This window comes from Lasioglossum baleicum, unplaced genomic scaffold, assembly GCF_051020765.1.
Source record: "Lasioglossum baleicum unplaced genomic scaffold, iyLasBale1 scaffold0027, whole genome shotgun sequence".
Classification (NCBI taxonomy): domain Eukaryota; kingdom Metazoa; phylum Arthropoda; class Insecta; order Hymenoptera; family Halictidae; genus Lasioglossum; species Lasioglossum baleicum.
The window spans coordinates 1,796,099-1,868,187 of record NW_027469087.1 but is presented as its reverse complement, the minus strand read 5'-3'; positions in this window follow the sequence as shown (position 1 = coordinate 1,868,187).

Genomic DNA, 72,089 nt, shown 5'->3' with positions numbered 1-72,089 from the left:
TGCGTTATGCGTCATGCGTTATGCGTTATGCGTCATGCGTCATGCGTTATGCGTTATGCGTTATGCGTTATGCGTTATGCGTTATGCGTTACGCGTTATGCGTTACGCGTTATGCGTTATGCGTTATGCGTTATGCGTTATGCGTTATGCGTTATGCGTTATGCGTTATGCGTTATGCGTTATGTGTTATGCGTTATGCGTTATGTGTTATGTGTTATGCGTTGTGCTTTACGGGTTATGCGATATGCGTTATGCGTTATGACTTTTTCATTGAGCGTTATGCGTTATGCGATATGCGTTATGCGTTATGCGTTATGCGTTATGCGTTATGCGTTATGCGTTATGCGTTATGCGTTATGCGTTATGCGTTATGCGTTATGCGTTATGCGTTATGCGTTATGCGTTATGCGTTATGCGTTATGCGTTAAGCATTATGACTTTTTCATTGAGCGTTATGCGTTATGACTTTTCCATTGAGCGTTATGCGTTATTCGTTATGGGTTATGCGTTATGGGTTATGCGTTATGCGTTATGCGTTATGCGTTATGCGTTATGCGTTATGCGTTATGCGTTATGCGATGTGCGTTATGCGTTATGCGTTATGCGTTATGCGTTATGCGTTATGCGTTAAGCATTATGACTTTTTCATTGAGCGTTATGCGTTATGACTTTTCCATTGAGCGTTATGCGTTATTCGTTATGGGTTATGCGTTATGCGTCATGCGTTATGCGATGTGCGTTATGCGTTATGCGTTATGCGTTATGCGTTATGCGTTAAGCATTATGACTTTTTCATTGAGCGTTATGCGTTATGACTTTTCCATTGAGCGTTATGCGTTATTCGTTATGGGTTATGCGTTATGCGTCATGCGTTAAGCGTTATGCGTTATGCATTACGCGTTATCCGTTATGCGTTATGCGTTATGCGTTATGCGTCATGCGTCATGCGTTATGCGTTATGCGTTATGGGTTATGCGTTATGCGTTATGCGTTATTCGTTATTCGTTAAGCGTTATGCGTTATGCGTTATGCGTTATGCGTTATGCGTTATGCGTTATGCATTATGCGTTATGCGTTATGCGTTATGCGTTATGCGTTATGCGTTATGCGTTATGCGTTATGCGTTATGCGTTATGCGTTATGCGTTATGCGTTATGCGTTATGCGTTATGCGTTATGCGTTATGCGTTATGCGTTATGCGTTATGCGTTATGCGTTATGCGTTATGCGTTATGCGTTATGCGTTACGCGTTATGCGTTATGCGTTACGCGTTATGCGTTATGCGTTATGCGTTATGCGTTATGCGTTATGCGTTATGCGTTAAGCATTATGACTTTTTCATTGAGCGTTATGCGTTATGCGTTATGCGTTATGCGTTATGCGTTATGCGTTATGCGTTATGCGTTATGCGTTATGCGTTATGGGTTATGCGTTATGCGTTATGTGTTATGCGTTATGCGTTATGTGTTATGTGTTATGCGTTGTGCTTTACGGGTTATGCGATATGCGTTATGCGTTATGACTTTTTCATTGAGCGTTATGCGTTATGCGATATGCGTTATGCGTTATGCGTTATGCGTTATGCGTTATGCGTTATGCGTTATGCGTTATGCGTTATGCGTTATGCGTTATGCGTTATGCGTTATGCGTTAAGCATTATGACTTTTTCATTGAGCGTTATGCGTTATGACTTTTCCATTGAGCGTTATGCGTTATTCGTTATGGGTTATGCGTTATGGGTTATGCGTTATGCGTTATGCGTTATGCGTTATGCGTTATGCGTTATGCGTTATGCGTTATGCGTTATGCGTTATGCGTTATGCGTTATGCGTTATGCGTTATGCGTTATGCGTTATGCGTTATGCGATATGCGTTATGCGTTATGCGTTATGCGTTATGCGTTATGCGTTATGCGTTATGGGTTATGCGTCATGCGTTATGCGTTATGCGTTATTCGTTATTCGTTAAGCGTTATGCGTTATGCGTTATGCGTTATGCGTTATGCGTTATGCGTTATGCGTTATGCGTTATGCGTTATGCGTTATGCGTTATGCGTTATGCGTTATGCGTTATGGGTTATGCGTTATGCGTTATGCGTTATGCGTTATGCGTTATGCGATATGCGTTATGCGTTATGCGTTATGCGTTATGCGTTATGCGTTATGCGTTATGCGTTATGCGTTATGCGTTATGCGTTATGCGTTATGCGTTATGCGTTATGCGTTATGCGTTATTCGTTATTCGTTAAGCGTTATGCGTTATGCGTTATGCGTTATGCGTTATGCGTTATGCGTTATGCGTTATGCGTTATGCGTTATGCGTTATGCGTTATGCGTTATGGGTTATGCGTTATGCGTTATGCGTTATGCGTTATGCGTTATGCGATATGCGTTATGCGTTATGCGTTATGCGTTATGCGTTATGCGTTATGCGTTATGCGTTATGCGTTATGCGTTATTCGTTATTCGTTATGCGTTATGCGTTATGCGTTATGCGTTATGCGTTATGCGTTATGCGTTATGCGATATGCGTTATGCGTTATGCGTTATGCGTTATGCGTTATGCGTTATGCGTTATGCGTTATTCGTTATTCGTTAAGCGTTATGCGTTATGCGTTATGCGTTATGCGTTATGCGTTATGCGTTATGCGTTATGCGTTATGCGTTATGCGTTATGCGTTATGCGTTATGGGTTATGCGTTATGCGTTATGCGTTATGCGTTATGCGTTATGCGATATGCGTTATGCGTTATGCGTTATGCGTTATGCGTTATGCGTTATGCGTTATGCGTTATGCGTTATGCGTTATGCGTTATGCGTTATGCGTTATGCGTTATGCGTTATGGGTTATGCGTTATGCGTTATGCGTTATGCGTTATTCGTTATTCGTTAAGCGTTATGCGTTATGCGTTATGCGTTACGCGTTACGCGTTATGCGTTATGTGTTATGCGTTATCCGTCATGCGTTATGCGTTATGCGTTATGCGTCATGCGTTATGCGTTATGCGTTATGGGTTATGCGTTATGCGTTATGCGTTATTCGTTATTCGTTAAGCGTTATGCGTTATGCGTTATGCGTTATGCGTTATGCGTTATGCGTTATGCGTTATGCGTTATGCGTTATGCGTTATGCGTTATGCGTTATGCGTTATGCGTTATGCGTTATGCGTTATGCGTTATGCGTTATGCGTTATGCGTTATGCGTTATGCGTTATGCGTTATGCGTTATGCGTTATGCGTTATGCGTTATGCGTTATGCGTTATGCGTTATGCGTTATGCGTTATGCGTTATACGTTATGCGATGTGCGTTATGCGTTATGCGTTATGCGTTATGCGTTATGCGTTAAGCATTATGACTTTTTCATTGAGCGTTATGCGTTATGACTTTTCCATTGAGCGTTATGCGTTATTCGTTATGGGTTATGCGTTATGCGTCATGCGTTAAGCGTTATGCGTTATGCATTACGCGTTATCCGTCATGCGTTATGCGTTATGCGTTATGCGTCATGCGTTATGCGTTATGCGTTATGGGTTATGCGTTATGCGTTATGCGTTATTCGTTATTCGTTAAGCGTTATGCGTTATGCGTTATGCGTTATGCGTTATGCGTTATGCGTTATGCGTTATGCGTTATGCGTTATGCGTTATGCGTTATGCGTTATGCGTTATGCGTTATGCGTTATGCGTTATGCGTTATGCGTTATGCGTTATGCGTTATGCGTTATGCGTTATGCGTCATGCGTCATGCGTTATGCGTTATGCGTTATGCGTTATGCGTTATGCGTTATGCGTTATGCGTCATGCGTTATGCGTTATGCGTTATGCGTTATGCGTTATGCGTTATGCGTTATGCGTTATGCGTTATGCGTTATGCGTTATGCGTTATGCGTTATGCGTCATGCGTCATGCGTTATGCGTTATGCGTTATGCGTTATGCGTTATGCGTCATGCGTTATGCGTTATGCGTCATGCGTCATGCGTTATGCGTTATGCGTTATGCGTTATGCGTTATGCGTTATGCGTTACGCGTTATGCGTTACGCGTTATGCGTTATGCGTTATGCGTTATGCGTTATGCGTTATGCGTTATGCGTTATGCGTTATGCGTTATGCGTTATGCGTTATGTGTTATGCGTTATGCGTTATGTGTTATGTGTTATGCGTTGTGCTTTACGGGTTATGCGATATGCGTTATGCGTTATGACTTTTTCATTGAGCGTTATGCGTTATGACTTTTCCATTGAGCGTTATGCGTTATTCGTTATGGGTTATGCGTTATGCGTCATGCGTTAAGCGTTATGCGTTATGCATTACGCGTTATGCGTTATGCGTTATGCGTTATGCGTTATGCGTTATGCGTTATGCGTTATGCGTTATGCGTTATGCGTTATGCGTTATGCGTTATGCGTTATGCGTTATGCGTTATGCGTTATGCGTTATACGTTATGCGTTATGCGTTATGCGTTATGCGTTATGCGTTATGCGTTATGCGTTATGCGTTATGCGTTATGCGTTATGCGTTATGCGTTATGCGTTATGCGTTATGCGTTATGCGATGTGCGTTATGCGTTATGCGTTATGCGTTATGCGTTATGCGTTAAGCATTATGACTTTTTCATTGAGCGTTATGCGTTATGACTTTTCCATTGAGCGTTATGCGTTATTCGTTATGGGTTATGCGTTATGCGTCATGCGTTAAGCGTTATGCGTTATGCATTACGCGTTATCCGTCATGCGTTATGCGTTATGCGTTATGCGTCATGCGTTATGCGTTATGCGTTATGGGTTATGCGTTATGCGTTATGCGTTATTCGTTATTCGTTAAGCGTTATGCGTTATGCGTTATGCGTTATGCGTTATGCGTTATGCGTTATGCGTTATGCGTTATGCGTTATGCGTTATGCGTTATGCGTTATGCGTTATGCGTTATGCGTTATGCGTTATGCGTTATGCGATATGCGTTATGCGTTATGCGTTATGCGTTATGCGTTATGCGTTAAGCATTATGACTTTTTCATTGAGCGTTATGCGTTATGACTTTTCCATTGAGCGTTATGCGTTATTCGTTATGGGTTATGCGTTATGGGTTATGCGTTATGCGTTATGCGTTATGCGTTATGCGTTATGCGTTATGCGTTATGCGTTATGCGTTATGCGTTATGCGTTATGCGTTATGCGTTATGCGTTATGCGTTATGCGTTATGCGTTATTCGTTATGGGTTATGCGTTATGCGTTATGGGTTATGCGTTATGCGTTATGCGTTATGCGTTATGCGTTATGCGTTATGCGTTATGCGTTATGCGTTATGCGTTATGCGTTATGCGTTATGCGTTATGCGATATGCGTTATTCGTTATGCGTTATGCGTTATGCGTTATGCGTTATGCGTTATGCGTTATGCGTTATGCGTTATGCGTCATGCGTCATGCGTTATGCGTTATGCGTTATGCGTTATGCGTTACGCGTTATGCGTTATGCGTTATGCGTTATGCGTTATGCGTTATGCGTTATGCGTTATGCGTTATGCGTTAAGCGTTATACGTTCTGCGTTATGAGTTATGCGTTATGCGTTATGCGTTATGCGTTATGCGTTATGCGTTATGCGTTATGCGTTATGCGTTATGCGTTATGGGTTATGCGTTATGCGTTACACGTTATGGGTTATGCGTTATGCGTTATGCGTTATGCGTTATGCGCTATGCGTTATGCGTTATGCGTTATGCGTTATGCGTTGTGCGTTATGCGTTACGCGTTATGCGTTATGCGTTATGCGTTATGCGTTATGCGTTATGCGTTATGCGTTATGCGTTATGCGATGTGCGTTATGCGTTATGCGTTATGCGTTATGCGTTATGCGTTATGCGTTATGCGTTATGCGTTATGCGTTATGATTTATGCGTTATGCGATGTGCGTTATGCGTTATGCGTTATGCGTTATGCGTTATGCGTAATGCGTTATGCATTATGCGTTATGCGTTATGCGTTATGCGTTATGCGTTATGCGTTATGCGTTATGCGTTATGCGTTATGCGTTATGCGTTATGCGTTATGCGTTATGCGTTATGCGTTATGCGTTATGCGTTATGCGTAATGCGTTATGCATTATGCGTTATGCGTTATGCGTTATGCGTTATGCGCTATGCGTTATGCGTTATGCGTTATGCGTTATGCGTTGTGCGTTATGCGTTACGCGTTATGCGTTATGCGTTATGCGTTATGCGTTATGCGTTATGCGTTATGAGTTATGCGTTATGCGTTACACGTTATGGGTTATGCGTTATGCGTTATGCGTTATGCGTTATGCGCTATGCGTTATGCGTTATGCGTTATGCGTTATGCGTTATGCGTTATGCGTTATGCGTTACGCGTTATGCGTTATGCGTTATGTGTTATGCGTTGTGCTTTACGGGTTATGCGATATGCGTTATGCGTTATGCGTTATGCGATGTGCGTTATGCGTTATGCGTTATGCGTTATGCGTTATGCGTTATGCGTTATGCGTTATGCGTTATGCGTTATGCGTTATGCGTTATGCGTTATGCGATATGCGTTATTCGTTATGCGTTATGCGTTATGCGTTATGCGTTATGCGTTATGCGTTATGCGTTATGCGTTATGCGTTATGCGTTATGCGTTATGCGCTATGCGTTATGCGTTATGCGTTATGCGTTATGCGTTATGCGTTATGCGTTACGCGTTATGCGTTATGCGTTATGCGTTATGCGTTATGCGTTATGCGTTATGCGTTATGCGTTATGCGTTATGCGATGTGCGTTATGCGTTATGCGTTATGCGTTATGCGTTATGCGTTATGCTATGTGCGTTATGCGTTATGCATTATGCGTTATGCGTTATGCGTTATGCGTTATGCGTTATGCGATGTGCGTTATGCGTTATGCGTTATGCGTTATGCGTTATGCGTAATGCGTTATGCGTTATGCGTTATGCGTTATACGTTATGCGTTATGCGTTATGTGTTATGCGTTATGCGTTATGTGTTATGCGTTGTGCTTTACGGGTTATGCGATATGCGTTATGCGTTATGCGTTATGCGATGTGCGTTATGCGTTATGCATTATGCGTTATGCGTTATGCGTTATGCGTTATGCTTTATGCGTTATGCGTTATGCGTTATGCGTTATGCGTTATGCGTTATGCGATATGCGTTATTCGTTATGCGTTATGCGTTATGCGTTATGCGTTATGCGTTATGCGTTATGCGTTATGCGTTATGCGTTATGCGTTATGCGTTATGCGTTATGCGTTATGCGTTATGCGTTATGCGTTATGCGTTATGCGTTATGCGTTATGCGTTATGCGTTATGCGTTATGCGTTATGCGTTATGCGTTATGCGTTATGCGATGTGCGTTATGCGTTATGCGTTATGCGTTATGCGTTATGCGTTATGCTATGTGCGTTATGCGTTATGCGTTATGCGTTATGCGTTATGCGTTATGCGTTATGCGATGTGGGTTATGCGTTATGCGTTATGCGTTATGCGTAATGCGTTATGCATTATGCGTTATGCGTTATGCGTTATGCGTTATACGTTATGCGTTATGCGTTATGTGTTATGCGTTATGCGTTATGTGTTATGCGTTGTGCTTTACGGGTTATGCGATATGCGTTATGCGTTATGACTTTTTCATTGAGCGTTATGCGTTATGCGATATGCGTTATGCGTTATGCGTTATGCGTTATGCGTTATGCGTTATGCGTTATGCGTTATGCGTTATGCGTTATGCGTTATGCGTTATGCGTTATGCGTTATGCGTTATGCGTTATGCGTTATGCGTTATGCGTTACGCGTTATGCGTTATGCGTTATGCGTTATGCGTTATGCGTTATGCGTTATGCGTTATGCGTTATGCGTTATGCGTTATGCGTTATGCGTTATGCGTTATGCGTTATGCGTTATGCGTTATGCGTTATGCGTTATGCGTTATGCGTTATGCGTTATGCGTTATGCGTTATGCGTTATGCGTAATGCGTTATGCATTATGCGTTATGCGTTATGCGTTATGCGTTATGCGTTATACGTTATGCGTTATGCGTTATGTGTTATGCGTTATGCGTTATGTGTTATGCGTTGTGCTTTACGGGTTATGCGATATGCGTTATGCGTTATGACTTTTTCATTGAGCGTTATGCGTTATGCGATATGCGTTATGCGTTATGCGTTATACGTTATGCGTTATGCGTTATGTGTTATGCGTTATGCGTTATGCGTTATGCGTTATGCGTTATGCGTTATACGTTATGCGTTATGCGTTATGTGTTATGCGTTATGCGTTATGTGTTATGCGTTGTGCTTTACGGGTTATGCGATATGCGTTATGCGTTATGACTTTTTCATTGAGCGTTATGCGTTATGCGATATGCGTTATGCGTTATGCGTTATGCGTTATGCGTTATGCGTTATGCGTTATGCGTTATGCGTTATGCGTTATGCGTTATGCGTTATGCGTTATGCGTTATGCGTTATGCGTTATGCGTTATGCGTTATGCGTTATGCGTTATGCGTTATGCGTTATGCGTTATGCGTTACGCGTTATGCGTTACGCGTTACGCGTTACGCGTTATGCGTTATGCGTTATGCGTTATGCGTTATGCGTTATGCGTTATGCGTTATGCGTTATGCGTTATGCGTTATGCGTTATGCGTTATGCGTTATGCGTTATGAGTTATGCGTTATGCGTTATGCGTTATGCGTTATGCGTTATGGGTTATGCGTTATGCGTTACACGTTATGGGTTATGCGTTATGCGTTATGCGTTATGCGTTATGCGTTATGCGCTATGCGTTATGCGTTATGCGTTATGCGTTATGCGTTGTGCGTTATGCGTTACGCGTTATGCGTTATGCGTTATGCGTTATGCGTTATGCGTTATGCGTTATGCGTTATGCGTTATGCGTTACGCGTTATGCGTTATGCGTTATGTGTTATGCGTTGTGCTTTACGGGTTATGCGATATGCGTTATGCGTTATGCGTTATGCGATGTGCGTTATGCGTTATGCGTTATGCGTTATGCGTTATGCGTTATGCGTTATGTGTTATGCGTTATGCGTTATGCGTTATGCGATATGCGTTATTCGTTATGCGTTATGCGTTATGCGTTATGCGTTATGCGTTATGCGTTATGCGTTATGCGTTATGCGTTATGCGTTATGCGCTATGCGTTATGCGTTATGCGTTATGCGTTATGCGTTATGCGTTATGCGTTACGCGTTATGCGTTATGCGTTATGCGTTATGCGTTATGCGTTATGCGTTATGCGTTATGCGTTATGCGATGTGCGTTATGCGTTATGCGTTATGCGTTATGCGTTATGCGTTATGCTATGTGCGTTATGCGTTATGCATTATGCGTTATGCGTTATGCGTTATGCGTTATGCGTTATGCGTTATGCGATGTGCGTTATGCGTTATGCGTTATGCGTTATGCGTTATGCGTAATGCGTTATGCGTTATGCGTTATGCGTTATACGTTATGCGTTATGCGTTATGTGTTATGCGTTATGCGTTATGTGTTATGCGTTGTGCTTTACGGGTTATGCGATATGCGTTATGCGTTATGCGTTATGCGATGTGCGTTATGCGTTACGCGTTATGCGTTATGCGTTATGCGTTATGCGTTATGCGTTATGCGTTATGCGTTATGCGTTATGCGTTATGCGTTATGCGTAATGCGTTATGCGTTATGCGTTATGCGTTATACGTTATGCGTTATGCGTTATGTGTTATGCGTTATGCGTTATGTGTTATGCGTTGTGCTTTACGGGTTATGCGATATGCGTTATGCGTTATGCGTTATGCGATGTGCGTTATGCGTTATGCGTTATGCGTTATGCGTTATGCGTTATGCGTTATGCGTTATGCTTTATGCGTTATGCGTTATGCGTTATGCGTTATGCGTTATGCGTTATGCGATATGCGTTATGCGTTACGCGTTATGCGTTATGCGTTATGCGTTATGCGTTATGCGTTATGCGTTATGCGTTATGCGTTAAGCGTTATACGTTCTGCGTTATGCGTTATGTGTTATGCGTTATGCGTTATGTGTTATGTGTTATGCGTTGTGCTTTACGGGTTATGCGATATGCGTTATGCGTTATGACTTTTTCATTGAGCGTTATGCGTTATGCGATATGCGTTATGCGTTATGCGTTATGCGTTATGCGTTATGCGTTATGCGTTATGCGTTATGCGTTATGCGTTAAGCATTATGACTTTTTCATTGAGCGTTATGCGTTATGACTTTTCCATTGAGCGTTATGCGTTATTCGTTATGGGTTATGCGTTATGGGTTATGCGTTATGCGTTATGCGTTATGCGTTATGCGTTATGCGTTATGCGTTATGCGTTATGCGTTATGAGTTATGCGTTATGCGTTATGCGTTATGCGTTATGCGTTATGCGTTATGCGTTATGCGTTATGCGTTATGCGTTATGGGTTATGCGTTATGCGTTACACGTTATGGGTTATGCGTTATGCGTTATGCGTTATGCGTTATGCGTTATGCGTTATGCGTTATGCGTTGTGCGTTATGCGTTACGCGTTATGCGTTATGCGTTATGCGTTATGCGTTATGCGTTATGCGTTATGCGTTATGCGTTATGCGTTATGCGATGTGCGTTATGCGTTATGCGTTATGCGTTATGCGTTATGCGTTATGCGTTATGCGTTATGCGTTATGCGTTATGCGTTATGATTTATGCGTTATGCGATGTGCGTTATGCGTTATGCGTTATGCGTTATGCGTTATGCGTAATGCGTTATGCATTATGCGTTATGCGTTATGCGTTATGCGTTATGCGTTATGCGTTATGCGTTATGCGTTATGCGTTATGCGTTATGCGTTATGCGTTATGCGTTATGCGTTATGCGTTATGCGTTATGCGTTATGCGTAATGCGTTATGCGTTATGCGTTATGCGTTATGCGCTATGCGTTATGCGTTATGCGTTATGCGTTATGCGTTGTGCGTTATGCGTTACGCGTTATGCGTTATGCGTTATGCGTTATGCGTTATGCGTTATGCGTTATGAGTTATGCGTTATGCGTTACACGTTATGGGTTATGCGTTATGCGTTATGCGTTATGCGTTATGCGCTATGCGTTATGCGTTATGCGTTATGCGTTATGCGTTATGCGTTATGCGTTATGCGTTACGCGTTATGCGTTATGCGTTATGTGTTATGCGTTGTGCTTTACGGGTTATGCGATATGCGTTATGCGTTATGCGTTATGCGATGTGCGTTATGCGTTATGCGTTATGCGTTATGCGTTATGCGTTATGCGTTATGCGTTATGCGTTATGCGTTATGCGTTATGCGTTATGCGATATGCGTTATTCGTTATGCGTTATGCGTTATGCGTTATGCGTTATGCGTTATGCGTTATGCGTTATGCGTTATGCGTTATGCGTTATGCGTTATGCGCTATGCGTTATGCGTTATGCGTTATGCGTTATGCGTTATGCGTTATGCGTTACGCGTTATGCGTTATGCGTTATGCGTTATGCGTTATGCGTTATGCGTTATGCGTTATGCGTTATGCGTTATGCGATGTGCGTTATGCGTTATGCGTTATGCGTTATGCGTTATGCGTTATGCTATGTGCGTTATGCGTTATGCATTATGCGTTATGCGTTATGCGTTATGCGTTATGCGTTATGCGATGTGCGTTATGCGTTATGCGTTATGCGTTATGCGTTATGCGTAATGCGTTATGCGTTATGCGTTATGCGTTATACGTTATGCGTTATGCGTTATGTGTTATGCGTTATGCGTTATGTGTTATGCGTTGTGCTTTACGGGTTATGCGATATGCGTTATGCGTTATGCGTTATGCGATGTGCGTTATGCGTTATGCGTTATGCGTTATGCGTTATGCGTTATGCGTTATGCTTTATGCGTTATGCGTTATGCGTTATGCGTTATGCGTTATGCGTTATGCGATATGCGTTATTCGTTATGCGTTATGCGTTATGCGTTATGCGTTATGCGTTATGCGTTATGCGTTATGCGTTATGCGTTATGCGTTATGCGTTATGCGTTATGCGTTATGCGTTATGCGTTATGCGTTATGCGTTATGCGTTATGCGTTATGCGTTATGCGTTATGCGTTATGCGTTATGCGTTATGCGTTATGCGTTATGCGTTATGCGTTATGCGTTATGCGATGTGCGTTATGCGTTATGCGTTATGCGTTATGCGTTATGCGTTATGCTATGTGCGTTATGCGTTATGCGTTATGCGTTATGCGTTATGCGTTATGCGTTATGCGTTATGCGATGTGGGTTATGCGTTATGCGTTATGCGTTATGCGTAATGCGTTATGCATTATGCGTTATGCGTTATGCGTTATGCGTTATACGTTATGCGTTATGCGTTATGTGTTATGCGTTATGCGTTATGTGTTATGCGTTGTGCTTTACGGGTTATGCGATATGCGTTATGCGTTATGACTTTTTCATTGAGCGTTATGCGTTATGCGATATGCGTTATGCGTTATGCGTTATGCGTTATGCGTTATGCGTTATGCGTTATGCGTTATGCGTTATGCGTTATGCGTTATGCGTTATGCGTTATGCGTTATGCGTTATGCGTTAGGCGTTATGCGTTACGCGTTATGCGTTATGCGTTATGCGTTTTGCGTTATGCGTTATGCGTTATGCGTTATGCGTTATGCGTTATGCGTTATGCGTTATGCGTTATGCGTTATGCGTTATGCGTTATGCGTTATGCGTTATGCGTTATGCGTTATGCGTTATGCGTTATGCGTTATGCGTTATGCGTTATGCGTAATGCGTTATGCATTATGCGTTATGCGTTATGCGTTATGCGTTATGCGTTATACGTTATGCGTTATGCGTTATGTGTTATGCGTTATGCGTTATGTGTTATGCGTTGTGCTTTACGGGTTATGCGATATGCGTTATGCGTTATGACTTTTTCATTGAGCGTTATGCGTTATGCGATATGCGTTATGCGTTATGCGTTATACGTTATGCGTTATGCGTTATGTGTTATGCGTTATGCGTTATGCGTTATGCGTTATGCGTTATGCGTTATACGTTATGCGTTATGCGTTATGTGTTATGCGTTATGCGTTATGTGTTATGCGTTGTGCTTTACGGGTTATGCGATATGCGTTATGCGTTATGACTTTTTCATTGAGCGTTATGCGTTATGCGATATGCGTTATGCGTTATGCGTTATGCGTTATGCGTTATGCGTTATGCGTTATGCGTTATGCGTTATGCGTTATGCGTTATGCGTTATGCGTTATGCGTTATGCGTTATGCGTTATGCGTTATGCGTTATGCGTTATGCGTTATGCGTTATGCGTTATGCGTTATGCGTTACGCGTTATGCGTTACGCGTTACGCGTTACGCGTTATGCGTTATGCGTTATGCGTTATGCGTTATGCGTTATGCGTTATGCGTTATGCGTTATGCGTTATGCGTTATGCGTTATGCGTTATGCGTTATGAGTTATGCGTTATGCGTTATGCGTTATGCGTTATGCGTTATGCGTTATGGGTTATGCGTTATGCGTTACACGTTATGGGTTATGCGTTATGCGTTATGCGTTATGCGTTATGCGTTATGCGCTATGCGTTATGCGTTATGCGTTATGCGTTATGCGTTATGCGTTATGCGTTATGCGTTATGCGTTATGCGATGTGCGTTATGCGTTATGCGTTATGCGTTATGCGTTATGCGTTATGCTATGTGCGTTATGCGTTATGCGTTATGCGTTATGCGTTATGCGTTATGCGTTATGCGTTATGATTTATGCGTTATGCGATGTGCGTTATGCGTTATGCGTTATGCGTTATGCGTTATGCGTAATGCGTTATGCATTATGCGTTATGCGTTATGCGTTATGCGTTATGCGTTATGCGTTATGCGTTATGCGTTATGCGATATGCGTTATGCGTTATGCGTTATGCGTTATGCGTTATGCGTTATGCGTTATGCGTTATGCGTTATGCGTTATGCGTTATGCGTAATGCGTTATGCATTATGCGTTATGCGTTATGCGTTATGCGTTATGCGCTATGCGTTATGCGTTATGCGTTATGCGTTATGCGTTGTGCGTTATGCGTTACGCGTTATGCGTTATGCGTTATGCGTTATGCGTTATGCGTTATGCGTTATGAGTTATGCGTTATGCGTTACACGTTATGGGTTATGCGTTATGCGTTATGCGTTATGCGTTATGCGCTATGCGTTATGCGTTATGCGTTATGCGTTATGCGTTATGCGTTATGCGTTATGCGTTATGCGTTACGCGTTATGCGTTATGCGTTATGTGTTATGTGTTGTGCTTTACGGGTTATGCGATATGCGTTATGCGTTATGCGTTATGCGATGTGCGTTATGCGTTATGCGTTATGCGTTATGCGTTATGCGTTATGCGTTATGCGTTATGCGTTATGCGTTATGCGTTATGCGTTATGCGTTATGCGATATGCGTTATTCGTTATGCGTTATGCGTTATGCGTTATGCGTTATGCGTTATGCGTTATGCGTTATGCGTTATGCGTTATGCGCTATGCGTTATGCGTTATGCGTTATGCGTTATGCGTTATGCGTTATGCGTTACGCGTTATGCGTTATGCGTTATGCGTTATGCGTTATGCGTTATGCGTTATGCGTTATGCGTTATGCAATGTGCGTTATGCGTTATGCGTTATGCGTTATGCGTTATGCGATGTGCGTTATGCGTTATGCGTTATGCGTTATGCGTTATGCGTAATGCGTTATGCGTTATGCGTTATGCGTTATACGTTATGCGTTATGCGTTATGTGTTATGCGTTATTCGTTATGTGTTATGCGTTGTGCTTTACGGGTTATGCGATATGCGTTATGCGTTATGCGTTATGCGATGTGCGTTATGCGTTATGCGTTATGCGTTATGCGTTATGCGTTATGCTTTATGCGTTATGCGTTATGCGTTATGCGTTATGCGTTATGCGTTATGCGATATGCGTTATTCGTTATGCGTTATGCGTTATGCGTTATGCGTTATGCGTTATGCGTTATGCGTTATGCGTTATGCGTTATGCGTTATGCGTTATGCGTTATGCGTTATGCGTTATGCGTTATGCGTTATGCGTTATGCGTTATGCGTTATGCGTTATGCGTTATGCGTTATGCGTTATGCGTTATGCGTTATGCGTTATGCGTTATGCGTTATGCGATGTGCGTTATGCGTTATGCGTTATGCGTTATGCGTTATGCGTTATGCGTTATGCGTTATGCGTTATGCGTTATGCGTTATGCGATGTGGGTTATGCGTTATGCGTTATGCGTTATGCGTAATGCGTTATGCATTATGCGTTATGCGTTATGCGTTATGCGTTATACGTTATGCGTTATGCGTTATGTGTTATGCGTTATGCGTTATGTGTTATGCGTTGTGCTTTACGGGTTATGCGATATGCGTTATGCGTTATGACTTTTTCATTGAGCGTTATGCGTTATGCGATATGCGTTATGCGTTATGCGTTATGCGTTATGCGTTATGCGTTATGCGTTATGCGTTATGCGTTATGCGTTATGCGTTATGCGTTATGCGTTATGCGTTATGCGTTATGCGTTATGCGTTATGCGTTACGCGTTATGCGTTATGCGTTATGCGTTATGCGTTATGCGTTATGCGTTATGCGTTATGCGTTATGCGTTATGCGTTATGCGTTATGCGTTATGCGTTATGCGTTATGCGTTATGCGTTATGCGTTATGCGTTATGCGTTATGCGTAATGCGTTATGCGTTATGCGTTATGCGTTACGCGTTATGCGTTACGCGTTATGCGTTACGCGTTACGCGTTACGCGTTATGCGTTATGCGTTATGCGTTATGCGTTATGCGTTATGCGTTATGCGTTATGCGTTATGCGTTATGCGTTATGCGTTATGCGTTATGCGTTATGAGTTATGCGTTATGCGTTATGCGTTATGCGTTATGCGTTATGCGTTATGCGTTATGCGTTATGCGTTATGCGTTATGCGTTATGCGTTATGCGTTATGCGTTATGCGTTATGCGTTATGCGTTATGCGTTATGCGTTATGCGTTATGCGTTATGCGTTATGCGTTATGCGTTATGCGTTATGCGTTATGCGTTATGCGTTATGCGTTATGCGTTATGCGTTATGCGTTATGCGTTATGCGTTATGCGTTATGCGTTATGCGATGTGCGTTATGCGTTAAGCATTATGACTTTTTCATTGAGCGTTATGCGTTATGACTTTTCCATTGAGCGTTATGCGTTATTCGTTATGGGTTATGCGTTATGCGTCATGCGTTAAGCGTTATGCGTTATGCATTACGCGTTATCCGTCATGCGTTATGCGTTATGCGTTATGCGTCATGCGTTATGCGTTATGCGTTATGGGTTATGCGTTATGCGTTATGCGTTATTCGTTATTCGTTAAGCGTTATGCGTTATGCGTTATGCGTTATGCGTTATGCGTTATGCGTCATGCGTTATGCGTTATGCGTTATGGGTTATGCGTTATGCGTTATGCGTTATTCGTTATTCGTTAAGCGTTATGCGTTATGCGTTATGCGTTATTCGTTATTCGTTAAGCGTTATGCGTTATGCGTTATGCGTTATGCGTTATGCGTTATGCATTATGCGTTATGCGTTATGCGTTATGCGTTATGCGTTATGCGTTATGCGTTATACGTTATGCGTTATGCGTTATGCGTTATGCGTTATGCGTTATGCGTTATGCGTTATGCGTTATGCGTTATGCGTTATGCGTTATGCGTTATGCGTTATGCGTTACGTGTTACGCGTTATGCGTTATGTGTTATGCGTTATGCGTTATGCGGTATGCGTTATGCGTTATGCGTTATGCGTTATGCGTTATGCGTTATGCGTTATGCGTTATGCGTTATGCGTTATGCGTTATGCGTTATGCGTTATGCGTTATGCGTTATGCGTTACGCGTTATGCGTTATGCGTTATGCGTTATGCGTTATGCGTTATGCGTTATGCGTTATGCGTTATGCGTTATGCGTTATGCGTTATGCGTTATGCGTTATGCGTTATGCGTTATGCGTTATGCGTTATGCGTTATGCGTTATGCGTTATGCGTTATGCGTTATGCGTTATGCGTTATGCGTTATGCGTTATGCGTTATGCGATGTGCGTTATGCGTTATGCGTTATGCGTTATGCGTTATGCGTTATGCGTTATGCGTTATGCGTTATGCGTTATGCGTTATGCGTTATGCGTTATGCGATATGCGTTATGCGTTATGCGTTATGCGTTATGCGTTATGCGTTATGCGTTATGCGTTATGCGTTATGCGTTATGCGTTATGCGTTATGCGTTATGCGTTATGCGTTATGCGTTATGCGTTATTCGTTATTCGTTAAGCGTTATGCGTTATGCGTTATGCGTTATGCGTTATGCGTTATGCATTATGCGTTATGCGTTATGCGTTATGCGTTATGCGTTATGCGTTATGCGTTATGCGTTATGCGTTATGCGTTATGCGTTATGCGTTATGCGTTATGCGTTATGCGTTATGCGTTATGCGTTATGCGTTATGCGTTATGCGTTATGCGTTACGCGTTACGCGTTATGCGTTATGTGTTATGCGTTATGCGTTATGCGGTATGCGTTATGCGTTATGCGTTATGCGTTATGCGTTATGCGTTATGCGTTATGCGTTATGCGTTATGCGTTATGCGTTATGCGTTATGCGTTATGCGTTATGCGTTATGCGTTATGCGTTATGCGTTATGCGTTATGCGTTATGCGTTATGCGTTATGCGTTATGCGTTATGCGTTATGCGTTATGCGTTATGCGTTATGCGTTATGCGTTATGCGTTATGCGATGTGCGTTATGCGTTATGCGTTATGCGTTATGCGTTATGCGTTATGCGTTAAGCATTATGACTTTTTCATTGAGCGTTATGCGTTATGACTTTTCCATTGAGCGTTATGCGTTATTCGTTATGGGTTATGCGTTATGCGTCATGCGTTAAGCGTTATGCGTTATGCATTACGCGTTATCCGTCATGCGTTATGCGTTATGCGTTATGCGTCATGCGTTATGCGTTATGCGTTATGGGTTATGCGTTATGCGTTATGCGTTATTCGTTATTCGTTAAGCGTTATGCGTTATGCGTTATGCGTTATGCGTTATGCGTTATGCGTCATGCGTTATGCGTTATGCGTTATGGGTTATGCGTTATGCGTTATGCGTTATTCGTTATTCGTTAAGCGTTATGCGTTATGCGTTATGCGTTATTCGTTATTCGTTAAGCGTTATGCGTTATGCGTTATGCGTTATGCGTTATGCGTTATGCATTATGCGTTATGCGTTATGCGTTATGCGTTATGCGTTATGCGTTATGCGTTATACGTTATGCGTTATGCGTTATGCGTTATGCGTTATGCGTTATGCGTTATGCGTTATGCGTTATGCGTTATGCGTTATGCGTTATGCGTTATGCGTTACGCGTTACGCGTTATGCGTTATGTGTTATGCGTTATGCGTTATGCGGTATGCGTTATGCGTTATGCGTTATGCGTTATGCGTTATGCGTTATGCGTTATGCGTTATGCGTTATGCGTTATGCGTTATGCGTTATGCGTTATGCGTTATGCGTTATGCGTTATGCGTTATGCGTTATGCGTTATGCGTTATGCGTTATGCGTTATGCGTTATGCGTTATGCGTTATGCGATGTGCGTTATGCGTTATGCGTTATGCGTTATGCGTTATGCGTTAAGCATTATGACTTTTTCATTGAGCGTTATGCGTTATGACTTTTCCATTGAGCGTTATGCGTTATTCGTTATGGGTTATGCGTTATGCGTCATGCGTTAAGCGTTATGCGTTATGCATTACGCGTTATCCGTCATGCGTTATGCGTTATGCGTTATGCGTCATGCGTTATGCGTTATGCGTTATGGGTTATGCGTTATGCGTTATGCGTTATTCGTTATTCGTTAAGCGTTATGCGTTATGCGTTATGCGTTATGCGTTATGCGTTATGCGTTATGCGTTATGCGTTATGCGTTATGCGTTATGCGTTATGCGTTATGCGTTATGCGTTATGCGTTATGCGTTATGCGTTATGCGTTATGCGTTATGCGTTATGCGTTATGCGTTATGCGTTATGCGTTATGCGTTATGCGTTATGCGTTATGCGTTATGCGTTATGCGTTATGCGTTATGCGTTATGCGTTATGCGTTATGCGTTATGCGTTATGCGTTATGCGTTATGCGTTATGCGTTATGCGTTATGCGTTATGCGTTATGCGTTATGCGTTATGCGATGTGCGTTATGCGTTATGCGTTATGCGTTATGCGTTATGCGTTATGCGTTAAGCATTATGACTTTTTCATTGAGCGTCATGCGTTATGACTTTTCCATTGAGCGTTATGCGTTATTCGTTATGGGTTATGCGTTATGCGTCATGCGTTAAGCGTTATGCGTTATGCATTACGCGTTATCCGTCATGCGTTATGCGTTATGCGTTATGCGTCATGCGTTATGCGTTATGCGTTATGGGTTATGCGTTATGCGTTATGCGTTATTCGTTATTCGTTAAGCGTTATGCGTTATGCGTTATGCGTTATGCGTTATGCGTTATGCGTTATGCGTTATGCGTTATGCGTTATGCGTTATGCGTTATGCGTTATGCGTTATGCGTTATGCGTTATGCGTTATGCGTTATGCGTTATACGTTATGCGTTATGCGTTATGCGTTATGCGTTATGCGTTATGCGTTATGCGTTATGCGTTATGCGTTATGCGTTATGCGTTATGCGTTATGCGTTATGCGTTATGCGTTATGCGTTATGCGTTATGCGTTATGCGTTATGCGATGTGCGTTATGCGTTATGCGTTATGCGTTATGCGTTATGCGTTAAGCATTATGACTTTTTCATTGAGCGTTATGCGTTATGACTTTTCCATTGAGCGTTATGCGTTATTCGTTATGGGTTATGCGTTATGCGTCATGCGTTAAGCGTTATGCGTTATGCATTACGCGTTATCCGTCATGCGTTATGCGTTATGCGTTATGCGTTATGCGTTATGGGTTATGCGTTATGCGTTATGCGTTATTCGTTATTCGTTAAGCGTTATGCGTTATGCGTTATGCGTTATGCGTTATGCGTTATGCGTTATGCGTTATGCGTTATGCGTTATGCGTTATGCGTTATGCGTTATGCGTTATGCGTTATGCGTTATGCGTTATGCGTTATGCGTTATGCGTTATGCGTTATGCGTTATGCGTTATGCGTCATGCGTTATGCGTTATGCGTTATGCGTTATGCGTTATGCGTTATGCGTTATGCGTTATGCGTTATGCGTTATGCGTTATGCGTTATGCGTTATGCGTTATGCGTCATGCGTTATGCGTTATGCGTTATGCGTTATGCGTTATGCGTCATGCGTTATGCGTTATGCGTCATGCGTCATGCGTTATGCGTTATGCGTTATGCGTTATGCGTTATGCGTTATGCGTTACGCGTTATGCGTTACGCGTTATGCGTTATGCGTTATGCGTTATGCGTTATGCGTTATGCGTTATGCGTTATGCGTTATGCGTTATGCGTTATGCGTTATGCGTTATGCGTTATGCGTTATGCGTTATGTGTTATGCGTTATGCGTTATGTGTTATGTGTTATGCGTTGTGCTTTACGGGTTATGCGATATGCGTTATGCGTTATGACTTTTTCATTGAGCGTTATGCGTTATGCGATATGCGTTATGCGTTATGCGTTATGCGTTATGCGTTATGCGTTAAGCATTATGACTTTTTCATTGAGCGTTATGCGTTATGACTTTTCCATTGAGCGTTATGCGTTATTCGTTATGGGTTATGCGTTATGGGTTATGCGTTATGCGTTATGCGTTATGCGTTATGCGTTATGCGTTATGCGTTATGCGTTATGCGTTATGCGTTATGCGTTATGCGTTATGCGTTATGCGTTATTCGTTATGGGTTATGCGTTATGCGTTATGGGTTATGCGTTATGCGTTATGCGTTATGCGTTATGCGTTATGCGTTATGCGTTATGCGTTATGCGTTATGCGTTATGCGTTATGCGTTATGCGATATGCGTTATTCGTTATGCGTTATGCGTTATGCGTTATGCGTTATGCGTTATGCGTTATGCGTCATGCGTCATGCGTTATGCGTTATGCGTTATGCGTTATGCGTTACGCGTTATGCGTTATGCGTTATGCGTTATGCGTTATGCGTTCTGCGTTAAGCGTTATACGTTCTGCGTTATGCGTTATGTGTTATGCGTTATGCGTTATGTGTTATGTGTTATGCGTTGTGCTTTACGGGTTATGCGATATGCGTTATGCGTTATGACTTTTTCATTGAGCGTTATGCGTTATGCGATATGCGTTATGCGTTATGCGTTATGCGTTATGCGTTATGCGTTATGCGTTATGCGTTATGCGTTATGCGTTATGCGTTATGCGTTAAGCATTATGACTTTTTCATTGAGCGTTATGCGTTATGACTTTTCCATTGAGCGTTATGCGTTATTCGTTATGGGTTATGCGTTATGGGTTATGCGTTATGCGTTATGCGTTATGCGTTATGCGTTATGCGTTATGCGTTATGCGTTATGCGTTATGCGTTATGCGTTATGCGTTATGCGTTATGCGTTATGCGTTATGCGATATGCGTTATGCGTTATGCGTTATGCGTTATGCGTTATGCGTTATGGGTTATGCGTTATGCGTTATGCGTTATGCGTTATGCGTTATGCGTTATGCGTTATGGGTTATGCGTTATGCGTTATGCGTTATGCGTTATGCGTTATGCGATATGCGTTATGCGTTATGCGTTATGCGTTATGCGTTATGCGTTATGCGTTATGCGTTATGCGTTATGCGTTATGCGTTATGCGTTATGCGTTATGCGTTATGCGTTATGCGTTATGCGTTATGCGTTATGCGATATGCGTTATGCGTTATGCGTTATGCGTTATGCGTTATGCGTTATGGGTTATGCGTTATGCGTTATGCGTTATGCGTTATTCGTTATTCGTTAAGCGTTATGCGTTATGCGTTATGCGTTATGCGTTATGCGTTATGCGTTATGCGTTATGCGTTATGCGTTATGCGTTATGCGTTATGCGTTATGCGTTATGCGTTATGCGTTATGCGATATGCGTCATGCGTCATGCGTTATGCGTTATGCGTTATGCGTTATGCGTTATGCGTTATGCGTTATGCGTTATGCGTTAAGCATTATGACTTTTTCATTGAGCGTTATGCGTTATGACTTTTCCATTGAGCGTTATGCGTTATTCGTTATGGGTTATGCGTTATGGGTTATGCGTTATGCGTTATGCGTTATGCGTTATGCGTTATGCGTTATGCGTTATGCGTTATGCGTTATGCGTTATGCGTTATGCGTTATGCGTTATGCGTTATGCGTTATGCGTTATGCGTTATGCGATATGCGTTATGCGTTATGCGTTATGCGTTATGCGTTATGCGTTATGCGTTATGGGTTATGCGTTATGCGTTATGCGTTATGCGTTATTCGTTATTCGTTAAGCGTTATGCGTTATGCGTTATGCGTTATGCGTTATGCGTTATGCGTTATGCGTTATGCGTTATGCGTTATGCGTTATGCGTTATGCGTTATGCGTTATGCGTTATGCGTTATGGGTTATGCGTTATGCGTTATGCGTTATGCGATATGCGTTATGCGTTATGCGTTATGCGTTATGCGTTATGCGTTATGCGTTATGCGTTATGCGTTATGCGTTATGCGTTATGCGTTATGCGTTATGCGTTATGTGTTATGCGTTATGCGTTATGCGATATGCGTTATGCGTTATGCGTTATGCGTTATGCGTTATGGGTTATGCGTTATGCGTTATGCGTTATGCGTTATTCGTTATTCGTTAAGCGTTATGCGTTATGCGTTATGCGTTATGCGTTATGCGTTATGCGTTATGCGTTATGCGTTATGCGTTATGCGTTATGCGTTATGCGTTATGCGTTATGCGTTATGCGTTATACGTTATGCGTTATGCGTTATGCGTTATGCGTTATGCGTTATGCGTTATGCGTTATGCGTTATGCGTTATGCGTTATGCGTTATGCGTTATGCGTTATGCGTTATGCGTTATGCGTTATGCGTTATGCGTTATGCGTTATGCGATGTGCGTTATGCGTTATGCGTTATGCGTTATGCGTTATGCGTTAAGCATTATGACTTTTTCATTGAGCGTTATGCGTTATGACTTTTCCATTGAGCGTTATGCGTTATTCGTTATGGGTTATGCGTTATGCGTCATGCGTTAAGCGTTATGCGTTATGCATTACGCGTTATCCGTCATGCGTTATGCGTTATGCGTTATGCGTCATGCGTTATGCGTTATGCGTTATGGGTTATGCGTTATGCGTTATGCGTTATTCGTTATTCGTTAAGCGTTATGCGTTATGCGTTATGCGTTATGCGTTATGCGTTATGCGTTATGCGTTATGCGTTATGCGTTATGCGTTATGCGTTATGCGTTATGCGTTATGCGTTATGCGTTATGCGTTATGCGTTATGCGTTATGCGTTATGCGTTATGCGTTATGCGTCATGCGTTATGCGTTATGCGTTATGCGTTATGCGTTATGCGTTATGCGTTATGCGTTATGCGTTATGCGTTATGCGTTATGCGTTATGCGTTATGCGTTATGCGTTATGCGTCATGCGTTATGCGTTATGCGTTATGCGTTATGCGTTATGCGTCATGCGTTATGCGTTATGCGTCATGCGTCATGCGTTATGCGTTATGCGTTATGCGTTATGCGTTATGCGTTATGCGTTACGCGTTATGCGTTACGCGTTATGCGTTATGCGTTATGCGTTATGCGTTATGCGTTATGCGTTATGCGTTATGCGTTATGCGTTATGCGTTATGCGTTATGCGTTATGCGTTATGCGTTATGCGTTATGCGTTATGCGTTATGCGTTATGTGTTATGCGTTATGCGTTATGTGTTATGTGTTATGCGTTGTGCTTTACGGGTTATGCGATATGCGTTATGCGTTATGACTTTTTCATTGAGCGTTATGCGTTATGCGATATGCGTTATGCGTTATGCGTTATGCGTTATGCGTTATGCGTTAAGCATTATGACTTTTTCATTGAGCGTTATGCGTTATGACTTTTCCATTGAGCGTTATGCGTTATTCGTTATGGGTTATGCGTTATGGGTTATGCGTTATGCGTTATGCGTTATGCGTTATGCGTTATGCGTTATGCGTTATGCGTTATGCGTTATGCGTTATGCGTTATGCGTTATGCGTTATGCGTTATTCGTTATGGGTTATGCGTTATGCGTTATGGGTTATGCGTTATGCGTTATGCGTTATGCGTTATGCGTTATGCGTTATGCGTTATGCGTTATGCGTTATGCGTTATGCGTTATGCGTTATGCGTTATGCGATATGCGTTATTCGTTATGCGTTATGCGTTATGCGTTATGCGTTATGCGTTATGCGTTATGCGTCATGCGTCATGCGTTATGCGTTATGCGTTATGCGTTATGCGTTACGCGTTATGCGTTATGCGTTATGCGTTATGCGTTATGCGTTCTGCGTTAAGCGTTATACGTTCTGCGTTATGCGTTATGTGTTATGCGTTATGCGTTATGTGTTATGTGTTATGCGTTGTGCTTTACGGGTTATGCGATATGCGTTATGCGTTATGACTTTTTCATTGAGCGTTATGCGTTATGCGATATGCGTTATGCGTTATGCGTTATGCGTTATGCGTTATGCGTTATGCGTTATGCGTTATGCGTTATGCGTTATGCGTTATGCGTTATGCGTTATGCGTTATGCGTTATGCGTTATGCGTTATGCGTTATGCGTTATGCGTCATGCGTCATGCGTTATGCGTTATGCGTTATGCGTTATGCGTTATGCGTTATGCGTTATGCGTCATGCGTTATGCGTTATGCGTTATGCGTTATGCGTTATGCGTTATGCGTTATGCGTTATGCGTTATGCGTTATGCGTTATGCGTTATGCGTTATGCGTTATGCGTTATGCGTCATGCGTCATGCGTTATGCGTTATGCGTTATGCGTTATGCGTTATGCGTCATGCGTTATGCGTTATGCGTCATGCGTCATGCGTTATGCGTTATGCGTTATGCGTTATGCGTTATGCGTTATGCGTTATGCGTTAAGCATTATGACTTTTTCATTGAGCGTTATGCGTTATGACTTTTCCATTGAGCGTTATGCGTTATTCGTTATGGGTTATGCGTTATGGGTTATGCGTTATGCGTTATGCGTTATGCGTTATGCGTTATGCGTTATGCGTTATGCGTTATGCGTTATGCGTTATGCGTTATGCGTTATGCGTTATGCGATATGCGTTATGCGTTATGCGTTATGCGTTATGCGTTATGCGTTATGGGTTATGCGTTATGCGTTATGCGTTATGCGTTATGCGTTATGCGTTATGCGTTATGGGTTATGCGTTATGCGTTATGCGTTATGCGTTATGCGTTATGCGATATGCGTTATGCGTTATGCGTTATGCGTTATGCGTTATGCGTTATGCGTTATGCGTTATGCGTTATGCGTTATGCGTTATGCGTTATGCGTTATGCGTTATGCGTTATGCGTTATGCGTTATGCGATATGCGTTATGCGTTATGCGTTATGCGTTATGCGTTATGCGTTATGGGTTATGCGTTATGCGTTATGCGTTATGCGTTATTCGTTATTCGTTAAGCGTTATGCGTTATGCGTTATGCGTTATGCGTTATGCGTTATGCGTTATGCGTTATGCGTTATGCGTTATGCGTTATGCGTTATGCGTTATGCGTTATGCGTTATGCGTTATGCGTTATGCGATATGCGTCATGCGTCATGCGTTATGCGTTATGCGTTATGCGTTATGCGTTATGCGTTATGCGTTATGCGTTATGCGTTAAGCATTATGACTTTTTCATTGAGCGTTATGCGTTATGACTTTTCCATTGAGCGTTATGCGTTATTCGTTATGGGTTATGCGTTATGGGTTATGCGTTATGCGTTATGCGTTATGCGTTATGCGTTATGCGTTATGCGTTATGCGTTATGCGTTATGCGTTATGCGTTATGCGTTATGCGTTATGCGTTATGCGTTATGCGTTATGCGTTATGCGTTATGCGATATGCGTTATGCGTTATGCGTTATGCGTTATGCGTTATGCGTTATGGGTTATGCGTTATGCGTTATGCGTTATGCGTTATTCGTTATTCGTTAAGCGTTATGCGTTATGCGTTATGCGTTATGCGTTATGCGTTATGCGTTATGCGTTATGCGTTATGCGTTATGCGTTATGCGTTATGCGTTATGCGTTATGCGTTATGCGTTATGCGTTATGGGTTATGCGTTATGCGTTATGCGTTATGCGTTATGCGTTATGCGATATGCGTTATGCGTTATGCGTTATGCGTTATGCGTTATGCGTTATGCGTTATGCGTTATGCGTTATGCGTTATGCGTTATGCGTTATGCGTTATGCGTTATGCGTTATGTGTTATGCGTTATGCGTTATGCGATATGCGTTATGCGTTATGCGTTATGCGTTATGCGTTATGGGTTATGCGTTATGCGTTATGCGTTATGCGTTATTCGTTCTTCGTTAAGCGTTATGCGTTATGCGTTATGCGTTATGCGTTATGCGTTATGCGTTATGCGTTATGCGTTATGCGTTATGCGTTATGCGTTATGCGTTATGCGTTATGCGTTATGCGTTATGCGTTATGCGATATGCGTCATGCGTCATGCGTTATGCGTTATGCGTTAAGCGTTATGCGTTATGCGTTATGCGTTATGCGTTATGCGTTATGCGTTATGCGTTATGCGTTATGCGTTATGCGTTATGCGTTATGCGTTATGCGTTACGCGTTATGCGTTATGCGTTATGCGTTATGAGTTATGCGTTATGCGTTATGCGTTATGCGTTATGCGTTATGCGTTATGCGTTAGGCGTTATGCGTTATGCGTTATGCGTTATGCGTTATGGGTTATGCGTTATGCGTTACACGTTATGGGTTATGCGTTATGCGTTATGCGTTATGCGTTATGCGCTATGCGTTATGCGTTATGCGTTATGCGTTATGCGTTGTGCGTTATGCGTTACGCGTTATGCGTTATGCGTTATGCGTTATGCGTTATGCGTTATGCGTTATGCGTTATGCGTTATGCGATGTGCGTTATGCGTTATGCGTTATGCGTTATGCGTTATGCGTTATGCTATGTGCGTTATGCGTTATGCGTTATGCGTTATGCGTTATGCGTTATGCGATGTGCGTTATGCGTTATGCGTTATGCGTTATGCGTTATGCGTTATGCGTTAAGCATTATGACTTCTTCATTGAGCGTCATGCGTTATGACTTTTCCATTGAGCGTTATGCGTTATTCGTTATGGGTTATGCGTTATGCGTCATGCGTTAAGCGTTATGCGTTATGCATTACGCGTTATCCGTCATGCGTTATGCGTTATGCGTTATGCGTCATGCGTTATGCGTTATGCGTTATGGGTTATGCGTTATGCGTTATGCGTTATTCGTTATTCGTTAAGCGTTATGCGTTATGCGTTATGCGTTATGCGTTATGCGTTATGCGTTATGCGTTATGCGTTATGCGTTATGCGTTATGCGTTATGCGTTATGCGTTATGCGTTATGCGTTATGCGTTATGCGTTATGCGTTATGCGTTATGCGTTATGCGTTATGCGTTATGCGTTATGCGTTATGCGTTATGCGTTATGCGTTATGCGTTATGCGTTATGCGTTATGCGTTATGCGTCATGCGTCATGCGTTATGCGTTATGCGTTATGCGTTATGCGTTATGCGTTATGCGTTATGCGTCATGCGTTATGCGTTATGCGTTATGCGTTATGCGTTATGCGTTATGCGTTATGCGTTATGCGTTATGCGTTATGCGTTATGCGTTATGCGTTATGCGTTATGCGTTATGCGTTATGCGTCATGCGTCATGCGTTATGCGTTATGCGTTATGCGTTATGCGTTATGCGTCATGCGTTATGCGTTATGCGTCATGCGTCATGCGTTATGCGTTATGCGTTATGCGTTATGCGTTATGCGTTACGCGTTATGCGTTACGCGTTATGCGTTACGCGTTATGCGTTATGCGTTATGCGTTATGCGTTATGCGTTATGCGTTATGCGTTATGCGTTATGCGTTATGCGTTATGTGTTATGCGTTATGCGTTATGTGTTATGTGTTATGCGTTGTGCTTTACGGGTTATGCGATATGCGTTATGCGTTATGACTTTTTCATTGAGCGTTATGCGTTATGACTTTTCCATTGAGCGTTATGCGTTATTCGTTATGGGTTATGCGTTATGCGTCATGCGTTAAGCGTTATGCGTTATGCATTACGCGTTATCCGTCATGCGTTATGCGTTATGCGTTATGCGTCATGCGTTATGCGTTATGCGTTATGGGTTATGCGTTATGCGTTATGCGTCATTCGTTATTCGTTAAGCGTTATGCGTTATGCGTTATGCGTTATGCGTTATGCGTTATGCGTTATGCGTTATGCGTTATGCGTTATGCGTTATGCGTTATGCGTTATGCGTTATGCGTTATGCGTTATGCGTTATGCGTTATGCGTTATGCGTTATACGTTATGCGTTATGCGTTATGCGTTATGCGTTATGCGTTATGCGTTATGCGTTATGCGTTATGCGTTATGCGTTATGCGTTATGCGTTATGCGTTATGCGTTATGCGTTATGCGTTATGCGATGTGCGTTATGCGTTATGCGTTATGCGTTATGCGTTATGCGTTATGCGTTAAGCATTATGACTTTTTCATTGAGCGTTATGCGTTATGACTTTTCCATTGAGCGTTATGCGTTATTCGTTATGGGTTATGCGTTATGCGTCATGCGTTAAGCGTTATGCGTTATGCATTACGCGTTATCCGTCATGCGTTATGCGTTATGCGTTATGCGTCATGCGTTATGCGTTATGCGTTATGGGTTATGCGTTATGCGTTATGCGTTATTCGTTATTCGTTAAGCGTTATGCGTTATGCGTTATGCGTTATGCGTTATGCGTTATGCGTTATGCGTTATGCGTTATGCGTTATGCGTTATGCGTTATGCGTTATGCGTTATGCGTTATGCGTTATGCGTTATGCGTTATGCGTTATGCGTTATGCGTTATGCGTTATGCGTTATGCGTCATGCGTCATGCGTTATGCGTTATGCGTTATGCGTTATGCGTTATGCGTTATGCGTTATGCGTCATGCGTTATGCGTTATGCGTTATGCGTTATGCGTTATGCGTTATGCGTTATGCGTTATGCGTTATGCGTTATGCGTTATGCGTTATGCGTTATGCGTTATGCGTCATGCGTCATGCGTTATGCGTTATGCGTTATGCGTTATGCGTTATGCGTCATGCGTTATGCGTTATGCGTCATGCGTCATGCGTTATGCGTTATGCGTTATGCGTTATGCGTTATGCGTTATGCGTTACGCGTTACGCGTTACGCGTTACGCGTTATGCGTTATGCGTTATGCGTTATGCGTTATGCGTTATGCGTTATGCGTTATGCGTTATGCGTTATGCGTTATGCGTTATGCGTTATGCGTTATGCGTTATGCGTTATGTGTTATGCGTTATGCGTTATGTGTTATGTGTTATGCGTTGTGCTTTACGGGTTATGCGATATGCGTTATGCGTTATGACTTTTTCATTGAGCGTTATGCGTTATGCGATATGCGTTATGCGTTATGCGTTATGCGTTATGCGTTATGCGTTAAGCATTATGACTTTTTCATTGAGCGTTATGCGTTATGACTTTTCCATTGAGCGTTATGCGTTATTCGTTATGGGTTATGCGTTATGGGTTATGCGTTATGCGTTATGCGTTATGCGTTATGCGTTATGCGTTATGCGTTATGCGTTATGCGTTATGCGTTATGCGTTATGCGTTATTCGTTATGGGTTATGCGTTATGCGTTATGGGTTATGCGTTATGCGTTATGCGTTATGCGTTATGCGTTATGCGTTATGCGTTATGCGTTATGCGTTATGCGTTATGCGTTATGCGTTATGCGATATGCGTTATTCGTTATGCGTTATGCGTTATGCGTTATGCGTTATGCGTTATGCGTTATGCGTCATGCGTCATGCGTTATGCGTTATGCGTTATGCGTTATGCGTTACGCGTTATGCGTTATGCGTTATGCGTTATGCGTTATGCGTTATGCGTTATGTGTTCTGCGTTAAGCGTTATACGTTCTGCGTTATGCGTTATGTGTTATGCGTTATGCGTTATGTGTTATGTGTTATGCGTTGTGCTTTACGGGTTATGCGATATGCGTTATGCGTTATGACTTTTTCATTGAGCGTTATGCGTTATGCGATATGCGTTATGCGTTATGCGTTATGCGTTATGCGTTATGCGTTATGCGTTATGCGTTATGCGTTATGCGTTATGCGTTAAGCATTATGACTTTTTCATTGAGCGTTATGCGTTATGACTTTTCCATTGAGCGTTATGCGTTATTCGTTATGGGTTATGCGTTATGGGTTATGCGTTATGCGTTATGCGTTATGCGTTATGCGTTATGCGTTATGCGTTATGCGTTATGCGTTATGCGTTATGCGTTATGCGTTATGCGTTATGCGTTATGCGTTATGCGTTATGCGTTATGCGATATGCGTTATGCGTTATGCGTTATGCGTTATGCGTTATGCGTTATGGGTTATGCGTTATGCGTTATGCGTTATGCGTTATGCGTTATGCGTTATGCGTTATGGGTTATGCGTTATGCGTTATGCGTTATGCGTTATGCGTTATGCGATATGCGTTATGCGTTATGCGTTATGCGTTATGCGTTATGCGTTATGCGTTATGCGTTATGCGTTATGCGTTATGCGTTATGCGTTATGCGTTATGCGTTATGCGTTATGCGTTATGCGTTATGCGTTATGCGATATGCGTTATGCGTTATGCGTTATGCGTTATGCGTTATGCGTTATGGGTTATGCGTTATGCGTTATGCGTTATGCGTTATTCGTTATTCGTTAAGCGTTATGCGTTATGCGTTATGCGTTATGCGTTATGCGTTATGCGTTATGCGTTATGCGTTATGCGTTATGCGTTATGCGTTATGCGTTATGCGTTATGCGTTATGCGTTATGGGTTATGCGTTATGCGTTATGCGTTATGCGTTATGCGTTATGCGATATGCGTTATGCGTTATGCGTTATGCGTTATGCGTTATGCGTTATGCGTTATGCGTTATGCGTTATGCGTTATGCGTTATGCGTTATGCGTTATGCGTTATGCGTTATGCGTTATGCGTTATGCGTTATGCGTTATGCGTTATGCGATATGCGTTATGCGTTATGCGTTATGCGTTATGCGTTATGGGTTATGCGTTATGCGTTATGCGTTATGCGTTATTCGTTATTCGTTAAGCGTTATGCGTTATGCGTTATGCGTTATGCGTTATGCGTTATGCGTTATGCGTTATGCGTTATGCGTTATGCGTTATGCGTTATGCGTTATGCGTTATGCGATATGCGTCATGCGTCATGCGTTATGCGTTATGCGTTAAGCGTTATGCGTTATGCGTTATGCGTTATGCGTTATGCGTTATGCGTTATGCGTTATGCGTTATGCGTTATGCGTTATGCGTTATGCGTTATGCGTTATGCGTTATGCGTTATGCGTTATGCGTTATGCGTTATGCGATATGCGTTATGCGTTATGCGTTATGCGTTATGCGTTATGGGTTATGCGTTATGCGTTATGCGTTATGCGTTATTCGTTATTCGTTAAGCGTTATGCGTTATGCGTTATGCGTTACACGTTATGCGTTATGCGTTATGCGTTATGCGTTATGCGTTATGCGTTATGCGTTATGCGTTATGCGTTATGCGTTATGCGTTATGCGATATGCGTCATGCGTCATGCGTTATGCGTTATGCGTTAAGCGTTATGCGTTATGCGTTATGCGTTATGCGTTATGCGTTATGCGTTATGCGTTATGCGTTATGCGTTATGCGTTATGCGTTATGCGTTATGCGTTATGCGTTATGCGTTATGCGTTATGCGTTATGAGTTATGCGTTATGCGTTATGCGTTATGCGTTATGCGTTATGCGTTATGCGTTATGCGTTATGCGTTATGCGTTATGCGTTATGCGTTATGGGTTATGCGTTATGCGTTATGCGTTATGCGTTATGCGTTATGCGTTATGCGTTATGCGTTATGCGTTATGCGTTATGCGTTATGCGTTATGCGTTATGCGTTATGCGTTATGCGTAATGCGTTATGCATTATGCGTTATGCGTTATGCGTTATGCGTTATGCGCTATGCGTTATGCGTTATGCGTTATGCGTTATGCGTTATGCGTTATGTGTTATGCGTTGTGCTTTACGGGTTATGCGATATGCGTTATGCGTTATGCGTTATGCGATGTGCGTTATGCGTTATGCGTTATGCGTTATGCGATATGCGTTATGCGTTATGTGTTATGCGTTATGCGATGTGCGTTATGCGTTATGCGTTATGCGTTATGCGTTATGCGTTATGTGTTATGCGATGTGCGTTATGCGTTATGCGTTATGCGTTATGCGTTATGCGTTATGCTATGTGCGTTATGCGTTATGCGTTATGCGTTATGCGTTATGCGTTATGCGATGTGCGTTATGCGTTATGCGTTATGCGTTATGCGTTATGCGTTATGCGTTAAGCATTATGACTTTTTCATTGAGCGTCATGCGTTATGACTTTTCCATTGAGCGTTATGCGTTATTCGTTATGGGTTATGCGTTATGCGTCATGCGTTAAGCGTTATGCGTTATGCATTACGCGTTATCCGTCATGCGTTATGCGTTATGCGTTATGCGTCATGCGTTATGCGTTATGCGTTATGGGTTATGCGTTATGCGTTATGCGTTATTCGTTATTCGTTAAGCGTTATGCGTTATGCGTTATGCGTTATGCGTTATGCGTTATGCGTTATGCGTTATGCGTTATGCGTTATGCGTTATGCGTTATGCGTTATGCGTTATGCGTTATGCGTTATGCGTTATGCGTTATGCGTTATGCGTTATGCGTTATGCGTTATGCGTTATGCGTTATGCGTTATGCGTTATGCGTCATGCGTCATGCGTTATGCGTTATGCGTTATGCGTTATGCGTTATGCGTTATGCGTTATGCGTCATGCGTTATGCGTTATGCGTTATGCGTTATGCGTTATGCGTTATGCGTTATGCGTTATGCGTTATGCGTTATGCGTTATGCGTTATGCGTTATGCGTTATGCGTTATGCGTTATGCGTCATGCGTCATGCGTTATGCGTTATGCGTTATGCGTTATGCGTTATGCGTCATGCGTTATGCGTTATGCGTCATGCGTCATGCGTTATGCGTTATGCGTTATGCGTTATGCGTTATGCGTTATGCGTTACGCGTTATGCGTTACGCGTTATGCGTTATGCGTTATGCGTTATGCGTTATGCGTTATGCGTTATGCGTTATGCGTTATGCGTTATGTGTTATGCGTTATGCGTTATGTGTTATGTGTTATGCGTTGTGCTTTACGGGTTATGCGATATGCGTTATGCGTTATGACTTTTTCATTGAGCGTTATGCGTTATGACTTTTCCATTGAGCGTTATGCGTTATTCGTTATGGGTTATGCGTTATGCGTCATGCGTTAAGCGTTATGCGTTATGCATTACGCGTTATCCGTCATGCGTTATGCGTTATGCGTTATGCGTCATGCGTTATGCGTTATTCGTTATGGGTTATGCGTTATGCGTTATGGGTTATGCGTTATGCGTTATGCGTTATGCGTTATGCGTTATGCGTTATGCGTTATGCGTTATGCGTTATGCGTTATGCGTTATGCGTTATGCGATATGCGTTATTCGTTATGCGTTATGCGTTATGCGTTATGCGTTATGCGTTATGCGTTATGCGTCATGCGTCATGCGTTATGCGTTATGCGTTATGCGTTATGCGTTACGCGTTATGCGTTATGCGTTATGCGTTATGCGTTATGCGTTATGCGTTATGCGTTATGTGTTCTGCGTTAAGCGTTATACGTTCTGCGTTATGCGTTATGTGTTATGCGTTATGCGTTATGTGTTATGTGTTATGCGTTGTGCTTTACGGGTTATGCGATATGCGTTATGCGTTATGACTTTTTCATTGAGCGTTATGCGTTATGCGATATGCGTTATGCGTTATGCGTTATGCGTTATGCGTTATGCGTTATGCGTTATGCGTTATGCGTTATGCGTTATGCGTTAAGCATTATGACTTTTTCATTGAGCGTTATGCGTTATGACTTTTCCATTGAGCGTTATGCGTTATTCGTTATGGGTTATGCGTTATGGGTTATGCGTTATGCGTTATGCGTTATGCGTTATGCGTTATGCGTTATGCGTTATGCGTTATGCGTTATGCGTTATGCGTTATGCGTTATGCGTTATGCGTTATGCGTTATGCGTTATGCGTTATGCGATATGCGTTATGCGTTATGCGTTATGCGTTATGCGTTATGCGTTATGGGTTATGCGTTATGCGTTATGCGTTATGCGTTATGCGTTATGCGTTATGCGTTATGGGTTATGCGTTATGCGTTATGCGTTATGCGTTATGCGTTATGCGATATGCGTTATGCGTTATGCGTTATGCGTTATGCGTTATGCGTTATGCGTTATGCGTTATGCGTTATGCGTTATGCGTTATGCGTTATGCGTTATGCGTTATGCGTTATGCGATATGCGTTATGCGTTATGCGTTATGCGTTATGCGTTATGCGTTATGGGTTATGCGTTATGCGTTATGCGTTATGCGTTATTCGTTATTCGTTAAGCGTTATGCGTTATGCGTTATGCGTTATGCGTTATGCGTTATGCGTTATGCGTTATGCGTTATGCGTTATGCGTTATGCGTTATGCGTTATGCGTTATGCGTTATGCGTTATGCGTTATGGGTTATGCGTTATGCGTTATGCGTTATGCGTTATGCGTTATGCGATATGCGTTATGCGTTATGCGTTATGCGTTATGCGTTATGCGTTATGCGTTATGCGTTATGCGTTATGCGTTATGCGTTATGCGTTATGCGTTATGCGTTATGCGTTATGCGTTATGCGTTATGCGTTATGCGTTATGCGTTATGCGATATGCGTTATGCGTTATGCGTTATGCGTTATGCGTTATGGGTTATGCGTTATGCGTTATGCGTTATGCGTTATTCGTTATTCGTTAAGCGTTATGCGTTATGCGTTATGCGTTATGCGTTATGCGTTATGCGTTATGCGTTATGCGTTATGCGTTATGCGTTATGCGTTATGCGTTATGCGTTATGCGATATGCGTCATGCGTCATGCGTTATGCGTTATGCGTTAAGCGTTATGCGTTATGCGTTATGCGTTATGCGTTATGCGTTATGCGTTATGCGTTATGCGTTATGCGTTATGCGTTATGCGTTATGCGTTATGCGTTATGCGTTATGCGTTATGCGTTATGCGTTATGCGTTATGCGATATGCGTTATGCGTTATGCGTTATGCGTTATGCGTTATGGGTTATGCGTTATGCGTTATGCGTTATGCGTTATTCGTTATTCGTTAAGCGTTATGCGTTATGCGTTATGCGTTACACGTTATGCGTTATGCGTTATGCGTTATGCGTTATGCGTTATGCGTTATGCGTTATGCGTTATGCGTTATGCGTTATGCGTTATGCGATATGCGTCATGCGTCATGCGTTATGCGTTATGCGTTAAGCGTTATGCGTTATGCGTTATGCGTTATGCGTTATGCGTTATGCGTTATGCGTTATGCGTTATGCGTTATGCGTTATGCGTTATGCGTTATGCGTTATGCGTTATGCGTTATGCGTTATGCGTTATGAGTTATGCGTTATGCGTTATGCGTTATGCGTTATGCGTTATGCGTTATGCGTTATGCGTTATGCGTTATGCGTTATGCGTTATGCGTTATGGGTTATGCGTTATGCGTTATGCGTTATGCGTTATGCGTTATGCGTTATGCGTTATGCGTTATGCGTTATGCGTTATGCGTTATGCGTTATGCGTTATGCGTTATGCGTAATGCGTTATGCATTATGCGTTATGCGTTATGCGTTATGCGTTATGCGCTATGCGTTATGCGTTATGCGTTATGCGTTATGCGTTATGCGTTATGTGTTATGCGTTGTGCTTTACGGGTTATGCGATATGCGTTATGCGTTATGCGTTATGCGATGTGCGTTATGCGTTATGCGTTATGCGTTATGCGATATGCGTTATGCGTTATGCGTTATACGTTATGCGTTATGCGTTATGTGTTATGCGTTATGCGATGTGCGTTATGCGTTATGCGTTATGCGTTATGCGTTATGCGTTATGTGTTATGCGATGTGCGTTATGCGTTATGCGTTATGCGTTATGCGTTATGCGTTATGCTATGTGCGTTATGCGTTATGCGTTATGCGTTATGCGTTATGCGTTATGCGATGTGCGTTATGCGTTATGCGTTATGCGTTATGCGTTATGCGTTATGCGTTAAGCATTATGACTTTTTCATTGAGCGTCATGCGTTATGACTTTTCCATTGAGCGTTATGCGTTATTCGTTATGGGTTATGCGTTATGCGTCATGCGTTAAGCGTTATGCGTTATGCATTACGCGTTATCCGTCATGCGTTATGCGTTATGCGTTATGCGTCATGCGTTATGCGTTATGCGTTATGGGTTATGCGTTATGCGTTATGCGTTATTCGTTATTCGTTAAGCGTTATGCGTTATGCGTTATGCGTTATGCGTTATGCGTTATGCGTTATGCGTTATGCGTTATGCGTTATGCGTTATGCGTTATGCGTTATGCGTTATGCGTTATGCGTTATGCGTTATGCGTTATGCGTTATGCGTTATGCGTTATGCGTTATGCGTTATGCGTTATGCGTTATGCGTTATGCGTCATGCGTCATGCGTTATGCGTTATGCGTTATGCGTTATGCGTTATGCGTTATGCGTTATGCGTCATGCGTTATGCGTTATGCGTTATGCGTTATGCGTTATGCGTTATGCGTTATGCGTTATGCGTTATGCGTTATGCGTTATGCGTTATGCGTTATGCGTTATGCGTTATGCGTCATGCGTCATGCGTTATGCGTTATGCGTTATGCGTTATGCGTTATGCGTCATGCGTTATGCGTTATGCGTCATGCGTCATGCGTTATGCGTTATGCGTTATGCGTTATGCGTTATGCGTTATGCGTTACGCGTTATGCGTTACGCGTTATGCGTTATGCGTTATGCGTTATGCGTTATGCGTTATGCGTTATGCGTTATGCGTTATGCGTTATGTGTTATGCGTTATGCGTTATGTGTTATGTGTTATGCGTTGTGCTTTACGGGTTATGCGATATGCGTTATGCGTTATGACTTTTTCATTGAGCGTTATGCGTTATGACTTTTCCATTGAGCGTTATGCGTTATTCGTTATGGGTTATGCGTTATGCGTCATGCGTTAAGCGTTATGCGTTATGCATTACGCGTTATCCGTCATGCGTTATGCGTTATGCGTTATGCGTCATGCGTTATGCGTTATGCGTTATGGGTTATGCGTTATGCGTTATGCGTTATTCGTTATTCGTTAAGCGTTATGCGTTATGCGTTATGCGTTATGCGTTATGCGTTATGCGTTATGCGTTATGCGTTATGCGTTATGCGTTATGCGTTATGCGTTATGCGTTATGCGTTATGCGTTATGCGTTATGCGTTATGCGTTATACGTTATGCGTTATGCGTTATGCGTTATGCGTTATGCGTTATGCGTTATGCGTTATGCGTTATGCGTTATGCGTTATGCGTTATGCGTTATGCGTTATGCGTTATGCGTTATGCGTTATGCGTTATGCGTTATGCGTTATGCGATGTGCGTTATGCGTTATGCGTTATGCGTTATGCGTTATGCGTTATGCGTTAAGCATTATGACTTTTTCATTGAGCGTTATGCGTTATGACTTTTCCATTGAGCGTTATGCGTTATTCGTTATGGGTTATGCGTTATGCGTCATGCGTTAAGCGTTATGCGTTATGCATTACGCGTTATCCGTCATGCGTTATGCGTTATGCGTTATGCGTCATGCGTTATGCGTTATGCGTTATGGGTTATGCGTTATGCGTTATGCGTTATTCGTTATTCGTTAAGCGTTATGCGTTATGCGTTATGCGTTATGCGTTATGCGTTATGCGTTATGCGTTATGCGTTATGCGTTATGCGTTATGCGTTATGCGTTATGCGTTATGCGTTATGCGTTATGCGTTATGCGTTATGCGTTATGCGTTATGCGTTATGCGTTATGCGTTATGCGTTATGCGTTATGCGTTATGCGTCATGCGTCATGCGTTATGCGTTATGCGTTATGCGTTATGCGTTATGCGTTATGCGTTATGCGTCATGCGTTATGCGTTATGCGTTATGCGTTATGCGTTATGCGTTATGCGTTATGCGTTATGCGTTATGCGTTATGCGTTATGCGTTATGCGGTATGCGTTATGCGTTATGCGTCATGCGTCATGCGTTATGCGTTATGCGTTATGCGTTATGCGTTATGCGTCATGCGTTATGCGTTATGCGTTATGCGTTATGCGATGTGCGTTATGCGTTATGCGTTATGCGTTATGCGTTATGCGTTATGCTATGTGCGTTATGCGTTATGCATTATGCGTTATGCGTTATGCGTTATGCGTTATGCGTTATGCGTTATGCGTTATGCGTTATGCGTCATGCGTCATGCGTTATGCGTTATGCGTTATGCGTTATGCGTTATGCGTTATGCGTTATGCGTTATGCGTTATGCGTTATGCGTTATGCGTTATGCGTTATGCGTTATGCGTTATGCGTTATGCGTTATGCGTTATGCGTTATGCGTTATGCGTTACGCGTTATGCGTTATGCGTTATGCGTTATGCGTTATGCGTTATGCGTTATGCGTTATGCGTTAAGCGTTATACGTTCTGCGTTATGCGTTATGTGTTATGAGTTATGCGTTATGTGTTATGTGTTATGCGTTGTGCTTTACGGGTTATGCGATATGCGTTATGCGTTATGACTTTTTCATTGAGCGTTATGCGTTATGCGATATGCGTTATGCGTTATGCGTTATGCGTTATGCGTTATGCGTTATGCGTTATGCGTTATGCGTTATGCGTTATGCGTTATGCGTTATGCGTTATGCGTTATGCGTTATGCGTTAAGCATTATGACTTTTTCATTGAGCGTTATGCGTTATGACTTTTCCATTGAGCGTTATGCGTTATTCGTTATGGGTTATGCGTTATGGGTTATGCGTTATGCGTTATGCGTTATGCGTTATGCGTTATGCGTTATGCGTTATGCGTTATGCGTTATGCGTTATGCGTTATGCGTTATGCGATATGCGTTATGCGTTATGCGTTATGCGTTATGCGTTATTCGTTATTCGTTAAGCGTTATGCGTTATGCGTTATGCGTTATGCGTTATGCGTTATGCGTTATGCGTTATGCGTTATGCGTTATGCGTTATGCGTTATGCGTTATGCGTTATGCGTTATGCGTTATGGGTTATGCGTTATGCGTTATGCGTTATGCGTTATGCGTTATGCGATATGCGTTATGCGTTATGCGTTATGCGTTATGCGTTATGCGTTATGCGTTATGCGTTATGCGTTATGCGTTATGCGTTATGCGTTATGCGTTATACGTTATGCGTTATGCGTTATGTGTTATGCGTTATGCGTTATGTGTTATGCGTTGTGCTTTACGGGTTATGCGATATGCGTTATGCGTTATGACTTTTTCATTGAGCGTTATGCGTTATGCGATATGCGTTATGCGTTATGCGTTATACGTTATGCGTTATGCGTTATGTGTTATGCGTTATGCGTTATGCGTTATGCGTTATGCGTTATGCGTTATACGTTATGCGTTATGCGTTATGTGTTATGCGTTATGCGTTATGTGTTATGCGTTGTGCTTTACGGGTTATGCGATATGCGTTATGCGTTATGACTTTTTCATTGAGCGTTATGCGTTATGCGATATGCGTTATGCGTTATGCGTTATGCGTTATGCGTTATGCGTTATGCGTTATGCGTTATGCGTTATGCGTTATGCGTTATGCGTTATGCGTTATGCGTTATGCGTTATGCGTTATGCGTTATGCGTTATGCGTTATGCGTTATGCGTTATGCGTTATGCGTTATGAGTTATGCGTTATGCGTTACGCGTTATGAGTTACGCGTTACGCGTTACGCGTTATGCGTTATGCGTTATGCGTTATGCGTTATGCGTTATGCGTTATGCGTTATGCGTTATGCGTTATGCGTTATGCGTTATGCGTTATGCGTTATGAGTTATGCGTTATGCGTTATGCGTTATGCGTTATGCGTTATGCGTTATGCGTTATGCGTTATGCGTTATGCGTTATGCGTTATGCGTTATGCGTTATGCGTTATGCGTTATGCGTTATGCGTTATGCGTTATGCGTTATGCGTTATGCGTTATGCGTTATGCGTTATGCGTTATGCGTTATGCGTTATGCGTTATGCGTTATGCGTTATGCGTTATGCGTTATGCGTTATGCGTTATGCGTTATGCGTTATGCGTTATGCGTTATGCGATGTGCGTTATGCGTTATGCGTTATGCGTTATGCGTTATGCGTTATGCGTTATGCGTTATGCGTTATGCGTTATGCGTTATGCGTTATGCGTTATGCGTTATGCGTTATGCGTTATGCGTTATGCGTTATGCGTTATGCGTCATGCGTCATGCGTTATGCGTTATGCGTTATGCGTTATGCGTTATGCGTTATGCGTTATGCGTTATGCGTTATGCGTTATGCGTTATGCGTTATGCGTTATGCGTTATGCGTTATGCGTTATGCGTTATGCGTTACGCGTTATGCGTTATGCGTTATGCGTTATGCGTTATGCGTTATGCGTTATGCGTTATGCGTTATGCGTTAAGCGTTATACGTTCTGCGTTATGCGTTATGTGTTATGAGTTATGCGTTATGTGTTATGTGTTATGCGTTGTGCTTTACGGGTTATGCGATATGCGTTATGCGTTATGACTTTTTCATTGAGCGTTATGCGTTATGCGATATGCGTTATGCGTTATGCGTTATGCGTTATGCGTTATGCGTTATGCGTTATGCGTTATGCGTTATGCGTTATGCGTTATGCGTTATGCGTTATGCGTTATGCGTTATGCGTTATGCGTTATGCGTTATGCGTTAAGCATTATGACTTTTTCATTGAGCGTTATGCGTTATGACTTTTCCATTGAGCGTTATGCGTTATTCGTTATGGGTTATGCGTTATGGGTTATGCGTTATGCGTTATGCGTTATGCGTTATGCGTTATGCGTTATGCGTTATGCGTTATGCGTTATGCGTTATGCGTTATGCGATATGCGTTATGCGTTATGCGTTATGCGTTATGCGTTATGCGTTATGGGTTATGCGTTATGCGTTATGCGTTATGCGTTATTCGTTATTCGTTAAGCGTTATGCGTTATGCGTTATGCGTTATGCGTTATGCGTTATGCGTTATGCGTTATGCGTTATGCGTTATGCGTTATGCGTTATGCGTTATGCGTTATGCGTTATGGGTTATGCGTTATGCGTTATGCGTTATGCGTTATGCGTTATGCGATATGCGTTATGCGTTATGCGTTATGCGTTATGCGTTATGCGTTATGCGTTATGCGTTATGCGTTATGCGTTATGCGTTATGCGTTATGCGTTATGCGTTATGCGTTATGCGTTATGCGTTATGCGATATGCGTTATGCGTTATGCGTTATGCGTTATGCGTTATACGTTATGCGTTATGCGTTATGTGTTATGCGTTATGCGTTATGTGTTATGCGTTGTGCTTTACGGGTTATGCGATATGCGTTATGCGTTATGACTTTTTCATTGAGCGTTATGCGTTATGCGATATGCGTTATGCGTTATGCGTTATGCGTTATGCGTTACGCGTTATGCGTTATGCGTTATGCGTTATGCGTTATGCGTTATGCGTTATGCGTTATGCGTTATGCGTTATGCGTTATGCGTTATGCGTTATGCGTTATGCGTTATGCGTTATGCGTTATGCGTTATGCGTTATGCGTTATGCGTTATGCGTTATGCGTTATGCGTTATGCGTTACGCGTTATGCGTTACGCGTTACGCGTTACGCGTTATGCGTTATGCGTTATGCGTTATGCGTTATGCGTTATGCGTTAAGCATTATGACTTTTTCATTGAGCGTTATGCGTTATGACTTTTCCATTGAGCGTTATGCGTTATTCGTTATGGGTTATGCGTTATGGGTTATGCGTTATGCGTTATGCGTTATGCGTTATGCGTTATGCGTTATGCGTTATGCGTTATGCGTTATGCGTTATGCGTTATGCGTTATGCGTTATGCGTTATGCGTTATGCGTTATGCGTTATGCGTTATGCGATATGCGTTATGCGTTATGCGTTATGCGTTATGCGTTATGCGTTATGGGTTATGCGTTATGCGTTATGCGTTATGCGTTATTCGTTATTCGTTAAGCGTTATGCGTTATGCGTTATGCGTTATGCGTTATGCGTTATGCGTTATGCGTTATGCGTTATGCGTTATGCGTTATGCGTTATGAGTTATGCGTTATGCGTTATGCGTTATGCGTTATGCGTTATGCGTTATGCGTTATGCGTTATGCGTTATGCGTTATGCGTTATGCGTTATGCGTTATGCGTTATGCGTTATGCGTTATGCGTTATGCGTTATGCGTTATGCGTTATGCGTTATGCGTTATGCGTTATGCGTTATGCGTTATGCGTTATGCGTTATGCGTTATGCGTTATGCGTTATGCGTTATGCGTTATGCGTTATGCGTTATGCGTTATGCGTTATGCGTTATGCGTTATGCGTTATGCGTTATGCGTTATGCGTTATGCGATGTGCGTTATGCGTTATGCGTTATGCGTTATGCGTTATGCGTTATGCGTTATGCGTTATGCGTTATGCGTTATGCGTTAAGCATTATGACTTTTTCATTGAGCGTTATGCGTTATGACTTTTCCATTGAGCGTTATGCGTTATTCGTTATGGGTTATGCGTTATGCGTCATGCGTTAAGCGTTATGCGTTATGCATTACGCGTTATCCGTTATGCGTTATGCGTTATGCGTAATGCGTTATGAGTAATGTGTCATGCGTTATGCGTTTTCGTTATGCGTTATTCGTTAAGCGTTATGCGTTATGCGTCATGCGTTATGCGTTATGCGTTATGGGTTATGCGTTATGCGTTATGCGTTATGCGTTATTCGTTATTCGTTAAGCGTTATGCGTCATGCGTTATGCGTTATGCGTTATGCGTTATGCGTTACGCGTTATGCGTTATGCGTTATGCGTTATGCGTTATGCGTTATGCGTTATGCGTTATGCGTTATGCGTTATGCGTTATGCGTTATGCGTTATGCGTTATGCGTTATGCGTTATGCGTTACGCGTTACGCGTTATGCGTTATGCGTTATGCGTTATGCGTTATGCGGTATGCGTTACGCGTTATGCGTTACGCGTTATTCGTTATGCGTTATGCGTTATGCGTTATGCGTTATGCGTTATGCGTTATGCGTTATGCGTTATGCGTTATGCGTTATGCGTTATGCGTTATGCGTTATGCGTTATGCGTTATGCGTTATGCGTTATGCGTTATGCGTTATGCGTTATGCGATGTGCGTTATGCGTTATGCGTTATGCGTTATGCGTAATGCGTTCTGCATTATGCGTTATGCGTTATGCGTTATGCGTTATGCGTTATACGTTATGCGTTATGCGTTATGTGTTATGCGTTATGCGTTATGTGTTATGCGTTGTGCTTTACGGGTTATGCGATATGCGTTATGCGTTATGACTTTTTCATTGAGCGTTATGCGTTATGCGATATGCGTTATGCGTTATGCGTTATGCGTTATGCGTTATGCGTTATGCGTTATGCGTTATGCGTTATGCGTTATGCGTTATGCGTTATGCGTTATGCGTTATGCGTTATGCGTTATGCGTTATGCGTTATGCGTTAAGCGTTACGCGTTATGCGTTACGCGTTATGCGTTATGCGTTATGCGTTATGCGTTATGCGTTATGCATTACGCGTTATGCGTTATGCGTTATGCGTTATGCGTTATGCGTTATGCGTTATGCGTTATGCGTTATGCGTTATGCGATGTGCGTTATGCGTTATGCGTTATGCGTTATGCGTTATGCGTTATGCGTTATGCGTTATACGTTATGCGTTATGCGTTAAGCATTATGACTTTTTCATTGAGCGTTATGCGTTATGACTTTTCCATTGAGCGTTATGCGTTATTCGTTATGGGTTATGCGTTATGCGTCATGCGTTAAGCGTTATGCGTTATGCATTACGCGTTATCCGTTATGCGTTATGCGTTATGCGTAATGCGTTATGAGTAATGTGTCATGTGTTATGCGTTTTCGTTATGCGTTATTCGTTATGCGTTATGCGTTAAGCGTTATGCGTCATGCGTTAAGCGTTATGCGTTATGCATTACGCGTTATCCGTTATGCGTTATGCGTTATGCGTTATGCGTTATGCGTAATGCGTTATGCATTATGCGTTATGCGTTATGCGTTATGCGTTATGCGTTATACGTTATGCGTTATGCGTTATGTGTTATGCGTTATGCGTTATGTGTTATGCGTTGTGCTTTACGGGTTATGCGATATCCGTTATGCGTTATGACTTTTTCATTGAGCGTTATGCGTTATGCGATATGCGTTATGCGTTATGCGTTATACGTTATGCGTTATGCGTTATGTGTTATGCGATATGCGTTATGCGTTATGCGTTATGCGTTATGCGTTATACGTTATGCGTTATGCGTTATGTGTTATGCGTTATGCGTTATGTGTTATGCGTTGTGCTTTACGGGTTATGCGATATGCGTTATGCGTTATGACTTTTTCATTGAGCGTTATGCGTTATGCGATATGCGTTATGCGTTATGCGTTATGCGTTATGCGTTATGCGTTATGCGTTATGCGTTATGCGTTATGCGTTATGCGTTATGCGTTATGCGTTATGCGTTATGCGTTATGCGTTATGCGTTATGCGTTATGCGTTATGCGTTATGCGTTATGCGTTATGCGTTATGCGTTATGCGTTATGCGTTATGCGTTATGCGTTATGCGTTATGCGTTATGCGTTATGCGTTATGCGTTATGCGTTATGCGTTATGCGTTATGCGTTATGCGTTATGCGTTATGCGTTATGCGTTATGCGTTATGCGTTATGCGTTATGCGTTACGCGTTACGCGTTACGCGTTACGCGTTACGCGTTACGCGTTATGCGTTATGCGTTATGCGTTATGCGTTATGCGTTATGCGTTATGCGTTATGCGTTATGCGTTATGCGTTATGCGTTATGCGTTATGCGTTATGCGTTATGCGTTATGCGTTATGCGTTATGCGTTATGCGTTATGCGTTATGCGTTATGCGTTATGCGTCATGCGTCATGCGTTATGCGTTATGCGTTATGCGTTATGCGTTATGCGTTATGCGTTATGCGTTATGCGTTATGCGTTATGCGTTATGCGTTATGCGTTATGCGTTATGCGTTATGCGTTATGCGTTACGCGTTATGCGTTATGCGTTATGCGTTATGCGTTATGCGTTATGCGTTATGCGTTATGCGTTATGCGTTATGCGTTAAGCGTTATACGTTCTGCGTTATGCGTTATGTGTTATGCGTTATGCGTTATGTGTTATGTGTTATGCGTTGTGCTTTACGGGTTATGCGATATGCGTTATGCGTTATGACTTTTTCATTGAGCGTTATGCGTTATGCGATATGCGTTATGCGTTATGCGTTATGCGTTATGCGTTATGCGTTATGCGTTATGCGTTATGCGTTATGCGTTATGCGTTAAGCATTATGACTTTTTCATTGAGCGTTATGCGTTATGACTTTTCCATTGAGCGTTATGCGTTATTCGTTATGGGTTATGCGTTATGGGTTATGCGTTATGCGTTATGCGTTATGCGTTATGCGTTATGCGTTATGCGTTATGCGTTATGCGTTATGCGATATGCGTTATGCGTTATGCGTTATGCGTTATGCGTTATGCGTTATGGGTTATGCGTTATGCGTTATGCGTTATGCGTTATTCGTTATTCGTTAAGCGTTATGCGTTATGCGTTATGCGTTATGCGTTATGCGTTATGCGTTATGCGTTATGCGTTATGCGTTATGCGTTATGCGTTATGCGTTATGCGTTATGCGTTATGCGTTATGCGTTATGCGTTATGGGTTATGCGTTATGCGTTATGCGTTATGCGTTATGCGTTATGCGATATGCGTTATGCGTTATGCGTTATGCGTTATGCGTTATGCGTTATGCGTTATGCGTTATGCGTTATGCGTTATGCGTTATGCGTTATGCGTTATGCGTTATGCGTTATGCGTTATGCGTTATGCGATATGCGTTATGCGTTATGCGTTATGCGTTATGCGTTATACGTTATGCGTTATGCGTTATGTGTTATGCGTTATGCGTTATGTGTTATGCGTTGTGCTTTACGGGTTATGCGATATGCGTTATGCGTTATGACTTTTTCATTGAGCGTTATGCGTTATGCGATATGCGTTATGCGTTATGCGTTATGCGTTATGCGTTATGCGTTATGCGTTATGCGTTATGCGTTATGCGTTATGCGTTATGCGTTATGCGTTATGCGTTATGCGTTATGCGTTATGCGTTATGCGTTATGCGTTATGCGTTATGCGTTATGCGTTATGCGTTATGCGTTATGCGTTATGCGTTATGCGTTATGCGTTATGCGTTATGCGTTATGCGTTATGCGTTACGCGTTATGCGTTACGCGTTACGCGTTACGCGTTATGCGTTATGCGTTATGCGTTATGCGTTATGCGTTATGCGTTATGCGTTAAGCATTATGACTTTTTCATTGAGCGTTATGCGTTATGACTTTTCCATTGAGCGTTATGCGTTATTCGTTATGGGTTATGCGTTATTCGTTATGGGTTATGCGTTATGGGTTATGCGTTATGCGTTATGCGTTATGCGTTATGCGTTATGCGTTATGCGTTATGCGTTATGCGTTATGCGTTATGCGTTATGCGTTATGCGTTATGCGTTATGCGTTATGCGTTATGCGTTATGCGATATGCGTTATGCGTTATGCGTTATGCGTTATGCGTTATGCGTTATGCGTTATGGGTTATGCGTTATGCGTTATGCGTTATGCGTTATTCGTTATTCGTTAAGCGTTATGCGTTATGCGTTATGCGTTATGCGTTATGCGTTATGCGTTATGCGTTATGCGTTATGCGTTATGCGTTATGCGTTATGCGTTATGCGTTATGCGTTATGCGTTATGCGTTATGGGTTATGCGTTATGCGTTATGCGTTATGCGTTATGCGTTATGCGTTATGCGTTATGCGTTATGCGTTATGCGTTATGCGTTATGCGTTATGCGTTATGCGTTATGCGTTATGCGTTATGCGTTATGCGTTATGCGTTATGCGTTATGCGTTATGCGTTATGCGTTATGCGTTATGCGTTATGCGTTATGCGATATGCGTCATGCGTCATGCGTTATGCGTTATGCGTTAAGCGTTATGCGTTATGCGTTATGCGTTATGCGTTATGCGTTATGCGTTATGCGTTATGCGTTATGCGTTATGCGTTATGCGTTATGCGTTATGCGTTATGCGTTATGCGTTATGCGTTATGCGTTATGCGTTATGCGATATACGTTATTCGTTATGCGTTATGCGTTATGCGTTATGCGTTATGCGTTATGCGTTATGCGTTATGCGTTATGCGTTATGCGTTATGCGTTATGCGTTATGCGTTATGCGTTATGCGTTATGCGTTATGCGTTATGCGTTATGCGTTATGCGTTATGCGTTATGCGTTATGCGTTATGCGTTATGCGTTATGCGTTATGCGTTATGCGTTATGCGTTATGCGTTATGCGTTATGCGTTATGCGTTATGCGTTATGCGTTATGCGTTATGCGTTATGCGTTATGCGTTATGCGTTATGCGTTATGCGTTATGCGTTATGCGTTATGCGTTATGCGTTATGGGTTATGCGTTATGCGTTACACGTTATGGGTTATGCGTTATGCGTTATGCGTTATGCGTTATGCGCTATGCGTTATGCGTTATGCGTTATGCGTTATGCGTTGTGCGTTATGCGTTACGCGTTATGCGTTATGCGTTATGCGTTATGCGTTATGCGTTATGCGATATGCGTCATGCGTCATGCGTTATGCGTTATGCGTTATGCGTTATGCGTTATGCGTTATGCGTTATGCGTTATGCGTTATGCGTTATGCGTTATGCGTTATGCGTTATGCGTTATGCGTTATGCGTTATGCGTTATGCGTTATGCGTTATGCGTTATGCGTTATGCGTTATGCGTTATGCGTTATGCGTTATGCGTTATGCGTTATGCGTTATGCGTTATGCGTTATGCGTTATGCGTTATGCGTTATGCGTTATGCGTTACGCGTTATGCGTTACGCGTTACGCGTTACGCGTTATGCGTTATGCGTTATGCGTTATGCGTTATGCGTTATGCGTTAAGCATTATGACTTTTTCATTGAGCGTTATGCGTTATGACTTTTCCATTGAGCGTTATGCGTTATTCGTTATGGGTTATGCGTTATGCGTTATGCGTTATGCGTTATGCGTTACGCGTTATGCGTTACGCGTTACGCGTTACGCGTTATGCGTTATGCGTTATGCGTTATGCGTTATGCGTTATGCGTTAAGCATTATGACTTTTTCATTGAGCGTTATGCGTTATGACTTTTCCATTGAGCGTTATGCGTTATTCGTTATGGGTTATGCGTTATGACTTTTCCATTGAGCGTTATGCGTTATTCGTTATGGGTTATGCGTTATGGGTTATGCGTTATGCGTTATGCGTTATGCGTTATGCGTTATGCGTTATGCGTTATGCGTTATGCGTTATGCGTTATGCGTTATGCGTTATGCGTTATGCGTTATGCGTTAAGCGTTACGCGTTATGCGTTACGCGTTATGCGTTATGCGTTATGCGTTATGCGTTATGCGTTATGCGTTATGCGTTATGCGATATGCGTTATGCGATATGCGTTATGCGTTATGCGTTATGCGTTATGCGTTATGCGTTATGCGTTATGCGTTATGCGTTATGCGTTATGCGTTATGCGTTATGCGTTATGCGTTATGCGTTATGCGATATGCGTTATTCGTTATGCGTTATGCGTTATGCGTTATGCGTTATGCGTTATGCGTTATGCGATATGCGTCATGCGTCATGCGTTATGCGTTATGCGTTAAGCGTTATGCGTTATGCGTTATGCGTTATGCGTTATGCGTTATGCGTTATGCGTTATGCGTTATGCGTTATGCGTTATGCGTTATGCGTTATGCGTTATGCGTTATGCGTTATGCGTTATGCGTTATGCGTTATGCGTTATGCGTTATGCGTTATGCGTTATGCGTTATGCGTTATGCGTTATGCGTTATGCGTTATGCGTTATGCGTTATGCGTTATGCGTTATGCGTTATGCGTTATGCGTTATGCGTTATGCGTTATGCGTTATGCGTTATGCGTTATGCGTTATGCGTTATGCGTTATGCGTTATGGGTTATGCGTTATGCGTTACACGTTATGGGTTATGCGTTATGCGTTATGCGTTATGCGTTATGCGCTATGCGTTATGCGTTATGCGTTATGCGTTATGCGTTATGCGTTGTGCGTTATGCGTTACGCGTTATGCGTTATGCGTTATGCGTTATGCGTTATGCGATATGCGTCATGCGTCATGCGTTATGCATTATGCGTTAAGCGTTATGCGTTATGCGTTATGCGTTATGCGTTATGCGTTATGCGTTATGCGTTATGCGTTATGCGTTATGCGTTATGCGTTATGCGTTATGCGTTATGCGTTATGCGTTATGCGTTATGCGATATGCGTTATTCGTTATGCGTTATGCGTTATGCGTTATGCGTTATGCGTTATGCGTTATGCGATATGCGTCATGCGTCATGCGTTATGCGTAATGCGTTAAGCGTTATGCGTTATGCGTTATGCGTTATGCGTTATGCGTTATGCGTTATGCGTTATGCGTTATGCGTTATGCGTTATGCGTTATGCGTTATGCGTTATGCTTTATGCGTTATGCGTTATGCGTTATGCGTTATGCGTTATGCGTTATGCGTTATGCGTTATGCGTTATGCGTTATGCGTTATGCGTTATGCGTTATGGGTTATGCGTTATGCGTTACACGTTATGGGTTATGCGTTGTGCGTTATGCGTTATGCGTTATGCGCTATGCGTTATGCGTTATGCGTTATGCGTTATGCGTTGTGCGTTATGCGTTACGCGTTATGCGTTATGCGTTATGCGTTATGCGTTATGCGTTATGCGTTATGCGTTATGCGTTATGCGTTATGCGTTATGCGATGTGCGTTATGCGTTATGCGTTATGCGTTATGCGTTATGCGTTATGCTATGTGCGTTATGCGTTATGCGTTATGCGTTATGCGTTATGCGTTATGCGTTATGCGTTATGCGTTATGCGATGTGCGTTATGCGTTATGCGTTATGCGTTATGCGTTATGCGTAATGCGTTATGCGTTATGCGTTATGCGTTATGCGTTATGCGTTATGCGTTATGCTATGTGCGTTATGCGTTATGCATTATGCGTTATGCGTTATGCGTTATGCGTTATGCGTTATGCGATGTGCGTTATGCGTTATGCGTTATGCGTTATGCGTTATGCGTAATGCGTTATGCATTATGCGTTATGCGTTATGCGTTATACGTTATGCGTTATGCGTTATGTGTTATGCGTTATGCGTTATGTGTTATGCGTTGTGCTTTACGGGTTATGCGATATGCGTTATGCGTTATGCGTTATGCGATGTGCGTTATGCGTTATGCGTTATGCGTTATGCGTTATGCGTTATGCGTTATGCGTTATGCGTTATGCGTTATGCGTTATGCGTTATGCGTTATGCGTTATGCGTTATGCGATATGCGTTATTCGTTATGCGTTATGCGTTATGCGTTATGCGTTATGCGTTATGCGTTATGCGTTATGCGTTATGCGTTATGCGTTATGCGCTATGCGCTATGCGTTATGCGTTATGCGTTATGCGTTATGCGTTATGCGTTACGCGTTATGCGTTATGCGTTATGCGTTATGCGTTATGCGTTATGCGTTATGCGTTATGCGTTATGCGTTATGCGTTATGCGTTATGCGATGTGCGTTATGCGTTATGCGTTATGCGTTATGCGTTATGCGTTATGCGATATGCGTCATGCGTCATGCGTTATGCGTTAAGCGTTATGCGTTATGCGTTATGCGTTATGCGTTATGCGTTATGCGTTATGCGTTATGCGTTATGCGTTATGCGTTATGCGTTATGCGTTATGCGTTATGCGTTATGCGTTATGCGTTATGCGTTATGCGTTATGCGTTATGCGTTATGCGTTATGCGTTATGCGTTATGCGTTATGCGTTATGCGTTATGCGTTATGCGTTATGCGTTATGCGTTATGGGTTATGCGTTATGCGTTACACGTTATGGGTTATGCGTTATGCGTTATGCGTTATGCGTTATGCGTTATGCGTAATGCGTTATACATTATGCGTTATGCGTTATGCGTTATACGTTATGCGTTATGCGTTATGTGTTATGCGTTATGCGTTATGTGTTATGCGTTGTGCTTTACGGGTTATGCGATATGCGTTATGCGTTATGCGTTATGCGATGTGCGTTATGCGTTATGCGTTATGCGTTATGCGTTATGCGTTATGCGTTATGCGTTATGCGTTATGCGTTATGCGATATGCGTTATTCGTTATGCGTTATGCGTTATGCGTTATGCGTTATGCGTTATGCGTTATGCGTTATGCGTTATGCGTTATGCGTTATGCGTTATGCGCTATGCGTTATGCGTTATGCGTTATGCGTTATGCGTTATGCGTTATGCGTTACGCGTTATGCGTTATGCGTTATGCGTTATGCGTTATGCGTTATGCGTTATGCGTTATGCGTTATGCGTTATGCGTTATGCGATGTGCGTTATGCGTTATGCGTTATGCGTTATGCGTTATGCGTTATGCGATATGCGTCATGCGTCATGCGTTATGCGTTATGCGTTAAGCGTTATGCGTTATGCGTTATGCGTTATGCGTTATGCGTTATGCGTTATGCGTTATGCGTTATGCGTTATGCGTTATGCGTTATGCGTTATGCGTTATGCGTTATGCGTTATGCGTTATGCGTTATGCGTTATGCGTTATGCGTTATGCGTTATGCGTTATGCGTTATGCGTTATGCGTTATGCGTTATGCGTTATGCGTTATGCGTTATGCGTTATGCGTTATGCGTTATGCGTTATGCGTTATGGGTTATGCGTTATGCGTTACACGTTATGGGTTATGCGTTATGCGTTATGCGTTATGCGTTATGCGCTATGCGTTATGCGTTATGCGTTATGCGTTATGCGTTATGCGTTACGCGTTATGCGTTATGCGTTATGCGTTATGCGTTATGCGTTATGCGTTATGCGTTATGCGTTATGCGTTATGCGTTATGCGTTATGCGTTATGCGTTATGCGTTATGCGTTATGCGTTATGCGTTATGCGTTATGCGTTATGCGTTATGCGTTATGCGTTATGGGTTATGCGTTATGCGTTACACGTTATGGGTTATGCGTTATGCGTTATGCGTTATGCGTTATGCGCTATGCGTTATGCGTTATGCGTTATGCGTTATGCGTTGTGCGTTATGCGTTACGCGTTATGCGTTATGCGTTATGCGTTATGCGTTATGCGTTATGCGTTATGCGTTATGCGTTATGCGTTATGCGTTATGCGATGTGCGTTATGCGTTATGCGTTATGCGTTATGTGTTATGCGTTATGCGTTATGTGTTATGCGTTGTGCTTTACGGGTTATGCGTTATGCGTAATGCGTTATGCATTATGCGTTATGCGTTATGCGTTATACGTTATGCGTTATGCGTTATGTGTTATGCGTTATGCGTTATGCGTTATGCGTTATGCGATATGCGTTATGCGTTATGCGTTATGCGTTATGCGTTATACGTTATGCGTTATGCGTTATGTGTTATGCGTTATGCGTTATGTGTTATGCGTTGTGCTTTACGGGTTATGCGATATGCGTTATGCGTTATGACTTTTTCATTGAGCGTTATGCGTTATGCGATATGCGTTATGCGTTATGCGTTATGCGTTATGCGTTATGCGTTATGCGTTATGCGTTATGCGTTATGCGTTATGCGTTACGCGTTATGCGTTATGCGTTATGCGTTATGCGTTATGCGTTATGCGTTATGCGTTATGCGTTATGCGTTATGCGTTATGCGTTATGCGTTATGCGTTATGCGTTATGCGTTATGCGTTATGCGTTATGCGTTAGGCGTTATGCGTTACGCGTTATGCGTTACGCGTTATGCGTTATGCGTTATGCGTTATGGGTTATGCGTTATGCGTTATGCGTTATGCGTTATTCGTTATTCGTTAAGCGTTATGCGTCATGCGTTATGCGTTATGCGTTATGCGTTATGCGTTACGCGTTATGCGTTATGCGTTATGCGTTATGCGTTATGCGTTATGCGTTATGCGTTATGCGTTATGCGTTATGCGTTATGCGTTATGCGTTATGCGTTATGCGTTATGCGTTACGCGTTACGCGTTATGCGTTATGCGTTATGCGTTATGCGTTATGCGGTATGCGTTACGCGTTATGCGTTACGCGTTATTCGTTATGCGTTATGCGTTATGCGTTATGCGTTATGCGTTATGCGTTATGCGTTATGCGTTATGCGTTATGCGTTATGCGTTATGCGTTATGCGTTATGCGTTATGCGTTATGCGTTATGCGTTATGCGTTATGCGATGTGCGTTATGCGTTATGCGTTATGCGTTATGCGTAATGCGTTCTGCATTATGCGTTATGCGTTATGCGTTATGCGTTATGCGTTATACGTTATGCGTTATGCGTTATGTGTTATGCGTTATGCGTTATGTGTTATGCGTTGTGCTTTACGGGTTATGCGATATGCGTTATGCGTTATGACTTTTTCATTGAGCGTTATGCGTTATGCGATATGCGTTATGCGTTATGCGTTATGCGTTATGCGTTATGCGTTATGCGTTATGCGTTATGCGTTATGCGTTATGCGTTATGCGTTATGCGTTATGCGTTATGCGTTATGCGTTATGCGTTAAGCGTTACGCGTTATGCGTTACGCGTTATGCGTTATGCGTTATGCGTTATGCGTTATGCGTTATGCATTACGCGTTATGCGTTATGCGTTATGCGTTATGCGTTATGCGTTATGCGTTATGCGTTATGCGTTATGCGTTATGCGATGTGCGTTATGCGTTATGCGTTATGCGTTATGCGTTATGCGTTATGCGTTATGCGTTATGCGTTATGCGTTATGCGTTAAGCATTATGACTTTTTCATTGAGCGTTATGCGTTATGACTTTTCCATTGAGCGTTATGCGTTATTCGTTATGGGTTATGCGTTATGCGTCATGCGTTAAGCGTTATGCGTTATGCATTACGCGTTATCCGTTATGCGTTATGCGTTATGCGTAATGCGTTATGAGTAATGTGTCATGTGTTATGCGTTTTCGTTATGCGTTATTCGTTATGCGTTATGCGTTAAGCGTTATGCGTCATGCGTTAAGCGTTATGCGTTATGCATTACGCGTTATCCGTTATGCGTTATGCGTTATGCGTTATGCGTTATGCGTAATGCGTTATGCATTATGCGTTATGCGTTATGCGTTATGCGTTATGCGTTATACGTTATGCGTTATGCGTTATGTGTTATGCGTTATGCGTTATGTGTTATGCGTTGTGCTTTACGGGTTATGCGATATCCGTTATGCGTTATGACTTTTTCATTGAGCGTTATGCGTTATGCGATATGCGTTATGCGTTATGCGTTATACGTTATGCGTTATGCGTTATGTGTTATGCGTTATGCGTTATGCGTTATGCGTTATGCGTTATGCGTTATACGTTATGCGTTATGCGTTATGTGTTATGCGTTATGCGTTATGTGTTATGCGTTGTGCTTTACGGGTTATGCGATATGCGTTATGCGTTATGACTTTTTCATTGAGCGTTATGCGTTATGCGATATGCGTTATGCGTTATGCGTTATGCGTTATGCGTTATGCGTTATGCGTTATGCGTTATGCGTTATGCGTTATGCGTTATGCGTTATGCGTTATGCGTTATGCGTTATGCGTTATGCGTTATGCGTTATGCGTTATGCGTTATGCGTTATGCGTTATGCGTTATGCGTTATGCGTTATGCGTTATGCGTTATGCGTTATGCGTTATGCGTTATGCGTTATGCGTTATGCGTTATGCGTTATGCGTTATGCGTTATGCGTTATGCGTTATGCGTTATGCGTTATGCGTTATGCGTTATGCGTTATGCGTTACGCGTTACGCGTTACGCGTTACGCGTTATGCGTTATGCGTTATGCGTTATGCGTTATGCGTTATGCGTTATGCGTTATGCGTTATGCGTTATGCGTTATGCGTTATGCGTTATGCGTTATGCGTTATGCGTTATGCGTTATGCGTTATGCGTTATGCGTTATGCGTTATGCGTTATGCGTTATGCGTCATGCGTCATGCGTTATGCGTTATGCGTTATGCGTTATGCGTTATGCGTTATGCGTTATGCGTTATGCGTTATGCGTTATGCGTTATGCGTTATGCGTTATGCGTTATGCGTTATGCGTTATGCGTTACGCGTTATGCGTTATGCGTTATGCGTTATGCGTTATGCGTTATGCGTTATGCGTTATGCGTTATGCGTTAAGCGTTATACGTTCTGCGTTATGCGTTATGTGTTATGCGTTATGCGTTATGTGTTATGTGTTATGCGTTGTGCTTTACGGGTTATGCGATATGCGTTATGCGTTATGACTTTTTCATTGAGCGTTATGCGTTATGCGATATGCGTTATGCGTTATGCGTTATGCGTTATGCGTTATGCGTTATGCGTTATGCGTTATGCGTTATGCGTTATGCGTTATGCGTTATGCGTTAAGCATTATGACTTTTTCATTGAGCGTTATGCGTTATGACTTTTCCATTGAGCGTTATGCGTTATTCGTTATGGGTTATGCGTTATGGGTTATGCGTTATGCGTTATGCGTTATGCGTTATGCGTTATGCGTTATGCGTTATGCGTTATGCGTTATGCGATATGCGTTATGCGTTATGCGTTATGCGTTATGCGTTATGCGTTATGGGTTATGCGTTATGCGTTATGCGTTATGCGTTATTCGTTATTCGTTAAGCGTTATGCGTTATGCGTTATGCGTTATGCGTTATGCGTTATGCGTTATGCGTTATGCGTTATGCGTTATGCGTTATGCGTTATGCGTTATGCGTTATGCGTTATGCGTTATGCGTTATGCGTTATGGGTTATGCGTTATGCGTTATGCGTTATGCGTTATGCGTTATGCGATATGCGTTATGCGTTATGCGTTATGCGTTATGCGTTATGCGTTATGCGTTATGCGTTATGCGTTATGCGTTATGCGTTATGCGTTATGCGTTATGCGTTATGCGTTATGCGTTATGCGTTATGCGTTATGCGTTATGCGATATGCGTTATGCGTTATGCGTTATGCGTTATGCGTTATACGTTATGCGTTATGCGTTACGCGTTATGCGTTACGCGTTACGCGTTACGCGTTATGCGTTATGCGTTATGCGTTATGCGTTATGCGTTATGCGTTATGCGTTAAGCATTATGACTTTTTCATTGAGCGTTATGCGTTATGACTTTTCCATTGAGCGTTATGCGTTATTCGTTATGGGTTATGCGTTATTCGTTATGGGTTATGCGTTATGGGTTATGCGTTATGCGTTATGCGTTATGCGTTATGCGTTATGCGTTATGCGTTATGCGTTATGCGTTATGCGTTATGCGTTATGCGTTATGCGTTATGCGTTATGCGTTATGCGTTATGCGTTATGCGTTATGCGTTATGCGTTACGCGTTATGCGTTACGCGTTACGCGTTACGCGTTATGCGTTATGCGTTATGCGTTATGCGTTATGCGTTATGCGTTATGCGTTATGCGTTACGCGTTATGCGTTACGCGTTACGCGTTACGCGTTATGCGTTATGCGTTATGCGTTATGCGTTATGCGTTATGCGTTATGCGTTATGCGTTATGCGTTATGCGTTATGCGTTATGCGTTATGCGTTATGCGTTATGCGTTATGCGTTATGCGTTATGCGTTATGCGTTATGCGTTATGCGTTATGCGTTATGCGTTATGCGTTATGCGTTATGCGTTATGCGTTATGCGTTATGCGTTATGCGTTATGCGTTATGCGTTATGCGTTATGCGTTATGCGTTATGCGTTACGCGTTATGCGTTACGCGTTACGCGTTACGCGTTATGCGTTATGCGTTATGCGTTATGCGTTATGCGTTATGCGTTATGCGTTAAGCATTATGACTTTTTCATTGAGCGTTATGCGTTATGACTTTTCCATTGAGCGTTATGCGTTATTCGTTATGGGTTATGCGTTATTCGTTATGGGTTATGCGTTATGGGTTATGCGTTATGCGTTATGCGTTATGCGTTATGCGTTATGCGTTATGCGTTATGCGTTATGCGTTATGCGTTATGCGTTATGCGTTATGCGTTATGCGTTATGCGTTATGCGTTATGCGTTATGCGATATGCGTTATGCGTTATGCGTTATGCGTTATGCGTTATGCGTTATGCGTTATGGGTTATGCGTTATGCGTTATGCGTTATGCGTTATTCGTTATTCGTTAAGCGTTATGCGTTATGCGTTATGCGTTATGCGTTATGCGTTATGCGTTATGCGTTATGCGTTATGCGTTATGCGTTATGCGTTATGCGTTATGCGTTATGCGTTATGCGTTATGCGTTATGGGTTATGCGTTATGCGTTATGCGTTATGCGTTATGCGTTATGCGTTATGCGTTATGCGTTATGCGTTATGCGTTATGCGTTATGCGTTATGCGTTATGCGTTATGCGTTATGCGTTATGCGTTATGCGTTATGCGTTATGCGTTATGCGTTATGCGTTATGCGTTATGCGTTATGCGTTATGCGTTATGCGTTATGCGATATGCGTCATGCGTCATGCGTTATGCGTTATGCGTTAAGCGTTATGCGTTATGCGTTATGCGTTATGCGTTATGCGTTATGCGTTATGCGTTATGCGTTATGCGTTATGCGTTATGCGTTATGCGTTATGCGTTATGCGTTATGCGTTATGCGTTATGCGTTATGCGTTATGCGTTATGCGATATGCGTTATTCGTTATGCGTTATGCGTTATGCGTTATGCGTTATGCGTTATGCGTTATGCGATATGCGTCATGCGTCATGCGTTATGCGTTATGCGTTAAGCGTTATGCGTTATGCGTTATGCGTTATGCGTTATGCGTTATGCGTTATGCGTTATGCGTTATGCGTTATGCGTTATGCGTTATGCGTTATGCGTTATGCGTTATGCGTTATGCGTTATGCGTTATGCGTTATGCGTTATGCGTTATGCGTTATGCGTTATGCGTTATGCGTTATGCGTTATGCGTTATGCGTTATGCGTTATGCGTTATGCGTTATGCGTTATGCGTTATGCGTTATGCGTTATGCGTTATGCGTTATGCGTTATGCGTTATGCGTTATGGGTTATGCGTTATGCGTTACACGTTATGGGTTATGCGTTATGCGTTATGCGTTATGCGTTATGCGCTATGCGTTATGCGTTATGCGTTATGCGTTATGCGTTGTGCGTTATGCGTTACGCGTTATGCGTTATGCGTTATGCGTTATGCGTTATGCGTTATGCGATATGCGTCATGCGTCATGCGTTATGCGTTATGCGTTATGCGTTATGCGTTATGCGTTATGCGTTATGCGTTATGCGTTATGCGTTATGCGTTATGCGTTATGCGTTATGCGTTATGCGTTATGCGTTATGCGTTATGCGTTATGCGTTATGCGTTATGCGTTATGCGTTATGCGTTATGCGTTATGCGTTATGCGTTATGCGTTATGCGTTATGCGTTATGCGTTATGCGTTATGCGTTATGCGTTACGCGTTATGCGTTACGCGTTACGCGTTACGCGTTATGCGTTATGCGTTATGCGTTATGCGTTATGCGTTATGCGTTAAGCATTATGACTTTTTCATTGAGCGTTATGCGTTATGACTTTTCCATTGAGCGTTATGCGTTATTCGTTATGGGTTATGCGTTATGGGTTATGCGTTATGCGTTATGCGTTATGCGTTATGCGTTATGCGTTATGCGTTATGCGTTATGCGTTATGCGTTATGCGTTATGCGTTATGCGTTATGCGTTATGCGTTAAGCGTTACGCGTTATGCGTTACGCGTTATGCGTTATGCGTTATGCGTTATGCGTTATGCGTTATGCGTTATGCGATATGCGTTATGCGTTATGCGTTATGCGTTATGCGTTATGCGTTATGCGTTATGCGTTATGCGTTATGCGTTATGCGTTATGCGTTATGCGTTATGCGTTATGCGTTATGCGATATGCGTTATTCGTTATGCGTTATGCGTTATGCGTTATGCGTTATGCGTTATGCGTTATGCGATATGCGTCATGCGTCATGCGTTATGCGTTATGCGTTAAGCGTTATGCGTTATGCGTTATGCGTTATGCGTTATGCGTTATGCGTTATGCGTTATGCGTTATGCGTTATGCGTTATGCGTTATGCGTTATGCGTTATGCGTTATGCGTTATGCGTTATGCGTTATGCGTTATGCGTTATGCGTTATGCGTTATGCGTTATGCGTTATGCGTTATGCGTTATGCGTTATGCGTTATGCGTTATGCGTTATGCGTTATGCGTTATGCGTTATGCGTTATGCGTTATGCGTTATGCGTTATGCGTTATGCGTTATGCGTTATGCGTTATGCGTTATGGGTTATGCGTTATGCGTTACACGTTATGGGTTATGCGTTATGCGTTATGCGTTATGCGTTATGCGCTATGCGTTATGCGTTATGCGTTATGCGTTATGCGTTGTGCGTTATGCGTTACGCGTTATGCGTTATGCGTTATGCGTTATGCGTTATGCGATATGCGTCATGCGTCATGCGTTATGCATTATGCGTTAAGCGTTATGCGTTATGCGTTATGCGTTATGCGTTATGCGTTATGCGTTATGCGTTATGCGTTATGCGTTATGCGTTATGCGTTATGCGTTATGCGTTATGCGTTATGCGTTATGCGTTATGCGATATGCGTTATTCGTTATGCGTTATGCGTTATGCGTTATGCGTTATGCGTTATGCGTTATGCGATATGCGTCATGCGTCATGCGTTATGCGTAATGCGTTAAGCGTTATGCGTTATGCGTTATGCGTTATGCGTTATGCGTTATGCGTTATGCGTTATGCGTTATGCGTTATGCGTTATGCGTTATGCGTTATGCGTTATGCTTTATGCGTTATGCGTTATGCGTTATGCGTTATGCGTTATGCGTTATGCGTTATGCGTTATGCGTTATGCGTTATGCGTTATGCGTTATGCGTTATGGGTTATGCGTTATGCGTTACACGTTATGGGTTATGCGTTATGCGTTATGCGTTATGCGTTATGCGCTATGCGTTATGCGTTATGCGTTATGCGTTATGCGTTGTGCGTTATGCGTTACGCGTTATGCGTTATGCGTTATGCGTTATGCGTTATGCGTTATGCGTTATGCGTTATGCGTTATGCGTTATGCGTTATGCGATGTGCGTTATGCGTTATGCGTTATGCGTTATGCGTTATGCGTTATGCTATGTGCGTTATGCGTTATGCGTTATGCGTTATGCGTTATGCGTTATGCGTTATGCGTTATGCGTTATGCGATGTGCGTTATGCGTTATGCGTTATGCGTTATGCGTTATGCGTAATGCGTTATGCGTTATGCGTTATGCGTTATGCGTTATGCGTTATGCGTTATGCTATGTGCGTTATGCGTTATGCATTATGCGTTATGCGTTATGCGTTATGCGTTATGCGTTATGCGATGTGCGTTATGCGTTATGCGTTATGCGTTATGCGTTATGCGTAATGCGTTATGCATTATGCGTTATGCGTTATGCGTTATACGTTATGCGTTATGCGTTATGTGTTATGCGTTATGCGTTATGTGTTATGCGTTGTGCTTTACGGGTTATGCGATATGCGTTATGCGTTATGCGTTATGCGATGTGCGTTATGCGTTATGCGTTATGCGTTATGCGTTATGCGTTATGCGTTATGCGTTATGCGTTATGCGTTATGCGTTATGCGTTATGCGTTATGCGTTATGCGTTATGCGATATGCGTTATTCGTTATGCGTTATGCGTTATGCGTTATGCGTTATGCGTTATGCGTTATGCGTTATGCGTTATGCGTTATGCGTTATGCGTTATGCGCTATGCGCTATGCGTTATGCGTTATGCGTTATGCGTTATGCGTTATGCGTTACGCGTTATGCGTTATGCGTTATGCGTTATGCGTTATGCGTTATGCGTTATGCGTTATGCGTTATGCGTTATGCGTTATGCGTTATGCGTTATGCGATGTGCGTTATGCGTTATGCGTTATGCGTTATGCGTTATGCGTTATGCGATATGCGTCATGCGTCATGCGTTATGCGTTAAGCGTTATGCGTTATGCGTTATGCGTTATGCGTTATGCGTTATGCGTTATGCGTTATGCGTTATGCGTTATGCGTTATGCGTTATGCGTTATGCGTTATGCGTTATGCGTTATGCGTTATGCGTTATGCGTTATGCGTTATGCGTTATGCGTTATGCGTTATGCGTTATGCGTTATGCGTTATGCGTTATGCGTTATGCGTTATGCGTTATGCGTTATGGGTTATGCGTTATGCGTTACACGTTATGGGTTATGCGTTATGCGTTATGCGTTATGCGTTATGCGTTATGCGTAATGCGTTATACATTATGCGTTATGCGTTATGCGTTATACGTTATGCGTTATGCGTTATGTGTTATGCGTTATGCGTTATGTGTTATGCGTTGTGCTTTACGGGTTATGCGATATGCGTTATGCGTTATGCGTTATGCGATGTGCGTTATGCGTTATGCGTTATGCGTTATGCGTTATGCGTTATGCGTTATGCGTTATGCGTTATGCGTTATGCGATATGCGTTATTCGTTATGCGTTATGCGTTATGCGTTATGCGTTATGCGTTTTGCGTTATGCGTTATGCGTTATGCGTTATGCGTTATGCGTTATGCGCTATGCGTTATGCGTTATGCGTTATGCGTTATGCGTTATGCGTTATGCGTTACGCGTTATGCGTTATGCGTTATGCGTTATGCGTTATGCGTTATGCGTTATGCGTTATGCGTTATGCGTTATGCGATGTGCGTTATGCGTTATGCGTTATGCGTTATGCGTTATGCGTTATGCGATATGCGTCATGCGTCATGCGTTATGCGTTATGCGTTAAGCGTTATGCGTTATGCGTTATGCGTTATGCGTTATGCGTTATGCGTTATGCGTTATGCGTTATGCGTTATGCGTTATGCGTTATGCGTTATGCGTTATGCGTTATGCGTTATGCGTTATGCGTTATGCGTTATGCGTTATGCGTTATGCGTTATGCGTTATGCGTTATGCGTTATGCGTTATGCGTTATGCGTTATGCGTTATGCGTTATGCGTTATGCGTTATGCGTTATGCGTTATGCGTTATGGGTTATGCGTTATGCGTTACACGTTATGGGTTATGCGTTATGCGTTATGCGTTATGCGTTATGCGCTATGCGTTATGCGTTATGCGTTATGCGTTATGCGTTATGCGTTACGCGTTATGCGTTATGCGTTATGCGTTATGCGTTATGCGTTATGCGTTATGCGTTATGCGTTATGCGTTATGCGTTATGCGTTATGCGTTATGCGTTATGCGTTATGCGTTATGCGTTATGCGTTATGCGTTATGCGTTATGCGTTATGCGTTATGCGTTATGGGTTATGCGTTATGCGTTACACGTTATGGGTTATGCGTTATGCGTTATGCGTTATGCGTTATGCGCTATGCGTTATGCGTTATGCGTTATGCGTTATGCGTTGTGCGTTATGCGTTACGCGTTATGCGTTATGCGTTATGCGTTATGCGTTATGCGTTATGCGTTATGCGTTATGCGTTATGCGTTATGCGATGTGCGTTATGCGTTATGCGTTATGCGTTATGCGTTATGCGTTATGCTATGTGCGTTATGCGTTATGCGTTATGCGTTATGCGTTATGCGTTATGCGTTATGCGTTATGCGATGTGCGTTATGCGTTATGCGTTATGCGTTATGCGTAATGCGTTATGCATTATGCGTTATGCGTTATGCGTTATGCGTTATGCGTTATGCGTTATGCGTTATGCGTTATGCGTTATGCGTTATGCGTTATGCGTTATGCGTTATGCGTTATGCGTTATGCGTTATGCGTTATGCGTTATGCGTTATGCGTTATGCGTTATGCTATGTGCGTTATGCGTTATGCATTATGCGTTATGCGTTATGCGTTATGCGTTATGCGTTATGCGATGTGCGTTATGCGTTATGCGTTATGCGTTATGCGTTATGCGTAATGCGTTATGCATTATGCGTTATGCGTTATGCGTTATACGTTATGCGTTATGCGTTATGTGTTATGCGTTATGCGTTATGTGTTATGCGTTGTGCTTTACGGGTTATGCGATATGCGTTATGCGTTATGCGTTATGCGATGTGCGTTATGCGTTATGCGTTATGCGTTATGCGTTATGCGTTATGCGTTATGCGTTATGCGTTATGCGTTATGCGTTATGCGTTATGCGTTATGCGTTATGCGTTATGCGATATGCGTTATTCGTTATGCGTTATGCGTTATGCGTTATGCGTTATGCGTTATGCGTTATGCGTTATGCGTTATGCGTTATGCGCTATGCGCTATGCGTTATGCGTTATGCGTTATGCGTTATGCGTTATGCGTTATGCGTTACGCGTTATGCGTTATGCGTTATGCGTTATGCGTTATGCGTTATGCGTTATGCGTTATGCGTTATGCGTTATGCGATGTGCGTTATGCGTTATGCGTTATGCGTTATGCGTTATGCGTTATGCGATATGCGTCATGCGTCATGCGTTATGCGTTAAGCGTTATGCGTTATGCGTTATGCGTTATGCGTTATGCGTTATGCGTTATGCGTTATGCGTTATGCGTTATGGGTTATGCGTTATGCGTTACACGTTATGGGTTATGCGTTATGCGTTATGCGTTATGCGTTATGCGCTATGCGTTATGCGTTATGCGTTATGCGTTATGCGTTGTGCGTTATGCGTTACGCGTTATGCGTTATGCGTTATGCGTTATGCGTTATGCGTTATGCGTTATGCGTTATGCGTTATGCGATGTGCGTTATGCGTTATGCGTTATGCGTTATGCGTTATGCGTTATGCTATGTGCGTTATGCGTTATGCGTTATGCGTTATGCGTTATGCGTTATGCGTTATGCGATGTGCGTTATGCGTTATGCGTTATGCGTTATGCGTAATGCGTTATGCATTATGCGTTATGCGTTATGCGTTATGCGTTATGCGTTATGCGTTATGCGTTATGCGTTATGCGTTATGCGTTATGCGTTATGCGTTATGCGTTATGCGTTATGCGTTATGCGTTATGCGTTATGCGTTATGCTATGTGCGTTATGCGTTATGCATTATGCGTTATGCGTTATGCGTTATGCGTTATGCGTTATGCGATGTGCGTTATGCGTTATGCGTTATGCGTTATGCGTTATGCGTAATGCGTTATGCATTATGCGTTATGCGTTATGCGTTATACGTTATGCGTTATGCGTTATGTGTTATGCGTTATGCGTTATGTGTTATGCGTTGTGCTTTACGGGTTATGCGATATGCGTTATGCGTTATGCGTTATGCGATGTGCGTTATGCGTTATGCGTTATGCGTTATGCGTTATGCGTTATGCGTTATGCGTTATGCGTTATGCGTTATGCGTTATGCGTTATGCGATATGCGTTATTCGTTATGCGTTATGCGTTATGCGTTATGCGTTATGCGTTATGCGTTATGCGTTATGCGTTATGCGTTATGCGCTATGCGCTATGCGTTATGCGTTATGCGTTATGCGTTATGCGTTATGCGTTATGCGTTACGCGTTATGCGTTATGCGTTATGCGTTATGCGTTATGCGTTATGCGTTATGCGTTATGCGTTATGCGTTATGCGATGTGCGTTATGCGTTATGCGTTATGCGTTATGCGTTATGCGTTATGCGATATGCGTCATGCGTCATGCGTTATGCGTTAAGCGTTATGCGTTATGCGTTATGCGTTATGCGTTATGCGTTATGCGTTATGCGTTATGCGTTATGCGTTATGCGTTATGCGTTATGCGTTATGCGTTATGCGTTATGCGTTATGCGTTATGCGTTATGCGTTATGCGTTATGCGTTATGCGTTATGCGTTATGCGTTATGCGTTATGCGTTATGCGTTATGCGTTATGCGTTATGCGTTATGCGTTATGCGTTATGCGTTATGCGTTATGCGTTATACGTTATGCGTTATGCGTTATGTGTTATGCGTTATGCGTTATGTGTTATGCGTTGTGCTTTACGGGTTATGCGATATGCGTTATGCGTTATGCGTTATGCGATGTGCGTTATGCGTTATGCGTTATGCGTTATGCGTTATGCGTTATGCGTTATGCGTTATGCGTTATGCGTTATGCGATGTGCGTTATGCGTTATGCGTTATGCGTTATGCGTTATGCGTTATGCGTTATGCGTTATGCGATATGCGTCATGCGTCATGCGTTATGCGTTATGCGTTAAGCGTTATGCGTTATGCGTTATGCGTTATGCGTTATGCGTTATGCGTTATGCGTTATGCGTTATGCGTTATGCGTTATGCGTTATGCGTTATGCGTTATGCGTTATGCGTTATGCGTTATGCGTTATGCGTTATGCGTTATGCGTTATGCGTTATGCGTTATGCGTTATGCGTTATGCGTTATGCGTTATGCGTTATGCGTTATGCGTTATGCGTTATGCGTTATGCGTTATGCGTTATGCGTTATGCGTTATGCGTTATGCGTTATGCGTTATGCGTTATGCGTTATGCGTTATGCGTTATGCGTTATGCGTTATGCGTTATGCGTTATGCGTTATGCGTTATGGGTTATGCGTTATGCGTTACACGTTATGGGTTATGCGTTATGCGTTATGCGTTATGCGTTATGCGCTATGCGTTATGCGTTATGCGTTATGCGTTATGCGTTATGCGTTATGCGTTATGCGTTATGCGTTACGCGTTATGCGATGTGCGTTATGCGTTATGCGTTATGCGTTATGCGTAATGCGTTATGCATTATGCGTTATGCGTTATGCGTTATGCGTTATGCGTTATGCGTTATGCGTTATGCGTTATGCGTTATGCGTTATGCGATGTGCGTTATGCGTTATGCGTTATGCGTTATGCGTTATGCGTTATGCGTAATGCGTTATGCATTATGCGTTATGCGTTATGCGTTATACGTTATGCGTTATGCGTTATGTGTTATGCGTTATGCGTTATGTGTTATGCGTTGTGCTTTACGGGTTATGCGATATGCGTTATGCGTTATGCGTTATGCGATGTGCGTTATGCGTTATGCGTTATGCGTTATGCGTTATGCGTTATGCGTTATGCGTTATGCGTTATGCGTTATGCGTTATGCGTTATGCGTTATGCGTTATGCGATATGCGTTATTCGTTATGCGTTATGCGTTATGCGTTATGCGTTATGCGTTATGCGTTATGCGTTATGCGTTATGCGTTATGCGTTATGCGCTATGCGCTATGCGTTATGCGTTATGCGTTATGCGTTATGCGTTATGCGTTATGCGTTACGCGTTATGCGTTATGCGTTATGCGTTATGCGTTATGCGTTATGCGTTATGCGTTATGCGTTATGCGATGTGCGTTATGCGTTATGCGTTATGCGTTATGCGTTATGCGTTATGCGATATGCGTCATGCGTCATGCGTTATGCGTTAAGCGTTATGCGTTATGCGTTATGCGTTATGCGTTATGCGTTATGCGTTATGCGTTATGCGTTATGCGTTATGCGTTATGCGTTATGCGTTATGCGTTATGCGTTATGCGTTATGCGTTATGCGTTATGCGTTATGCGTTATGCGTTATGCGTTATGCGTTATGCGTTATGCGTTATGCGTTATGCTTTATGCGTTATGTGTTATGCGTTATGCGTTACGCGTTATGCGTTATGCGTTATGCGTTATGCGTTATGGGTTATGCGTTATGCGTTACACGTTATGGGTTATGCGTTATGCGTTATGCGTTATGCGTTATGCGTAATGCGTTATGCATTATGCGTTATGCGTTATGCGTTATGCGTTATACGTTATGCGTTATGCGTTATGTGTTATGCGTTATGCGTTATGTGTTATGCGTTGTGCTTTACGGGTTATGCGATATGCGTTATGCGTTATGCGTTATGCGATGTGCGTTATGCGTTATGCGTTATGCGTTATGCGTTATGCGTTATGCGTTATGCGTTATGCGTTATGCGTTATGCGTTATGCGTTATGCGATATGCGTTATTCGTTATGCGTTATGCGTTATGCGTTATGCGTTATGCGTTATGCGTTATGCGTTATGCGTTATGCGTTATGCGCTATGCGTTATGCGTTATGCGTTATGCGTTATGCGTTATGCGTTATGCGTTACGCGTTATGCGTTATGCGTTATGCGTTATGCGTTATGCGTTATGCGTTATGCGTTATGCGTTATGCGTTATGCGTTATGCGATGTGCGTTATGCGTTATGCGTTATGCGTTATGCGTTATGCGTTATGCGTTATGCGTTATGCGATATGCGTCATGCGTCATGCGTTATGCGTTATGCGTTAAGCGTTATGCGTTATGCGTTATGCGTTATGCGTTATGCGTTATGCGTTATGCGTTATGCGTTATGCGTTATGCGTTATGCGTTATGCGTTATGCGTTATGCGTTATGCGTTATGCGTTATGCGTTATGCGTTATGCGTTATGCGTTATGCGTTATGCGTTATGCGTTATGCGTTATGCGTTATGCGTTATGCGTTATGCGTTATGCGTTATGCGTTATGCGTTATGCGTTATGCGTTATGCGTTATGCGTTATGCGTTATGCGTTATGCGTTATGCGTTATGCGTTATGCGTTATGCGTTATGCGTTATGCGTTATGCGTTATGCGTTATGGGTTATGCGTTATGCGTTACACGTTATGGGTTATGCGTTATGCGTTATGCGTTATGCGTTATGCGCTATGCGTTATGCGTTATGCGTTATGCGTTATGCGTTATGCGTTATGCGTTATGCGTTATGCGTTACGCGTTATGCGTTATGCGTTATGCGTTATGCGTTATGCGTTATGCGTTATGCGTTATGCGTTATGCGTTATGCGTTATGCGTTATGCGATGTGCGTTATGCGTTATGCGGTATGCGTTATGCGTTATGCGTTATGCTATGTGCGTTATGCGTTATGCGTTATGCGTTATGCGTTATGCGTTATGCGTTATGCGTTATGCGATGTGCGTTATGCGTTATGCGTTATGCGTTATGCGTTATGCGTTATGCGTTATGCGTTATGCATTATGCGTTATGCGTTATGCGTTATGCGTTATGCGTTATGCGTTATGCGTTATGCGTTATGCGTTATGCGTTATGCGTTATGCGTTATGCGTTATGCGTTATGCGTTATGCGTTATGCGTTATGCGTTATGCGTTATGCGTTATGCGTTATGCGTTATGCGTTATGCGTTATGCGTTATGCGTTATGCGTTATGCGTTATGCGTTATGCGTTATGCGTTATGCGTTATGCGTTATGCGTTATGCGTTATGCGTTATGCGTTATGCTATGTGCGTTATGCGTTATGCATTATGCGTTATGCGTTATGCGTTATGCGTTATGCGTTATGCGATGTGCGTTATGCGTTATGCGTTATGCGTTATGCGTAATGCGTTATGCATTATGCGTTATGCGTTATGCGTTATGCGTTATACGTTATGCGTTATGCGTTATGTGTTATGCGTTATGCGTTATGTGTTATGCGTTGTGCTTTACGGGTTATGCGATATGCGTTATGCGTTATGCGTTATGCGATGTGCGTTATGCGTTATGCGTTATGCGTTATGCGTTATGCGTTATGCGTTATGCGTTATGCGTTATGCGTTATGCGTTATGCGTTATGCGTTATGCGTTATGCGTTATGCGTTATGCGTTATGCGTTATGCGATATGCGTTATTCGTTATGCGTTATGCGTTATGCGTTATGCGTTATGCGTTATGCGTTATGCGTTATGCGTTATGCGTTATGCGTTATGCGTTATGCGTTATGCGTTATGCGTTATGCGTTATGCGATGTGCGTTATGCGTTATGCGTTATGTGTTATGCGTTATGCGTTATGCGTTATGCTATGTGCGTTATGCGTTATGCGTTATGCGTTATGCGTTATGCTATGTGCGTTATGCGTTATGCGTTATGCGTTATGCGTTATGCGTTATGCGTTATGCGATGTGCGTTATGCGTTATGCGTTATGCGTTATGCGTAATGCGTTATGCATTATGCGTTATGCGTTATGCGTTATGCGTTATACGTTATGCGTTATGCGTTATGTGTTATGCGTTATGCGTTATGTGTTATGCGTTGTGCTTTACGGGTTATGCGATATGCGTTATGCGTTATGACTTTTTCATTGAGCGTTATGCGTTATGCGATATGCGTTATGCGTTATGCGTTATGCGTTATGCGTTATGCGTTATGCGTTATGCGTTATGCGTTATGCGTTATGCGTTATGCGTTATGCGTTATGCGTTATGCGTTATGCGTTATGCGTTATGCGTTATGCGTTATGCGTTATGCGTTATGCGTTATGCGTTATGCGTTATGCGTTATGCGTTATGCGTTATGCGTTATGTGTTATGCGTTATGCGTTATGTGTTATGCGTTGTGCTTTACGGGTTATGCGATATGCGTTATGCGTTATGACTTTTTCATTGAGCGTTATGCGTTATGCGATATGCGTTATGCGTTATGCGTTATGCGTTATGCGTTATGTGTTATGCGTTATGCGTTATGCGTTATGCGTTATGCGTTATGCGTTATGCGTTATACGTTATGCGTTATGTGTTATGCGTTATGCGTTATGTGTTATGCGTTGTGCTTTACGGGATATGCGATATGCGTTATGCGTTATGACTTTTTCATTGAGCGTTATGCGTTATGCGATATGCGTTATGCGTTATGCGTTATGCGTTATGCGTTATGCGTTATGCGTTATGCGTTATGCGTTATGCGTTATGCGTTATGCGTTATGCGTTATGCGTTATGCGTTATGCGTTATGCGTTATGCGTTATGCGTTATGCGTTATGCGTTATGCGTTATGCGTTATGCGTTATGCGTTATGCGTTATGCGATGTGCGTTATGCGTTATGCGTTATGCGTTATGCGTTATGCGTTATGCGTTATGCGTTATGCGTTATGCGTTATGCGTTATGCGTTATGCGTTAAGCATTATGACTTTTTCATTGAGCGTTATGCGTTATGACTTTTCCATTGAGCGTTATGCGTTATTCGTTATGGGTTATGCGTTATGCGTCATGCGTTAAGCGTTATGCGTTATGCATTACGCGTTATCCGTTATGCGTTATGCGTTATGCGTAATGCGTTATGCGTAATGCGTTATGAGTAATGTGTCATGCGTTATGCGTTTTCGTTATGCGTTATTCGTTAAGCGTTATGCGTTATGCGTCATGCGTTATGCGTTATGCGTTATGGGTTATGCGTTATGCGTTATGCGTTATGCGTTATTCGTTATTCGTTAAGCGTTATGCGTCATGCGTTATGCGTTATGCGTTATGCGTTATGCGTTACGCGTTATGCGTTATGCGTTATGCGTTATGCGTTATGCGTTATGCGTTATGCGTTATGCGTTATGCGTTATGCGTTATGCGTTATGCGTTATGCGTTATGCGTTATGCGTTATGCGTTATGCGTTACGCGTTACGCGTTATGCGTTATGCGTTATGCGTTATGCGTTATGCGGTATGCGTTACGCGTTATGCGTTACGCGTTATTCGTTATGCGTTATGCGTTATGCGTTATGCGTTATGCGTTATGCGTTATGCGTTATGCGTTATGCGTTATGCGTTATGCGTTATGCGTTATGCGTTATGCGTTATGCGTTATGCGTTATGCGTTATGCGTTATGCGTTATGCGATGTGCGTTATGCGTTATGCGTTATGCGTTATGCGTAATGCGTTCTGCATTATGCGTTATGCGTTATGCGTTATGCGTTATGCGTTATACGTTATGCGTTATGCGTTATGTGTTATGCGTTATGCGTTATGTGTTATGCGTTGTGCTTTACGGGTTATGCGATATGCGTTATGCGTTATGACTTTTTCATTGAGCGTTATGCGTTATGCGATATGCGTTATGCGTTATGCGTTATGCGTTATGCGTTATGCGTTATGCGTTATGCGTTATGCGTTATGCGTTATGCGTTATGCGTTATGCGTTATGCGTTATGCGTTATGCGTTATGCGTTATGCGTTATGCGTTATGCGTTAAGCGTTACGCGTTATGCGTTACGCGTTACGTTACGCGTTATGCGTTATGCGTTATGCGTTATGCGTTATGCGTTATGCATTACGCGTTATGCGTTATGCGTTATGCGTTATGCGTTATGCGTTATGCGTTATGCGTTATGCGTTATGCGTTATGCGTTATGCGTTATGCGATGTGCGTTATGCGTTATGCGTTATGCGTTATGCGTTATGCGTTATGCGTTATGCGTTATGCGTTATGCGTTAAG